Source organism: Leucopleurus acutus (assembly GCF_964270905.1).
Source record: "Leucopleurus acutus genome assembly, chromosome: 2".
NCBI lineage: Eukaryota > Metazoa > Chordata > Mammalia > Artiodactyla > Delphinidae > Leucopleurus > Leucopleurus acutus.
Window position 1 is genome coordinate 110,271,059 of NC_139143.1, and position 63,521 is coordinate 110,334,579.

General features: G+C 43.4%; 1 protein-coding gene across 1 annotated transcript; it reads left to right on the top strand.

Moving 5' to 3' along the window:
- Window positions 1-45,231: 45,231 nt before the first annotated feature.
- On the top strand, window positions 45,232-56,198 carry F3 (coagulation factor III, tissue factor). The gene is made up of 6 exons (XM_082834188.1): window positions 45,232-45,377; window positions 46,460-46,571; window positions 50,453-50,643; window positions 52,674-52,852; window positions 53,709-53,868; window positions 55,208-56,198. The coding sequence occupies exons 1-6, from the start codon at window positions 45,278-45,280 to the stop codon at window positions 55,342-55,344; spliced, it is 879 nt and encodes a 292-aa protein (XP_082690314.1). The 5' UTR covers window positions 45,232-45,277; the 3' UTR covers window positions 55,345-56,198.
- Window positions 56,199-63,521: the final 7,323 nt, after the last annotated feature.

Genomic DNA, 63,521 nt, shown 5'->3' on the forward strand with positions numbered 1-63,521 from the left:
CATAAGGCAACTGGTAACAGCTATAAAAAAGGAAATCAACAGTAACACAATAAGAGAGGGGGACTTTAACACCTCACTTACACCAATAGACAGATCATCCAAAGAGAAAATTAATAAGGAAACACAAGCTTTAAATGACACAATAGAACAGATATATTTAATTGATATTTACAGGACATTCTATTCAAAAACAGCAGATTACACTCTCCTCTCAAGTGCACACAGAACATTCTCCAGGATAGATCACATCTTGGGTCACAAATCAAGCCTTGGTAAATTTAAGAAAATTGAAATCATATCAAGCATCTTTTCTGACCACAATGCTATGAGATTAGAAATCAATTACAGGGGAAAAAACTTAAAAATACAAACACATGGAGGCTAAACAATACGTTACTAAATAACCAAGGGATCACTGAAGAAATCAAAGAGGAAATCAAAAAATACCTAGAGACAAATGGCAATGAAAACAGGACGATCCAAAACCTATGGGACGCAGCAAAAGCAGTTCTAAGAGGGAAGTTTATAGTAATACAATCCTACCTCAAGAAACAAGAAAAACCTCAAATAAACAATCTAAGATTACACCAAAAGGAACTAGAGTGAGAAGAACAAACAAAACCCAAAGTTAGTAGAAGGAAAGAAATCATAAAGATCAGTGCAGAAATAAATGAAATAGAAACAAAGAAAACAATAGCAAAAATCAATAAAACTAAAAGCTGGTTCTTTGAGAAGATAAGCAAAATTGATAAACCATTAGCCAGACTCATCAAGAAAAAGAGGGAGAGGACTCAAAACAATAAAATTAGAAATGAAAAAGGAGAAGTTACAACAGACACCAAAGAAATACAAAGCATCCTAAGAGACTACTACAAGTAACTCTATGCCAATAAAATGGACAACCTGGTAGAAATGGACAAATTCTTAGAAAGTATAACCATCCAGACTGAACCAGGAAGAAATAGAAAATATGAACAGACCAATCACAAGTAATGATATTGAAACTGTGATTAAAAATCTTCCAACAAAGAAAAGTCCATGGCCAGATGGCTTCACAGGTGAATTCTATCAAACATTTAGAGACGAGCTAACACCCATCCTTCTCAAACTCTTCCAAAAAATTGCAGAGGAAGAAACACTCCCAAACTCATTCTCTGAGGCCTCCATCACCCTGATACCAAAACCAGACAAAGATACTACGAAAAAGTAATATTAAAGACCAATATCGCTGATGAATATAGATGCAAAAATCCTCAACAAAATACTAGCAAACAGAATCCAACAACACATTAAAAGAATCATACACCATGATCAAGTGGGATTTATCCCAGGAATGCAAGGATTCTTCAATATATGCAAATCAATCAATGTGATACACCATATTAATAAATTGAAGAATAAAAATCATATGATCATCTCAATAGGTGCAGAGAAAGCTTTTGACAAAATTCAACACCCATTTATGATAAAAACCCTCCAGAAAGTGGGCATAGAAGGAATCTACCTCAACATAATAAAGGCCATATATGACAAACCCACAGCCAACATTGTTCTCAATGGTGAAAAACTGAAAGTATTTCCTCTAAGATCAGGAACAAGACAGGGATGTCCACGCTCACCATTATTATTCAACATAGTGGCTGAAGTCCTAGCCACGACAATCAGAGAAAAAAAAGAAATAAAAGGAATACAAATGGGAAAAGAAGAAGTAAAACTGTCACTGTTTGCAGATGACATGATACTATACACAGAGAATCCTAAAGATGCCACCTGAAAACTACTAGAGCTAATCAATGAATTTGGTACAGTTGCAGGATACAAAAGTAATGCACAGAAATCTCTTGCATTCCTATGCACTAATGATGAAAAATCTGAAAGAGAAATTAAGGAAACACTCTCATTTACCATTGCAACAAAAAGAATAAAATACCTAGGTATAAATCTACCTAGGGAGACAAAAGACCTATATGCAGAAAACTATAAGACACTGATGAAAGAAATTAAAGATGATACAAACAGATGGAGAGCTATACCATGCTTTTGGATTGGAAGAATCAATATTGTGAAAATGACTCTACTACCTAAAGCAATCTAGAGATTCAATGCAATCCCTACCAAATTGCCAATGGCATTTTTTACAGAACTAGAACAAAAAATCTTGAAATTTGTATGGAGACACAAAAGACCCTGAATAGCCAAAGCTAGCTTGAGGGAAAAAAATGGAGCTGGAGGAATCAGACTCCCTGACTTCAGACTTTACTACAAAGCTACAGTGATCAAGACAATATGGTACTGGCACAAAACCAGAAATATAGATCAGTGGAATAGGATAGAACTCCCAGAGATAACCCCACTCATCTACGGTCAACTAATCTATGACAAAGGAGGCAAGGATATACAAGGGAGAAAAGACAGTCTCTTCAATAAGTGGTGCTGGGAAAACTGGACAGCCACATGTAGAAGAATGAAATTAGAACACTCTCTAACACCATACACAAAAATAAACTCAAAATGGATTACAGACCTAAATGTAAGACCGGCCACTATAAAACTCTTAGAGGAAAACATAGGAAGAACACTCTTTGACATAAATCGCAGCAAGATCTTTTTTGATTCACCTCCTAGAGTAATGGAAATAAGAGCAAAAATAAAGAAATGGGACCTAATGAAACTTCAAAGCTTTTGCAAAGCAAAGGAAACTACGAACAAGATGAAAAGACAACCCTCAGAATGGGAGAAAATATTTGCAAATGAATCAACAGACAAAGGATTAATCTCTAAAATATATAAACAGCTCATGCAGCTCAATAAAAAAAAAAAGAAAAAAACCCAATCCAAAAATGAGCAGAAGACCTAAACAGACATTTCTCCAAAGAAGACATACAGATGGCCAAGAAGCACATGAAAAGCTGCTCAGCATCACTAATTATTAGAGCAATGAAAATCAAAACTACGATGAGGTATCACCTCACACCAATTAGAATGGAGGTCATCAGAAAATCTACAAACAACAAACCCTGGAGAGGGTGTGGAGAAAAGGGAACCCTCTTTCACTGTTGGTGGGAATGTATATTGATACAGCCACTATGGAGAACAGTATAGAGGTTCCTTAAAAAACTAAAAATAGAACTCCCATATGACCCAGGAATCCCACTACTGGGCATATACCCAGAGAAAACCATAATTCAAAAAGACACATGCACCCCAATGTCCATTGCAGCACTATTTACAATAGCCACGTCATGGAAGCAACCAAAATGCCCATCAACAGATGAATGGATAAAGAAGTTGTGGTACATATATTCAATGGAATATTACTCAGCGATAAAAAGGAACAGAATTGGGTCATTTGTTGAGACGTGGATGGATCTAGAGACTGTCATACAGAGTGAAGTAAGTCAGAAAGAGAAAAACAAATATTGTATATTAACATATATATGTGGAATCTAGAAAAATGGTATAGATGAACCAGTTTGCAGGGCAGAAATAGAGACACAGATGTAGAGAACAAACGTATGGACACCAAGGGGGGAAAGCGGTGGGGGGGTGGGGGGGTGTGACGAATTGGGCGATTGGGATTGACATGTATACACTGATGTGTATAAAATTGATGACTAATAAGAACCTGTTGTATAAAATAAAATTAAATTTTAAAAAAAATCATGTGGGCTTCCCTGGTGGCGCAGTGGTTGAGCGTCCGCCTGCCGATGCAGGTGACATGGGTTTGTGCCCCGGTGTGGGAAGATCCCACATGCCGCGGAGCGGCTAGACCCGTGAGCCATGGCCGCTGAGCCTACGAGTCCGGAGCCTGTGCTCCGCAACGGGAGAGACCACAACAGTGAGGGGCCCGCATACCGGAAAAAAAAAAAAAAAATCATGGGATGCAACAACCTCTATTCCCCTCAGTTGTTTCTCATCCGGAAGGAGAACCCTGTGTACAAACTCCTAAGGGAACTGGAGATGAGGGGAGTGAATTATCATTATTCAGTCCCGTAATTTAGAGAGGAATCAGTGTGAGGCCTGGAAGGTTTGTACGGTCACTGATGAGTTAGCAAACCCTATTAGCACTGAGAATCCATTACAAGAATAATGTGAGATCTTCCTCCCCACCTCACCCCCAACACCATGCCAATCACTGGAAAGAAGGAAGGGTGGAGGAGGGAGTCGGGCATCTGCTCTGACTCTTCCAGTTTGGAGTGCAAGAAATAAATATTTATCCAGGTCAAATCAAAAGAAGACAGGTTTATTATAAGAAGTGCACAGTAACCTTGGAAAAGAAACAGAATATGCAGGGAATGTTCTCAGCTGCTCTTCTGCTCTTCTACCTTTCACCATGTTCTTTCCCTCTGTTCAGTCTTATTTTTGCTCCTGGCTTCATGCTTTGGGTTTCACCTCCCCCTCCTACCACCTTAACTTTGGATTCTAAGACCACGGACCCTGCGTGGTCCAAGCTTCATCTGCTTCTGAATGTGCCCCTTCTGGGTTCCACTCCTTGTGCTAACTTAGCCTCTGGATATTTTTAGTTGAAACTCCTGGGTGAGCCCATCATCTTGAACTAGGTCATGTCAGAGTTTGCTGGACAGACTATACATGACCCTGAGTCAACAGCCTGTCCTGGGCCATTTCCTGTGGCTGGAGGAGAGCCTTGGGGAGGGGCAAGAGAAAGAGAATCCTGTGTATCAGGTATGGCTAAGGTGGACCCTTTAGCAGAAGCCCCCAATTGTCTAGTGTTTAATGTGAACAGCCCTTTGGCCCTGGCTGAATAAGACAGCACCAGTTTTTGGCAGTCTGTATTGGATTGTAGGCAAGCATCCTAAGAAATTATTTCATTTTGCATGAAATCTGTTTCACATCCAAGGGTACAGACATGGACAAACTGAAATGCTTTCAGTGTTCAGTGGATTGACCGTCTTTGGGAAGGACCAAATCTAAGTGAGGCGCTAGTTTGGGCAGTTGCACAGAACTAAAAGGCTTAGAGTGTCTCAGCTTTTGACGTAGGAGTCCTGGTCCTGCTGGAAGGAGCTTTCTAGCTCTACTTTGGATCCAAGGAATTTTGGAGAAATAAGAAGACCTCTGGGTCAGGATCAAGGGAGAGACACTGTCAAAGCTAAGGGTCCGGCCAAAGGAGAGCACCATGTGCTGTGCCAGACAGCCGGGGCTCTCCCCATCCTGCCCTCCTCTCACTCCCACGTGCCACATACCCTCGTTAGATGACTTCATCCATTCTTAAAGGAAGGTCTGACTATGACAGTTTGTTCTTTTAGAAAAATCACATCTGGGGGCTGTAAGTCCTAGCCTCCTTGTAGGAGTTATGCTCTCACACTTCTCAGCCTGGTCCCCACAAAGAAAGGAGAAAAACCTTGTGCTTCATAAAGGAGAAAAAACTCCTGTGTTTCTCCTCTCCACATTCTGCTGTCAATACTTCACTTCTGACACTCAGAACACTTCCCTTCCGGTCACTTCCCTTCCCTTGGTGTGTAGGTTTTTTCCCACACCAAGAAATTCTCAGACACCAGCTGGGTATCCTACAATTTACTCAGTTCTGACACTCTCTCCCTGGAGATAGCGTCAGATCCCACAGGTTAAGGACTCAGTCCCCCACTTCAAATACCAATCGCAAGTCCGGATTGTTACCTGTGCTTGTGAACAATAGGCTATAAACCAGAGGTTCCCATGACCCCCTACTCGGGTTCACTTAATTTGCTAGAGTGGCTCAGAGAACTCAGGGAAACAGTTCACTTACTGTTGACCCATTTATTAGAAAAGGATATTATAAAGGGTACAGATGAATATCCAGACGGAAGAGATGCGTAGAGCAAGGGATGTGGGAAAGGGTGTGGAGTTTCCGTGCCTTCTCTGGGTGTCCCCCTCCCCAGCAACTCCGTGTGTTCACCCCAGAAGCTCTCTGAGCCCCCATACATTTGGGATGTTTATGGAAGCGTCATCACATAAGCATGACTGATAACTCTATTTCCAGTTTCTCTCCCTTCTCTGGAGAATGAAGGGGTGGAGCTGAAAATTCCAAAGCTTCTAACACATGGCTTGGTCTTTCTGGTCACCATCCCCCATCCAGGAGCCCACCAAGAGTGACTTCATTAGAAAAAAGATGCTCCCATCACCCAGGAAATTCCAAGGGATTTAGGAGCTCCGTGTCAGGAACTGGGGTCAAAGACCAAATATTAGATCAAAAGATGTTCCTAATGCTTTTCTCACTGAGGAAATTAAAAAGGTTTTAAGAGCTCTGTGCCAGGAACCCAGGACAGAAACCAATATATATTTTTTCTATTACCTCACACTGTGCTTCTGACCACTGGCTATAGACTGGAGGTTCCCATCGCCCCCTCTTTGGGTTCAATCATTTGCTAGAGCTGCTCACGAAACTCAGGAAAACAATTTACTTACTATATTAACAATGTATTATAAAAGGATACAACTCCGGAACAACCAGATGGAAGAGATGTATAGGACAAGGTGTGTGGGAAGGGGGCACGGAGCTTCCATGCCCTCTCCAGGTGCACCACCCTCCCAGCACCTCCAGGCGTCCACAAACAGGAATTTTTCCGAACCATGCCTCTTGGGTTTTTATGGAGGCTTCATTCCAAGGCACAATTGATTAAATTATTAGCCATTGGCAATTAATTAACCTCCAGTCCCTTTCCCCTCCCTGGAAGTGGGAGGGGAGGAACTGAAAATTCCAACCCTCTAATAGTGTGGTTGGTTCCCTTAACAGCCAGCTCCCCGTCTTGTGTTTATCTAGGGGCTTTCCAAAATTCATCCCATTAACATAAACTCAGAAGTGGTTGAAAGTAGTTTGTTATGAATAACACAAGATATTCATTTCATGTTTTTACTCTGACGCTATTTCAAGAGCTGAGGACAAAAATCAAATATTATAACAAAAGATACCAGGACTTCCCTTGTGGCACAGTGGTTAAGAATCTGCCTGCCAATGCAAGACACACAGGTTTGAGCGCTGGCCCAGGAAGATCCCATATACCGCGGAGCAACTAAGCCGGTGCGCCGCAACTACTGAACCTGCACTCTAGAGCCCATGAGCCACAACTACTGAGCCCGCATGCCACACTTACTGAAGCCCGCGTGCCTAGAGCCTGTACTCCGCAACAAGAGAAGCCAGCACAATGAGAAGCCCGCACACCGCAAGGAAGAGTAACCCCCTCTCGCCACAACTAGAGAAAGCCCTCGTGCAGCAACGAAGACCCAACATAGCCATAAATAAATAAATAAATAAATTTATTAAAGGAAAAAAAAGCTGTAAATCATTAGGATTCCAAGAACCACAACCACCTGATTGTGTTTGCCAGAGAAGCCATCATGGAAAATTTTGAAAAGTCTTAAAGGGTTTTCCCTCCACATAAATTGTAAATGCAGAAAGGGCAAAAGCATAAGTGGGGGGACTGAATGCAGAAAAGAATCTGCACTTTCCATATATCCCATTTTTAAAAAAGAGCTTGCTTCTTAATTAAATGAAACGTACAGAAAGTGTGCATATTATCAGTGTACAGGTGGACGACTTTTTACAAAGAACACGGCTGTGTAACTGGCACTCAAAACAAAGAAAACCAGATTATCACCAACTGCCCGGAAGACCCACTTAGACTTCTTTCCCAAAGGACAATCCCAAACTGATTATTTTGCCTGTTTCTATGTTTTCTGTAAAAGGAAGCACATAAAATGACCCCTTTAGTATCTGTCTGCCTTCACTCACCCTCATGTTTGAGAGTCACCATATTGATGCACCAGTGAGGGCTGTTCCTTCCAAGCCCTGTAATGCACTCTCCACTGTGGGGAACATGCCCCAGATAATTCATTCTATTACTGATGGGTGTTTGGGCCATACACTGTGAACCAATGGTTATTGTTTGGTTTGGGAAAGTTTTAAAAAAAATAATCATGTATTTGAGAGAGACAAGTCAAGCTTTTTTTTTTTTAAGATAGTCATTTTTAATTTATTTTACTTTTGGCTGCCTTGGGTCTTCTTTGCTGCTCACTGGCTTTCTCTAGTTGCGGTGAGCGGGGGCTACTCTTCATTGTGGTGCGTGGGCTTCTCATTGTGGCGGCTTCTCTTGTTGTGGAGCACGGGCTCTAGGCACGCGGGCTTCAGTAGTTGCGGTGTGTGGGCTCATTAGTTGTGGCTCATGGACTTTAGAGCACAGTTGTTGTGCACGGGCTTAGTTACTCTGCAGCATGTGGGATCTTCCCGGACCAGGGCTCAGATCCATGTCCCCTGCATTGGCAGGTGGATTCTTAACCACTGTACCACCAGGGAAGTCCCAAGTCAAGATTTTTATGCCAACATAGACAAAGAAAATAGAGGGGCCACTTCACTTGCTTAGATCTCTAGCTTTGTTCTGTTCTGCTTCTCCGTTCCAACTGCCAGACCCAGGAGAAAAAAGTGAGTCATGCTTCTGAGAACATAACTGTTACAAGGAGGATGAGATTTGGAATCCCAGAAAATGAGGGGAAACCTTGGGTCTGTAGGAGTGGACATAGGAAGTTGCACATGTGTGTAAACTTCAGAGAAGCCCTCTGGTCCCTGGAAAATCCTCTGCAAACATCTCAGAGAAGCTGGGATGCTTCACTCCACCCCAGGTTACTGTAACTTCAGTCTCCAGTGTGTCAACAAGTGAGGATATCCTTCCACCTCCCCGCTGCCGCTCCAAAACTCTCAAGAGAAAGTGAGATCATGAGATGCGTATTTGATTCAACAAACAATGAGGCTTAATGAGACAGATTTACCTTTCTATTTTCAATATAACTATGGCCAAAACCTTCCCTAGCATACAGCTCATATCTTTCTCCCTTCTTCAAGAACACAACAGTCACCCTGCTGGAGATCTCTTTTGGGAACTTGCTGTTCTCTGCTCACCACGTTTCCAGTAACTTGAGGTCAAGCTAGCTTATTTCCACACAGTTTCTGTCTGGGCACAACGATTTAATATATTCCTAAATGCTTTAGTGAGGAAACTCTTAAAATTTTACTCTCTGATCACCAGTATGTAAATTCAAAGTGCCTTTGGGATCTAAAGAAAACAAGAGTGCTCACTTGAAGGAGGGAGACTGGGAAAATACAAGGAAGTGTAGTGTTTAGGTTCACTGGAAAGACTTTTAAAATATTTATATTAGTATCAAGAACTTATTTATGTTTCATTTCTTGGCAAGGCTTTGAAGAAATTATATGTATATCCTCAAAGATTTTAAGCATTATTTCACAAAGAATATGTTATGGTTTATAAGCACAGATGTATGAGATGACTTCTTAAAGAATTAAGGCTTTAATTGTATTTTTTCTTTTTCCTGCCTCTCTTTACTGCATACACCTTTTTTTTTTGTTGGCTGTGTTGGGTCTTCGTTGCTCCATGCGGGCTTTCTCTAGTTGTGGCGGTGCACGGGCTTCTCATTGCGGTGGCTTCTCTTGTTGCGGAGCATGGGCTCTAGGTGCACGGGCTTCAGTAGTTGTGGCTCGTGGGCTCTAGAGAGCAGGCTCAGTAGTTGTGGCACACTGGCTTAGGTGCTCCACAGCATGTGGGATCTTCCTCGAACCCCATACATCTTTTATACTTGTTTTTTTTCCAAACTTTGTAAGCACTCCATTGATGCATTGGTGGTTTCTAAAAGGACATCTGAAAGACAAATTAATGACTTCTCAGGTTGAGCGGGTACCTATTCCATGGTTCAGGAGCTTCAGTCTCCTGATAAAGTCCATGGAGGGGCTTAAAGTACAAAAATATGATGATAAGGTTTTTTTTTCCCAGTTTTACTGAGAAATCATTGGCATACATCACTGTATAAGTTTAAGGCATCCGGCATGACAGTTAGATTCACATATATTGTGAAATGATTACCACAATAGATTCTGCTAACAGTATCTTCTCATGTAGATACAATAAAAAGAAAAGAAAGAAGAAAAGAAAAAAAGGAAAAAAAAGTTTCTCCTTGTGATGAGAACTCTTAGGATTTACTCTCTTAACTTTCCTATATATCATACAGCAGTGTTAGCTATAGTCATCATGTTGTACATTACATCCCTAGTACTTAGTTATTCTGTAACTGGAGTTTGCACCTTGCCACCACCTTCTTCCAATTCCCCCTCCCTCCACCCTCTGCCTCTGGTAACCACAAGAGTCTGATCTCTTTTTCCATGGTTCTGTGAGTTTGAGATCACATAGCATTTGTCTTTCTCTGTCTGACTTACTTCACTTAGCATAATGCCCTCACGGTCTATCCATGTTGTTGCAGATGGTAGGATTTCCTAATTTTTTTATGGCTGAATAATATTCCATTGTGTGTATATATGTGCCACTACTTCTTTATCCATTCATTCATCAATGGACACTTAAGTTGTTTGATGATAAGATTTAGAATAGTTATAATATTGAAAAGAATTATAAAAATATAAAAATAATTTATAATGTGCTGTGTGGACCCTGAAAACATAAAAGAAATAGAGAGTTCTCCTTCCTGCCCATGACTGTCAGTTCTTTAAGCCAACATCTTCTGTGCTTTTAACTTTCTGTGCCAGTCACTGTGTACTTTAATGCATTTTCAAAATTAATCTTCACAATGACTCTATGAGGTAGATAATAGTATCTTCCCTATTTTACAGATGAGGAAACTGGGCTTAGAGAGGTTAGCACCTTGCAGAAGTTACGAGGTCATGAGTGACAGAGCTGGAACTTGAATCCCACCCTGGCCTGCAGCTTGCACCTCCACCTCTGCTATGTCCACTGCCCTTGTACATGTAAACTGCCCATGAAGACTGACATTGAGGCCAAATTAGACTGAACACAGAGGCACCACCATGCCCGGGAAAGTCAGAAGCTTAAATTGCTAACTCCGAAGGTGAGGACAACTTCCACTGAATTTATTGAAAATAATGAAACCTAGTTCTCTAACAACTTAGGGAACAATGTCAGTATTAAAATTTGGTTGTTTTGTCTCTGTTTTTTAAGCAGGTGACATGAAGGGAATTCCATTTGGAGAACAAGGACTATTATGTCCATTGAATGTCTACTTTGTGCTGCTAGGTGCTAGGAATAGAGAAATTAACAAAACTGGTTCCAACATCAAAACATATAAACATGGACTATTGCATCTGTGACACTGGGCAAATGATTGTTTTGCCTCTTAAGACTGCATTTACTATGAATACCTAGTCAATCTCCTTAGAAAATAATTCACGATGGACCCCTCTTTGTTTAAACTGCTAAAGTGAGTTCTTTCCTACCATTTGTGAGGTATTCATGAATAACACCATCAAATGACAGTATAAGAATGCAAATATTTTGTTCCTTTAAAGGTTTATTTGCAAGTTTTCTGAGTGAACGATAGGATTAATTTTCTCCTGCGAAGTTTTCCCACATTTATGTAACTCTCTCCTCCCATCTTGCCAGGTAGAGCAGCCTTGAGGTAAAAATCAAGCTCAAAAACAAACTTTTCCTTAGGCAGGACCCACCCTCCACTCCCAGTGAGACAGAATTCTAGAAGGTGAGAGCCAGAGTAGTAGAACTAACCATGTAGAACAGCTGATCCCATTTCTTTTTTTTTTTTTTGTGGTACGTGGGCCTCTCACTCTTGTGGCCTCTCCCGTTGTGGAGCACAGGCTCCGGATGCGCAGGCTCAGCGGCCATGGCTTACGGGCGCAGCCGCTCCACGGCATGTGGGATCCTCCCGGACCGGGGCACGAACCCGTGTGCCCTGCATCGGCAGGCGGGCTCTCAACCACTGCACCACTGGGGAAGCCCCCTATCTCTTCTTTAGAAAATGGAATTACTGATACTCTGAGAAGCTAAGTGGCTTGCCCATTGTCAGAAAGAAATAGCCAACAAATCCAAGATTTAAACCCAGGCCATCTTTTTTTCTACAACCCTATAGTTCACATCAAGTTCAATCCTATGGTCAGAAAAGCCCCTGGTGTGAGCTCTGACCCATCACTTTGCACAGTACTGGGAGCAGGCAGATTCTTAGTGAAAGTTGGTTGAGTAAATACAGGTGAGGGGACTCCCAGCTTCTGGTCTAATCTCAGCTGCCTCCCCATTAGCCCTCTCCTGTGCTGCATCTCCCCTACTTTCTTGGACTAAATTACTCAACAATGTTAATACCATCTTGCCTGAGCAGCCATAGCAAGGACAGCATCCAAAGAGGTACATATATCACCTGGGCAGAGGTGGAGACCACTCAGAGCTATTTAACCAACTCATTTACAAGGATATATTGACCCCTAGACATGCCACACAGATGCTGAAACAAGAATTTTTCAGTAGTAGGGGTTGGTGGCAAATCCAGGGCATAGACGATAGAGAGAAGTGAAAGAGAATTGGACCAAAGCACCCAAGAATGCAAAAGCTGGAGAAAATTGGTGACTTAACTCATTTGGTCACACAGCTGGTTGGTACCAGAGTGGGGATCTGAACTCTGGCATTAAGATTAGTCTGGGGGCTTCCCTGGTGGCGCAGTGGTTGGGGGTCCGCCTGCCGATGCAGGGGACCCAGGTTCGTGTCCCGGTGGGCACGTGAACCATGGCCGCTGAGCCTGCACATCTGGAGCCTGTGCTCTGCAACGGGGGAGGCCACAGCAGTGAGAGGCCCGCATACTGCAAAAAAAAAAAAAAAATTAGTCTGGCAGCTTCACATGCTGCTGCTCTCCCAATAGACCAGAAGCCATAGTGCCGAGTTTGTGAAGTGCTTACCGAGGGGTAAAGGATGGTACAGAAGTATAAAGGGCAAGGGACAAAAGAAGATGCACAAAATCAGTGAAAATGTTTATGGAGTGTTGGACCCTTGTTGTGGACTAAACTGTGTCCCTCCCAAATTCATATGTTGAAGCCCTAATCCTCAATGTGACTGTATTTGGAGACAAGGCCTTTAGAGAGATAATTAAGGTTAAATGAGGTCATCAGTATGGGGCCCTAATCAAACAGGAATGGTGTCCTTATAAGAAGAGGAAGACACAACCGGAAAACGTGTGCACAAAGGAAAGGCCATGTGAGGACACAGCAAGAAGGTGGCCATCTCTAAGGCAAGGAGAGAGGCCTCAGGAGAAACCAGACCTGCTGGCACCTTGATCTTGGACTTCAAACTTCCAGAGCTGTGAGAAAACAAATTTCTGTTGTTTAAGCCACCTAGTCTGTGGCAGTTTGTTATGGCAGCCCGAGCAAACTAATACAACAAAGATGAACAACAGTGAGGGACTTCTGTGGACAAATTCTATCTCAGTCTCCTTCTGCTCCAGGCTTGCCTAGGCCCATGGAGGAGATGGGGAACTGACACATGCAACTGAACCTTAAGCAGGTATTTTCAAGTTAATCAGGTCCATGCTGAAACAAACAAGTAAAAAGACATAAGTAATGATTCATCAGTAGAAAGCCATGAACAATTTACCTTTTTTCTGTGGCTTATCTGTTTGAACATACTTTAATTGCCTTGTCTCCTTGGTAGTTTTACAAGAACAAATATTTGTCTCAGAAAACTCATTTCTTGAAAACTTAGAACAAATCTAAACTATTTGGGGCTTTAGATCGTCAATGTTTAGAAAATAATAGTTTATGTCAAGAAAAGGATGGATTCCATTGGAAGAATCTGTAGGAGATGTCAGCAAAAATGGCAGAGAAAAGACCCCTGTAATAATCTTTTCTATAAAAGCAATGAGAACACTGGCAAAAAATTGTCAGAATCAACTTTTTTCAGAACTCTGGAAATTAATCAAAGACTTGTGGCAATCTGAGAAGAGTTTATTCAAGAAAAAGGCTGAATCTCAGAAAGAGCAGCAAATTTTGTAACATTTTAACTTGCTCTGTTTCCCCTCCCCAGCCCAATGGTAGCTTGATAATCAACAGCCCACAAGCACAGTGGCAACCACTGGAGGGGGCAGAATGGGGCTGGAATGCCTTCAAAGCCCTATTCCCGGAGAACTGTTATTATTTGATCTATCTGGAGGTTCTTGGAAGACCCCACTCACAAAGCTGTCTTTATCTAAATTGACTTGGAGCTTATTCATTATGAAAAGCCTTTCCCCAGAGGCATTAGTTGAAAACATTATAGCTGTCTCAGGTGGCAAATAACATTTGGGTCAAACAGTAGACTAACCAAATAGCTTAAAAGAAAAATCTGGGGAATGACATGTTTGAAAAGCTCTGGCATGTTCCTGGGAACCTAGAATGTTACATGCATGCCCCAGGCTGTGCACATGCTCAGAAAAGACCCAAGAAGGCCCAGGCTGACCTTGAGGCTCTGCACAAGCAGGAAGTGCAGGCTAAGACAGAGTTGGAATCTTCCTGTTTGAATGTTGAAGGTGTGCCCCAGAGACTCACACAGAGCTCCTCAGCAAAGACTGTGAGACATACCGGTCCCAAGGATTTAATCACGTTTCTGTTCAATCATTAACTGACCATGAAGTTAAATGACCAGAAACTTTAGTAGCCACACAAGACAAAGTATACAGAATTAAACTACAGAATTATTTCAGAAAAGTCACTAAACAAATCAGCAACAACAATAAATGCTGAGAGGGGAGAGAATGATTTCTAGTTATCACATTATATTTTTTAATGTCCAATTTTCAACATAAAAATTATGAAACATGCAAAGAAACAAGAAAATATGGCCATACTTAGGGGGAAAAAAATAGTCAATAGAGACTGTACCTGAGGAAGCCCAGATGCTTGACTTACTGGACAAAGGCTTTAAATCAGCTATTTTAAATATGTTCAAAGAACTAAAACATAACTACATAATAAATATAAAAGACAGTATAACTGTGTTTTTTGTTTTTAACTATTTGACATAAAAGACAACTGCATATAACTATAAATTTGTGTCTACAGGCATACCATGTATAAAGATGTGATTTGTATGATAACAGCAAAGGAGGTGGAAGAGAATGGAGCTATATAGGAGTAAATTTTTGTATACTTTTAATATTAAGTTGTTATTAATTCATACTAGATTGTTATAAGTTAAGATGATAATTGTAACCCCCAAGTCAACCATTAAGAAAATAACTTTTGAAAAATCTGTGGTACAGATGATTAAATCCAGCAAAGCCTCACTAGTATATACAAAACAGTGGTAAAATTGGTATGAATTAGTGAAATCACTAAAGAAAGGAAATTCTTCATTGAGGACATCATTTTATTCATTTCTCAATGCACAGTAACTAGAAAAGCATACAAGGTATTCTTTCATTCACTTTAGACTGAGGGTCTTTGATGTGTCAGGTACCATTTGATGCTGCAAAATAGAGGCTTAGCTGAATTTGTATTAATGAAGGGCTTCTTCATGGACCCATAACTTCTAGCAAGTTGTCTATTTCTGTTCTTTTAATTTCCTAATGGCTCGGGTCTCCCTTGATAGTCTCTCTCATTAACCATCTTCAGATCTAATCTAATCTATTTATTCACTCAGCAAATATGTGTTGAGCTCCTGCTATGTGCCATCCATCGGCGATACAGTGGTGAACAAGGCACATGGAGTTCTTGCCCTCCGGGCCTCAGGGAACTTGCATGTACTGTCATGTTGTGCAGTATATATAATGTAGTGGCAGCAGGTAATGTGCTAGGAAGAAAAACAAAACCCAGGTATAGGGAGGGGGTGCTTTTAGATAAGCTGATCAGGAAAGAAGGTGACATGAACAGAGACCTTAATGCAAAGATCTGGAGATCTTTGCATTAAGAGAGTTTTAGGAAGAGTTTTAGGAGAGTTTTAGGAAGAGGGAACGACTGCAAAAGCTGAGGCGGAAATGAGCTATGCCTGTGAGGATTAGGAAGGAGGCGGGTGTGAGTGGAGTCTCTTCTTTCAACATGTATCTTGGATTCAACCTGCCCTCTGTGCCTTCTACCACAACCCAGGCCTTAGCTGTAGCATCACATCTAAGTCACTTTGAAAATCTTTTCATTGTTCTTGCCCCAAGTCTGTGTCCCACATAATTCATCCTAAACTCCACTACCAGAAAATTTTCCAGAACACTTTCCTCTTGTCACCTCACAGTCAAGGAGTCCCAGTGACCTCCTACAGCAGCCGAGCCCTCAGCTCCTCCACAGCATTTACTGGTTTACAACTATGTGCTGGACACTTTTCTGGGCACCATGGCGACACCAATGCACCATGAAGACCAGCTTCTTGCTCTCATAGGGCTTAACGTTTCCAAAGGATAAGGCAGACACTAGACAAATACCAAGCTAATTTCGGATGCAAGTAAGTGCCAAGAAGAAAACAGAGAAATGGTGACAGAGGGGATGACCTGAGGAGGTCTGAGGTGGTCTGGAAAATCTGGTCTGTTCCAAGAGTGGGAAGATCAGGTGCCTAGGCCCTAACATGGGGCTCTGCAGGGGCGGACCTCAATGCCACCTCCTTGGGGAAGTGTCCCCAGCACACCAGGGAAACGAGCCACCTCTCCTCTGAGTGACTAAAGCAGCGTCCATTCTTCTGTCCAGTGACTCTCAGATGGACAAGTTTGTCTCCCTTCTGCAGACCACAAGTCCATCGAGCAAAAGAACCCTACCTAATTCTTACCAGGCCACATGGAGTACTGTGAGCCACTGATGACCACCTGGGGAACTGAACCGAATCAAGCCCAGTGTCCTAATCTGGCAGGTGGAGTCACGGAGTGTCGAGGTCTAATCCAACATTAATTCACATCCCCAGCTCTTGTTAGGCCAGTATCCTGTCTGCTCCTGCCCTCTCCGGGGAAAACTTGGCAAAGTTTACAAATTTTAACAAATCAATATTACGTGAATATAAATTTCTGGAACACAAGTTATTGTTTGCCTAGTTAGATAATTCTCTCAAGAATGAACATGCTTTACCTGCTGGATCGATTTAGTCAACTCTTTCAAAAATCGTTTAAACTTTTGAAATTGATATTGACAACAGTGACTTGTGGACAATGCTTTATCTTGACTTAGTAGTTTTGTTTAAAGATGTTTACTGAAAGACTATCACTGATCTATTCATTGAATTAATATTATTAATAATATTATTTTTAAGCACGTCTATGTGTTAGGTATGGTACCTATTCCTGGATATACAAGAGGGAATAAAATATACACATTCTGTTGCCCCTATAGAGTTTACAATCTTGTCAGGAATACAGGTTAGGAAACAAGAAAAGAGACAAACAAATGTATAATTATGGCTTGTGATGCATACTATTAAAGAAACAAACAGAATACAGGACAGAGAGTAACAGGGAGAATTTTGCATAGTGTGGTCAGGGAACACCTTACCTTTAAACGTTCACTCAGCTGTGCAGAAAAAGGGATGGATCTCACAGCTTTTATTAAATTCTAAATAATTTTCTTAATTCTGACAGGTAGCTTCCAATGTCCTGTGGCCATTCTACTTTTATACATTCCTTTTAAAAAGATGCTTTAGCTTTGCCCTAAAACTCATCACCACTCACTGTGTGTTTATAGTATGTTATCATTATAAAGTAAGAACACTCACCAAGGAGATGATGCTCTGTTCTTCATGTCCCTGAAGCATATTCTCTACCATTCATTTAAGCTGCATAGAGTGACAGTGTGTTTCCTAATGACATCCATCCCTCTGAGTAGTTGTAAGCATGCAGCCTGCTGAGGGCTCATGGTGGTCAAATCCCACAGCCATACAGAAGAAGCCCTTTAGGTCACACAAGTTCACCTGGTGAGAATATGGTGTCTGCGGAACATCTGGGGGACATTCAGGTTGGAGCTCCGTGACCACGTCAGTCCCATGGCCACGGGCTTCATTCCACCCTTGACCAGTGACTTCGCAGCCCTGTGCTATGGGTCCTGTGGGGACCACGGGAGAGTGCAGATTAATTAGAGCAGATACTTCCTGACCTCATGGAGTTAATACAGGAGGGTGCTTATGAGTCCAATTAAATGGTTCCTTCTGAAGCAGCTCCCCTGATCTTCTCAGGAGGAGGAAAAGGAAACACAGGAGCATGAGAGGCACGAAGCAGCCATGGATAGCTGTGTCTGTGCACGCCCAGCCCAGACAGAAATTATTGTGAATTCCAGCAAGCAAAGAACAAATGTGGAGCATCCCTCCCTGCATTCCTGAAGGGAATGTGGAAATCCTAAGAAAGAGAAGGACACTCGGATAGTCACAGAACAGGACTTCTTTGACAGAGATTACTGAGCTGGTTTTAAGCAATTTGAGGTGCTATGAGCAGGAGCTATAGGGTTGTTGGACGACTAGCAATTGGTGGTTCATCAAATAAAAACAAAGTGTTTCTAATCCAGGTCTGTAACAGGTGAGGAATGACAAGAAGAGCAATCAGGGAGTCGGGCAGAGACCCCTGCGTGGTGCTGAGTGACCCGGCTGTGCAGCCATTGCATTTCTCTTCAAATAAGGACCTTAGATATAAATCTATCATTGGTATGAGAACCTATAATTCCCATAAGCATTCCTCACCAAGGTTGGATTCTTCCCTTTATTCATTCACCAAAATTAGTTGAGCACCTACTATGTGCCAGGTACTATTGCTGCTTTGTATTTAGTGCCCCTCAAGGTAACAGAGGCAGTCTCTGCCCTCACAGAGCTCACATTCTAGTGGGGTGGGACGGGGAAGACAGAAAATAGACTAATAAGCAAGTGCTATGAAAAGCAATAAAGCAGGTAATAAGGGGGTGAGGGTGCAGGGTGATGAGAAGGGGGCCTTCAGAGAATCCCTTTTTAAGGGCTATTATATAGAGAGGTCAAGAAAGGCCCTTCTGATAAGTGACATTTGTATAGAAATTACAGGGTAAACCCTGGGAAGGTGTAGGGGAGAGGATTCCTGGCAGAACAGAAGAAGCACAAAGTCCCTGGGTCAAGGCGTGTTCTTGGCACGGTCAAGGAACAGCAAGAAAGCCGTGTGGCTGAGCAAATGAGGGAGAGAATGGTAGGAAATGTGGTTGGAGATGTAGGCAGGGGCCGGATCATGTGCGGCCACAAAAATCCTGGGATGGGAGCTGTGGAAAGGTTTTGAGCAGAGAAGTGATGATATCTAATTCAGATTTTAAATGAGTCACTCCGGCTGTGTGTGCAAAACAGAGAGGAAGCAGGAATAGCCCAGGGAGGAGACGAAGGTGGTAGATCATCAGCACGTTATTAACATGAGATTCCCAATCCATACCAGGAAGCCCAGGTCAAGGTGAGTTAAGAGTGAGTTCCTTGAGTCACATTTCAAAACTGTAGAATTTCAGTTAATCAGAAAGTCAGTGGGATGCAATAGTCTTATATAGTAGCCACTAGCCACATGTGTATACTGACAACTTGAAATACAGCTAGTCTGAATTGAGATGTTCTATGAGTATAACTCACACTGAGTTTCAAAGACCTGGTACCAAAAAAGAAAGAAAAGAAAAACCCCCAAACCAGAATGGGAAACATCTTATTAAAAATTTTATACTACACTAATTACATATTAAAGTGATAACGTTTTGAATATACTGGGTTAAATAAAACATACTCTTTTCTTTTTCTCTCCTCAGAATCTTTATTATATAATAGCAGGCATACCACATGTTAGCCTTTTATTAGATATTGTATTGTTATAGGGCCCAGTACCCTGTTAGCCACAGAGTGTAAATGCTTGATCTTGGATTGAAAGGAAGGTCATGAGTGCCAAGCTGTTGGCAAGTTGCTCTCAGAATTATCAAGTTCGTCTTAATATGGTCATTCATAGACCTGCAACCTGTAGACAAATTGCGATAAAAAGAATAATGGGCTTCTCTTCTCAAATGAGATAATTTAGCAAAGTAATGACAAAGGAAAGTAATCTCACTTATATTAGGACCACATTTTCCAAATAAAGTCAAAGGCTTTGGTTACAGGCTCTTCCTTTTTTTCCTGTTACCTCTGGCCCCAAGGCCTGCAAATCACTTTCCTGTGACAGAGTTCAGTCCTGAATATCCCCTGTTGTTGATGGATGTAAACATGACTTGCCTTAGGGCTCATGGAATCCAGATATTAGGACTAAAGTTTATCTCCTCAACGGGAGGAAGCAAGTCCTGCCCAGACTTGGAAATACCTACTCTGGAAATTAACTTCACCTATTTCTTTTTACTTTATAAAATGGAGCTACAAGAAATTTTAAAATTAAAATTTGTGGCTCACATTATATTTCTATTGGACATGACTGCTATTAGGAACTGAATTATACAAAGAAATCCTTTGTGATTTAAGACTTGAACATTTTTCTAAAATGTGTTGTCCATTTTCTGGTTTTAATAAACAAAGTTATGCAAAGTGTAGCTAATGTAATTGGATTTACTTTAATTAATGGGGTGAGTGTGTCAGTGATTCTGCATCACCAAAGCTTTGTTCTAAATGTCTCTCGGTGGTCCCGTTGTCCGGAAGATGGTAAAATGGCCCTTCCACACTGGCTTTGCCCTTGGAAGGGTGCCTGACCTGGGGTCCTCAGTTTCACAGGTTCAGGACACAAACTTGATAGGTTTCCTGGCTGAGATCCTAGGGACACATTTCTCAAGAGTTGATATGAGAACAGTGACTTTCCAGAAGGACAGGCTTTTCTGGGCCACTCTATCTGGCTTCTTGCTAATTTGTCTTTTCACCTCCCAAAGGTATCTGTGTCATGGGTTGGGCCCCAGAGCCAGGTGGGGCAATGCAAGCTACAGTGTGGATCCACTGCACAGGGGCCAAGGGGTTCTAAAGACGAATGGCTTTACACAAGCGAGGCTGTGGCGTGGGAATGGGGTGGGCAGACCTCGCAGAGACAGCCACTAATGTGAGCTCACCTCAGTCTGCATCTCTCCCAATCCTACCATGACTTTCCAACATCTCATTTCCCAGGAGTGATCAAGCTCTAGAGGGACAAGGCAAACTGTTCAGGTTCTCTAGAGGTGGCCACACACACTCAGAAAACAACTTACCGATTTATAGGAAGAAACAAGTCGTCAGGAATCAGAATATTTGGGTCAGAGCATCACTTAGCTCTGCTCTCTGTGGGAGACACTGCTCAGGAGAGCAAATCCATCAGTATTTGGAGGTTGCTTGGTAGGCAAAGACTGAATAGGGGAGATAGAAGGGTGTCCCGAACATTTGGAAAAGGGAGAAATGGGTACCCTCTGAAGGGTTAAACCGTAAAGCCAAGTCAGTGGGTCAGAGGAGCGCCATTTCTACTGCTTAACCTGGAGTAAATATTCAAGAAATATTTATGGTCTGCATGCATGTCCAGTCTAAGAGTTAGTGAGACAGAATGATTCCCAGGGCAGAGAAAGATTTGACGGAAGTATTAACATACTTCATGGAGGAATGAGTTAATCACCCACAGAAGCACAGAAATAGGGGGAGTTCCAGAAACGAACTTTGGCTGTGCCCATTGGTACCATTCCAAGAGAATAGAAGGTGAACTTACTGGAGGTGGGCTGAAGGCCAATGAGGACATAGAGTCCCCAACCGTGGAGAAGGACCCATCCAGCTGTCAGAGCCCAGACCATCCAACAACTGAGTCCTAGAACTATGTTCCCAGGTTCTGAATCCAGGATCACTAAGCTGATAATTTGACATCCTGTGCAGCTTTTCACTGGGAGAGACCATGCTGGTGAGCTCACTTTGATTATCTAGTCTGCCCAAGAGTTTTATTTTTCTATCCCGGTAAGTTAATTGGATTTATGGTTGGAGATAGCAGCATTTTGAAGCATAGAATTCATTCACATAATGAAGCACTTAAATGAACTGAGTCTCCAAGTCCACAAGACTTACTCAAGTGACAGATTCAGTAAGTCCAGCTAGTGCAACCTTCCTACTGAGATTCCTGTGTGTTCCTGAATTCCACTGCCTTCCAGTATAGTCCTCAGCAGTGAGTACAAAGAATAATGTTCCAGTCTAAGATGACCAACTTGGAATCTGAGAGTCCAATCAGCTGACCACAGCCTCACACCTTGGACAGTTGTGTGGACTATAGGTGTAGAGAAGAGAAAGACACTAAGCTGAATGTTTACTTACCCAAAGATGGCTCTTGGATGTTTTTTAAATGTAAGTCTCTATTATCAGCATTTTAATGTGTAAAAATATAAAACCAGTGTTGTGGTTTATTCACACATGCTATATGATCAGGCCACTCAAGATGGCTGTTCTCTTGTTCTCTGTACATCCTCTGCTCGACCACTGCCTGCTTCACTTACGCCCCACTCACGTGACTGACCTTCCTGCATGCTGACCCCAGGCCCCAGCTACTGATTGTTTTTGTAATCAGTATTTCATATAACTTAAAAAAAATGTTTTATTATTTCCAAATTTATTTTATCTTTATTGAAGTATAGTTGATTTACAACGTTGTGTTAGCTTCAGGTGTACAGCATGTTCTAGCTTTAGATCAGAATTCTCCACTATGCTTATCAAGGGGGTGGTGAGGGGCACGCCCCTCTGCTGGTTTCCCTGGTAACTGATGAGCCAATCGGTCATCAATTCCCCCTATAACTGATAACCATCCCTTCGCCGCCAAAGGCTACCTCCCAGTCTGCCGCACACAATGGGGTGTCGCTCCAGGATCTTGCTTTCAGACATGTAAACTCCCCTATCCTTTAAACCACTGATGTCTATGTCGCTGATCCTGGGCTCTTTCTTCTTGAAGCTGGGCAAGTACAAACCTTGTAGGCCTGTGGGGTGCAGCCCAACACGTGAGTTCCAGAAATATTTATTGAACATCTGCTATGTTTCAAGCCCTGTTTTAAGTGCTAGGGACATATGTTAGTGGAAAAAACACACAGAGATATCTATTCTCAAGGAAGTTACAGTCCAGAAGGGTGCGTAGTAAAGAGATGATTGTCTTTTAAGATGTCTCTTAATAAATGTAAGTTTTAAAAATTATGTAGGATTTTGGAAAGAGATAAGTGTTAGTTTAAATTTTTAAATGACAACAGAGTAGGGTAAGGAGAATCAAGGTCCTTGACGGACAGATTGCAGAACTAAAAAGGCTGGATTGAGTGCTGTCCAGCTTATTTCCATTTTGAGCCCAGGCCCAATGAGAGTAAACAGGTGACCACACATGTTCTTTAAGGCTAATTTGCAAAACCTGCAGACCAGGGAAGAAAGCTGAAAAGAGAAGCTAAGTATATTGAGCACATCTATTCTAAATAAGGGCAATTTCCTGTGGGCCCTCATGGCATTCTCATTAGGAGCTGCTTTGGGACCAGTCCCCACATACATGCTGCTTGTTGAACCACTGTTCAGAGTCAGAAGTACTTTGTCTCTGCTGCTATTTATCCATTTGCATTCTGACAGACCAGCAACTCCTCACACCTTTGGCCCACACTTTCCCACCTTCCCTTTTCAAAGGATAAGAAAGGGAAAGGCTCATTTCAGCCTCTGAAAAAGTCCCTTGACCACCTCCCATGGCTAAAGCCCCTCTTTGATGAGGGCTGAAGTTCTGTGCCTCTTAATCTCAGAACATCTCAGTCCTTATATCTGTGATAGCTCATTGATAAAGCTGTGCTCCAGATTCTTTCCTAACCATGCTTTTCAAATCTATGCAAATCAGCGCTTAATCGTGTGGTCTGAGATAAAGGATTCCTCTTCTCCCACATTTCCCATTCATCTTCGTGGGTTTGCTTTTTAGCAGATCATAATGTGAGCTGACTGGCTTACATTTTCCCTTTTAAGAAGTAAAAGCAATGGCTAAAAATACTTCAGAGTTATTAAATAAAATTAAGTGAATGCTATAACTTGCCCATTCCCCCAAACAGCAGAAATCAGTTCCTTTCAAGGGAACTCAAAACAAAAGCATAACCCTGACATGATGCTTTAGAGTTCGGTTCAAGCTTGATCAAACATACACTACCTCTCATAGTGGAAAACACCCGTCTAGTCCCTCAAGGTCAGACATTCAGGACCTGTATTGCTGTCAACACCATCCAATACTTATCAGACCTGAGCTCAGAGCTATGCAATTCTGCATAGCTATGATGCATTCCTGATCACTTCCTTTTTATATCCACCCTGAACCTAGCTCTGGGTGCACACAGGTGGTGCTACTACATCCTGGGGGCAGGACTGCCTCGCTGGGTCCATGGAGGAGGGGCAGCCGACAGTGGGCACACCAGCCAAAGTGGGGGCGGGGAGGGTGGTGAGAAATACCCCAGCTTCTCCCTTCCTCTTGCCCGCTGGTCTTCTACCAGTTCCTCCCAACGACTGAATTTAGCAGCTAGAAGGCAAGGGAGCCTGGGAAATATACGTCCCTACCTTAAAGGGCTGCACAGAGGAGGACCAATCTTGAATCTAAGCGCAAACACGCACTGGGCAAAAATCAACAACGTGGTGGTAAATAAGCTGCAAATACGGCAAGGGGCGGGCTGGGGTGGGGGAAGGAGAGGCTGAAAGTTCTACTGTAGCCACTGAGTCGAGAGGAGTACGTGGCACACAAAGACTCTCTTCTCATCCCTAGCAAAAGTGACTATCAAATACTTTAAAGCGTTTTTAGGAAAGTGAGGAAGAGTGTCATAATGGGCTAAAATCCAGGAAGCATAAGGTCCAAGGAAGTATTAAAGAATAACGCATGCTTGGTTTGCAAAATAGAAGATCTAGAAGCAGAACAGAACTAACTGCTTGTGGATACAACTCATTATAATAAAGCTGGTCTAGAAGGTTGGAGACTAAAAGCAGCAACTGACTGAGGAGGAGTTCCCAAATTAGGACAGAGTCAGCCCCGGCTCCACAGAGGGTGGAAGGATATACGTCAGGACCCCCACGCGTCTCGCTCCGGGACTGCAGAGGGCACTTCCCAGGCTGCCATTATGCAAGGCCTTCCCATCCCTGGGGTGAGTAACCATCATTTAGTCATTCATTCCACAGACATTTCTTGAACCCCTGCAATGTCCCAGGCACTATCCTAAGCACTGCAGAGAAAAAAGCAGACAAATAATAGGAGCACCCCAAGCCTTAATGGGAGTCAGATCAATATAGTCCACCCTATACTGAGGGAGGGAGGGGTGTTCCTGGCAGGGCGTGGTCAGAGAGGACCCTCCATCCCTACTTCCTGGGTTACTCCTCATCCTGGTACACACATTTATGGCAGTTAAACATGCAACAGGGGGCTTCCCTGGTGGCGCAGTGGTTGAGAGTCCGCCTGCCGATGCAGGGGACACGGGTTCGTGCCCCGGTCCGGGAAGATCCCACATGCCGCGGAGCGGCTATGCCCGTGAGCCATGGCCGCTGAGCCTGTGCGTCCGGAGCCTGTGCTCCGCAACGGGAGAGGCCACAACAGTGAGAGGCCCGCATACCGCAAAAAACAAAAACAAAACAAAACAAAAAAAACATGCAACAGGGACACATCTGTGTCATTAATAGAGATACTACTATAAAGAACAATATTTCCTCCTGGGTTCTAGTTTATTCAGTTTAATTCAACAGACGTTTATTGTGTGCCAATTCTACGCCTAGAACTGGAGCTACAGAGACAAACATTTTCTTCAAAAAGCATTGCTCCTGCCCTCAGCAGAGTAGGAATGGCAGATCCATGCCGTTTCAGTCCAGAAATTGCTGCCAGAGACCTGAGTCCTCTGCAGGTTCATGCAGAGGGTGGGAAGTGATTTCCCCACCAGCTCAGAGTGGTGGTGACACTGGTCAGTGCAACGTGAAGCTGACCTGTGCCGGTTCTGCAGCCCTCCTATCACTACGTCTGAGGGCTGATTTTCAAGAAGGGAAAGCCTTTTTGACTTTGCCTCATAAAAAGAAGTCCAGCGCTCTCTTCGGCAGCACGTACGGTAAAATTAGAGAGATACAGAGAAGATTAGCATGGCCACTATGTAAGAATAACGTGCAAATTCAAACAAAGCGTTTCATAGTTTTGTAAATAGGTGGAGCACAGAGGATTTTTAGGGCAGTGAAATACTCTGTATGATACCATAATAATGGATACATGGCATTACACACTTGTCCAATCCCATGGAATGTACAGCATCAGGAGAGCACTGTAATGTAAACCATGGACTCTGGGTGATAACGTCACTGTGGATTCACCTACTCCAACAAATGTCCACTCTGGTGGGGCATGTTGATCACGGTGGAGGCTGGGGGTGGGAGCAGGGGGCTTATGGGAAATCTCTGTACCTGCTGCTCAATTTTGCTGTGAACCGAAAACTGCTCTTTAAAAAAAGTCTTAATTAAAAAAAAAAAAAAGGACTAAAAACAAACAAACTAAAAAAGAAGATCAGGCAGCTGAGTAAACTCCCTGGAACAGCCAGCCAGCCAGAGACAGACAGGCTCCTGAACTGCTCTGCAGGGGCCTGAGGAAGTTGGAACAGTTCCACATGGGGCGGTGGCCAGCGGGGGGTGGGGGGGGAGGGCCTCCTAGTCCAGCTCTGTCTCCCCATCTGGCAGGGGCAGGGAGTGCAGGCCAGTATACTATAGTCTAGTTCTCTCCTCTTACACTAATGCTTTGCAAAAAGCACTCGAGTAATTTAACTTAGTCCTTTTTCTTTTTCTTTTTTTTTTTTTGCGGTACGTGGGCCTCTCACTGTTGTGGCCTCTCCCGTTGCGGAGCACAGGCTCCGGACGCGCAGGCTCAGCGGCCATGGCTCACGGGCCCAGCCGCTCCACGGCATGTGGGATCTTCCGGGACCGGGGCACGAACCCGTGTCCCCTGCATCGGCAGGCGGACTCTCAACCACTGCGCCACCAGGGAGGTCCAACTTAGTCCAATCTTATCATTCACTTTCTGATTTATTAATAAGTAGGGGAAAATATATCTGAACAAATTTCTTTTTTTTTTTTTTTTTTTAGAATGTGAGCACATTATCTATATTCTCTGCATTCCTAGTTTTCAAATCACTGGTACATTTTATTTTATTTTAATAAATTTATTTATTCATTTATTTATTTATTTACCTCTGGCCGCCCTGGGTCTTCGACGCGGTGTGTGGGTCTCCCATGGCAGCGGCCTCCCCCGTAGCGGAGCACAGGCTCCAGGTGCATGGGCCCCAGCAGCCGCGGCTCGCAGGCTTCAGAGCGCAGGCTCAGTAGTTGTGGTGCACGGGGCCCAGCTGCCCTGCAGTGTGTGGGATCTTCCCGGACCAGGGCTCGAACCCGTGTCCCCTGCATTGGCAGGTGGACCCTCAACGACTGCGCCACCAGGGAAGTTCCTAGGCAAATTTCTTACATTGTAACTGTTTTTTTTTTTTACACATTTGTAAATTTTTTTTTTTTTAAGTGCGTTCCTCTGTAGTTTTGATTGGCATTTCTCTAATGATTAGTGATGTTGAGCATCCTTTCATGTGTTTGTTGGCAATCTGTATAAGTTCTTTGGGGAAATGTCTATTTAGGTCTTCTGCCCATTTTTGGATTGGGTTGTTTGTTTCTTTTGTTATTGAGCTGCATGAGCTGCTTGTATATTTTGGAGTTTAATCCTTTGTCAGTTGCTTCATTTGCAAATATTTTCTCCCATTCTGAGGGTTGTCTTTTCGGCTTGTTTATGGTTTCCTTTGCTATGCAAAAGCTTTTAAGTTTCATTAGGTCCCATTTGTTTATTTTTGTTTTTATTTCCATTACTCAAGGAGGTGGGTCAAAAAGGATCTTGCTGTGATTTATGTTATAGAGTGTTCTTCCTATGTTTTCCTCTAAGAGTTTTATAGTTTCTGGCCGTACATTTAGGTTTAATCCATTTTGAGTTTAGTTTTGTGTATGGTGTTAGGAAGTGTTCTAATTTCATGCTTTTACATGTAGCTGTCCAGTTTTCCCAGCACCACTTATTGAAGAGGCTGTCTTTTCTTCATTGTATATTCTTGCCTCCTTTATCAAAGATAAGGTGACCATACGTGTGTGGGTTTCTCTCTGGCTTTCTATGCTGTTCCACTGATCTATATTTCTGCTTTTGTGCCAGTACCATACTGTCTTGTTTACTGTAACTTTGTAGTATAGTCTGAAGTCAAGGAACCTGATTCCTCCAGCTCCATTTTTCTTTCTCAGGATTGCTTTGGCTATTAGGGGTCTTTTGTGTTTCCATACAAATCATGAAATTTTTTGTTCTAGTTCTGTGAAAAATGCCTGTGGTAGTTGATAGGGATTGCATTGAATCTGTAGATTACTTTGGGTAGTAGAGTCATTTTCACAGTGTTGATTCGTCCAATCCAAGAACATGGTATATCTCTCCATCTGTTTGTATCATCTTTAATTTCTTTCATCAGTGTCTTATAGTTTTCTGCATACAGGTCTTTTGTCTCCTTAGGTAGGTTTATTCCTAGGTATTTTATTCTTTTTGTTGCAGTGGTAAATGAGAGTGTTTCCTTAATTTCTCTTTCAGATTTTTCATCATTAGTGTATAGGAATGCAGGAGATTTCTGTGTATTAATTTTGTATCCTGCTACTCTACCAAATTCATTCATTAGCTCTAGTAGTCTTCTGGTAGCATCTTTAGGATTCTCTGTGTATAATATCATTTCATCTGCAAACAGTGACAGTTTTACTTCTTCTTTTCCGTTTTGGATTCCTTTTATTTCTTTTTCTTCTCTGATTGCTGTGGCTAAAACTTCAAAAACTATGTTGAATAATAGCAGTGAAAGTGGGCAAACTTGTCTTGTTCCTAATCTTAGAGGAAATGGTTTCAGTTTTTCACCATTGAGAATGATGCTGGCTGTGGGTTTGTCATATATGGCCTTTATTATGTTGAGGTAGTTTCCCTCTATGCCTAGTTTCTAGAGAGTTTTTAATCATAAATCGGTTTTGAATTTTGTCAAAAGATTTTTCCGCATCTATTGAGATTATTGTATGGTTTTTATCCTTCAGTTTGTTAGTATGGTGTATCACATTGATTGATTTGCGTATATTGAAGAATCCTTGCATTCCTGGGATAAACCCCACTTGATCATGGTGTATCATCCTTTTAATGTGCTGTTAGATTCTGTTTGCTAGTATTTTGTTGAGGATTTTTGCATCTATGTTCATCAATGATATTGGCCTGAAGTTTTCTTTTTTGGTGACATCTTTGTCTGTTTTTGGTATCAGGGTGATGGTAGCCTCATAGAGTGAATTTGGGAGTGTTCCTCCCTCTGCTATATTTTGGAAGAGTTTGAGAAGGACAGGTGTTAGCTCTTCTCTAAATGTTTGATAGAATTTGCCTGTGAAGCCATCTGGTCCTGGGCTTTTGTTTGTTGGAAGATTTTTAATCACAGTTTCAATTTCAGTGCTTGTGACTGGTCTCTTTATATTTTCTATTTCTTCCTGGTTCAGTCTCAGAAGGTTGTGCTTTTCTAAGGATTTGTCCATTTCTTTCAGGTTGTCCATTTTATTGGCATAGAGTTGCTTGTAGTAATCTCTCATGATCCTTTGTATTTCTGCAGTGTCAGTTTTTACTTCTCCTTTTTCATTTCTAAATCTCTTGATTTGAGTCTTCTCCTTTTTTTTTCTTGATGAGGCTGATTAATGGTTTATCAATTTTGTTTATCTTCTAAAAGAACCAGCTTTTAGTTTTATTGATCTTTACATTGTTTCCTTCATTTCTTTTTCATTTATTTCTGATATGATCTTTATGATATCTTTCCTTCTGCTAACTTTGGGGGGTTTTTTTGTTCTTCTTTCTCCAACTGCTTTTGGTGTAAGGTTAGGTGGTTTATCTGAGATTTTTCTTGTTTCTTGAGGTAGGATTGTATTGCTATAAACTTCTCTCTTAGAAGAAGGGAAGTTTTTGCTGCATCCCATAGGTTTTGGGTCGTCGTGTTTTCATTGTCATTTGTTTCTAGTTTTTTTTTAATTTCCTCTTTGATTTCTTCAGTGATCTCTTGGTTGTTTAGTAGTGTATTGTTCAGCCTCCATGTGTTTGTATTTTTTACAGTGTTTTTTCCTGTAATTGATATCTAATCTCATAGCATTGTGTTCGGAAAAGGTACTTGATACAATTTCAATTTTTTAAAATTTACCAAGGCTTGATTTGGTACACAAGATATGATCTATCCTGGAGAATGTTCCATGAACACTTGAGAAGAAGGTGTATTCTGTTGTTTTTGGATTGAATGTCCTATAAATATCAATTAAGTCCATCTTGTTTAATGTGTCATTTAAAGCTTGTGTTTCCTTATTAATTTTCTGTTTGGATGATCTGTCTATTGGTGTAAGTGAGGTGTTAATGTCCCCCTCTATTACTGTGTTACTGTTGATTTCCTTTTTTATAGCTGTTATCAGTTGCCTTATGTATCGAGGTGCTCCTGTGTTGGGTGCATATATATTTATAATTGTTATATCTTCTTCTTGGATTGATCCCTTGATCATTATGTAATGTCCTTCCTTATCTCTTGTAACATTCTTTATTTTAAAGTCTATTTTATCTGATATGAGTTTTGCTACTCCAGCTTTCTTTTCATTTCCATTTGCATGGAATATCTTTTTCCATCCCCTCACTTTCAGTCTGCATGTGTCCCTAGGTCTGAAGTGGGTCTCTTGTAGCCAGCATATTTATGGGTCTTGTTTTTGTATCCATTCAGTGATCCTGTGTCTTTTGGTTTAAGCACTTAATCCATTCACGTTTAAGATATTTATCGATATGTATGTTCCTATTACCATTTTCTTAATTGTTATGGGGTTGTTTTTGTAGGTCCTTTTCTTCTTTTGTTTTTCCCACTTAGAGAAGTTCCTTCAGACTTTGTTGTAGAGCTGGTTTGGTGGTGCTGAATTCTCTTAGCTTTTGCTTGTCTGTAAAGCTTTTGATTTCTCCGTTGAATCTGAATGAGATCCTAGCTGAGTAGAGTAATCTTGGTTGTAGGTTCTTGCCTTTCATCACTTTAAATATGTCCTGCCTCTCCCTTCTGGCTTGCAGAGTTTCTGCTGGAAGATCAGCTGTTAAACTTATGGTGGTTCCCTTGTATGTTATTTGTTGCTTTTCCCTTGCTGCTTTTAATATTTTTTCTTTGTGTTTAATTTTTGATGGTTTGATTAATATGTGTCTTGGCATGTTTCTCCTTGGATTTATCCTGTATGCGACTCTCTGCACTTCCTGGACTTGATTGATTCTTTCCTTTCCCATGTTAGGGAAAATTTCAACTATCGTCTCTTCAAATATTTTCTCAGACCCTTTTTTATTTCTCTTCTTCTTCTGGGGCCCCTATAATTCAAATGTTGGTGCATTTAATATTGTCCCAGAGGTCTCTGAAACTGTCCTCTATTCTTTTCATTCTTTTTTCTTTATTCTGCTCGGTGGTTGTTATTTCCACTATTTTATCTTTCATGTCACTTATCCGTTCTTCTGCCTCAGTTATTCTGCTATTGATTCCTTCTAGAGAATTTTTAATTTCATTTATTGTGTTGTTTATCATTGTTTGTTTGCTCTTTAGTTCTTCTAGGTCCTTATTAAATGTTTCTTGTATTTTCTCTATTTTATTTCCAAGATTTTGGATCATCTTTACTATCATTACTCTGAATTCTTTTTCAGGTAGACTGCCTATTTCCTCTTCATTTGTTTGGTCTGGTGGGTTTTACCTTGCTCCTTCATCTGCTGTATATTTCTCTGTCTTCTCATTTTGCTTACCTTACTGTGTTTGGGGTACCCTTTTTGCAGCCTGCTGTTTCATAGTTCCCATTGTTTTTGGTGTCTGCCCCCACTGGGTAAGGTTGGTTCAGTGGCTTGTGTAGGCTTCCTGGTGGAGGGGACTGGTGCCTGTATTCTGGTGGGTGGGGCTGGATCTTGTCTTTCTGGTGGGCAAGGGTGTGTCTGGTGGTGTGTTTTGGGGTGTCTGTGAACTTAGTATGATTTTAGGCACCTCTCTGCTAATGGGTGAGGTTGTGTTCCTGTCTTGCTAGTTGTTTGGCATGGCGTGTCCAGCACTGTAGCTTGCTGGTTGTTGAGTGGAGCTGGGTCTTAGTGTTGATACAGAGATCTCTGGGAGAGCTCTCACTGATTGATATTACGTGGGGCCAGGAGGTCTCTGGTGGTGCAGTGTCCTGAAGTCAGCTCTCCCACCTCAGAGGCTCAGGCCTGACACCATGCCAGAGCACCAAGACCCTGTCCACCACACGGCTGCTAGTGCTAGAGGGTCTTCTGCAGAGGTGGGGAGTGGCTGTGGTCTACTGCGGGGACAAGGACATTGGCAGCAGAAATTCTGGGAAATACTCTTTGGCGTGAGCCCTCCCACAGTCTGCCATTAACCCCCCTGAGTTGTCATTTTAATATACCTTAATTTAAGGACACCAAGTGCGATTGAAAAGATAAAATAGCTCTCCACCCAGAACTGACCACTCCTGTCTCGAGCACCTGCAGCACTTTTCGTTCTATCTTCGTCTAGGACAGCGTCTTCTGCGTTATAGCACATATTTTTGCCTTCACCTCCCTAGGTCCCTTTGAGGGCAGGGGGAATATCTTGGTCTTCCTGGTGCCCCTGCAGTACCTTGCCCTGAGCTGGCACATAGTGGCTGCTTAGGGTAGGATGCTAGCAGGCTGGATCATGGTCAAATATACATGCTCTGGATTCAAATGACCTGCTTTGAGCCCCCAGCTCTGATGCATCCCGGTGTGCGATCCTGAGCAAGTTTCCTTAGCCTTGCTAAAGGCTAAGGTGGAGGACTTACAGTACCTGCTTCTCAGGATTTTCATGAGAAGTAAATTAGATAATCCTAGTGCACGGTAAGCCCTCAAAACATCCTGTGACTAAATCATGATGACCTAGACAGAAAAGTTTATCAATGCTGGTAAAACAATTGGTACTTCCCTGTGAAATGTTCAGGCAAAGGGAAACCTACTCATTTTAGACCGGTGTTTAGTACCGATGGGAGTGTTAGGAGGTGGGTATGAGGAAAAACGCCATTACCTATCCAGTATTATCAAGAAGGCTTTAAGGAATTGAGGTTTCAGGAGCTCTTAGTTGGAGGGAGCTTGCCCGGGAGAGTCTTATAGGTAAGTGGGAGGATCCCAGAAAATTGCTCTTCGCCTCGCTCTCTGAACTCCGCCTCTCAAGTTCTCTCCTCCCCAAAGCCCTTCCCAGAACAGCACATCGCTGCTGAACTTGGAAAGGGATCCACACCGAGGAGCAGGTTCAGAGACTGTCATTGTCATGCAGTCATCTGCCTCCCAGTCTTGCCCTAGGGCATTGCCCACCCTGTCTCCTATGTGTAATGTGCCCCACAGGTGTACCTGATTACGTTATTCTGCCCTGGGAGCTGTGTGCTCATTGTGTGTCGACTGCATGGCTGGATCTCAGTAATAATGGACATTGCTAAGCCTGCAATAACTAGAAACAATGCATTTGCCAATGCGGAAATAAAATAAGCAGACCCACAAGCGAATGGCCCGTAATATCTGAGTTAATTCTAGTGACAAAGAAATGGTGAGTCTGGGTGCTTTGAACCATGTCAGTTTAGAAGGTATATTCACAGAAACTATGACCTATAATCTTAGAAGATAAATATTAAAAGCTTTAAAAAGTAATTTGAAAAGAGTAATATTTGATACAACTAGTATATATCAGCCATGAATATAAGCTCTGGCCCACATTTCCAAGTCTCTAAGAAAACGAAAAATGGACTATGAGGTTTGGACCACTGTTCCATTGTGCCCATTTTACAGGTAGGAAAACTAAAACCCTGAGAAATCAAATGGCTTACATACCTGCATGCATGCACACACAACACATAAATTTCTCTCTCCTGGGGGAAGGAGTGCATGCCACTTTTCCACGACCACTTTGGATTTTAAGACTCAACCATTTCACGAGGCCTCAAAATCCAGTGTGCTTTGCTCTTGGATTAACTGTGCTATTTGAACTAAAGCCTTAACTTGTTCTTAATCTTCTTTTTGAAATGTTGACTTAGAGAATTAGCTCCCTGCCCATCAGGTCCCAGGCACAGATGAAGCAAACAGCCAGCATGCACAGTTTAGCAACAGATAGAGCCTGGGTCGGAGATCTGGGGACCAGTTTGTCATGGCGCCTGTGTCTGAGCCAGCATACCAGGGTTAGAGATCAAGGCAGAGACAGAGATAGTGGGGGTTATCTGAGGAGGCACCAGATACGATCAGGAAAGAGCATCGTGGCCACAGCCAAGACTTCAGTGACTGCAGCAGCCCTCTTGGGTAATTCAGAGTGGGTGGACTTTTCCATGAAGGAGAACCAGAGATGGTGCCTTTCACACACCTGCTGTTACTGTTATCCATCACTGATGAGGCTGTGGTAACCATCCCTGCCCCACCGGGTTAACGAGCAGCTGGGAATCAGAATCTATGAGTATTGCCCGGCAGAACTGGATTAATATTTCCAGTCATAACATGATCTTTCTGCCCTGTGTAGACAGAGTAAAGTGACTTTCTCAGGCATGGGGACAAGGCGCTCCTTTCCCTCTCTCGGGGTATTTGGGGGCAGCTGGTGAGAGCTTGTAGTTCATGGCCATACAGTCAGCTCCCAGCTCCTCTCCATTATGACAAGAAAATTCTCTCCATCTGACCCCACAGCTCCCTGACATCCCATACACTATCTCACTCAACTCCTGCTGCTCCCGTGGGGTTTTTCTCTCCTGGCTGCCCTTAATGATGATTGGAACATTATTGCCACGTGATAATCATGTTTCTGATGGGAGGAAGGGAGAGGGCCCAAGGTTATTTTTCCTAGCATCAGCCTCAGTCGTGGGTTCTCAGGCACCATCAGCATTTTTCTAAGCAGCTTTAAAGGTGATGCAGAGGGATTCCCTGGTGGCGCAGTGGTTGGGAGTCCGCCTGCCGATGCAGAGGACGTGGGTTCGTGCCCCGGTCCGGGAGGATCCCACATGCCGCGGAGCGGCTGGGCCCGTGAGCCATGGCCGCTGAGCCTGCGCGTCCGGAGCCTGTGCTCCGCAACGGGAGAGGCCACAGCAGTGAGAGGCCCGCGTACTGCAAAAAAACAAAAAAACAAAACAAACAAACAAACAAAAAAAGGTGATGCAGAAATGGCCACGTAGGCAGGGCACAAGACTAGTGATGGTTTAATAAGCAAAGCCCAGACACCCAGGTGCTGGTGCCACCTGACCTGCTCCCAGAGGCAGGCTCAGAGATTGGCGTGAGGCAACTTAGCCTGGGTTTGGGGAAGTGACGCCCACAGAGGAGTCAGGTCTGTGGTGCAGGCAGCCCCTGCATCCCACAGGGAGGAACTCAGCTGAGAAGCCTCCCTCCTGGGCTCTCAGGTAAGGAGCAACCATCCTACACAGACAAGTGGAAATACAAGGGAGTCCAACAAGTTCCCTCTTGAGCCTGGACATTTGCATCATGTGTGACAAAAGGCATGTGGAAGGCAGATAAGTGGAGGTGATTACGGTTTAAACGAACTCATCAGCTCCATTATGCCATAGCAAGAAGTAGGTCAGAAGGGTCCTCCTGACCCCAACTCTAGTTTATTCATCATAATCATGACCCATGTTTCTTAATGAGTAACAGAAATGCTGAGGGACATTTATTCCATGCTGTCAAGGCAAGAAGAAGCCATTTTCAGGTAGAATCTCTTTTTATTCTGCTCTAGAGAGGGGAAAACAATCTGAATGTGGAAAAACATTGAGGACCATATGAGTTGGAAACAAAGCAAAAGAAGGAGCCCTTTATTCTTGAATAAGACCAGGTTTTGGCTTAGCTTTCGTTTGGAAATTCCCTTTTGTTTCGAAGCCTGGAACTTCAGAGAGGGCCAGCTTCACAAGGTAGGAAACGCGGAGGAAAAAGAGAAAGGACTTGAATGCAAGCGTCGGTTTCCGTGGAGCTTTCATAGGACCTGTGCATGCTTTAGTGCTGTCCTTGGGGAGAGTAGCATGTGTGGTGGTTAGGGAGTCGCACCCCGGAGCTCAGCTGCCTGCTTTCAAATCCCAGCTCTGCCTCTTCTCAGCTGTGGAAACTTGGGCAAACTCCTTAACCTCTCTGGCCTTTGGGTTAACTCATGTTATAAAATTCTATCTACCTCTCACAGGGTTGTCACGAGGATTAAATCAGCTAATACCTAGAGGATGCTAGAGTGATATCTTCCGACCATTTTCACTAGTAAATAATAGAAATAGATCGCTGAATATTTCCAAATGATCATTTGCTTCTCCACTGGCATCATGACATCAGCTAAGAAGAAATAAGAGGCTATTTATAGAGGGAACAAAGTTAGTTTGCAGATTTCCTGGATTCTCAGAAAGTGACATCATGTCAGAGCTATGTCTAGTGTGTTGTCCATTCATCTAGCAAATATTTGATGGGTCCTGGCCTTCTGTGGAGGAGCAAAGGCAGACATGTTCCCACCTGTGTGGTGCTTAGACCAGGACAGAACAGAATATCCTCATAATAACCTCAATACAGGGCAATGAAGGTGGCAAGAGGGTAAGTATGGGATTCTGGTTGCTGACCAGGTGGAAGACTGTGTCTTTAACAGCCCCAGCCCCCCAGGTGCCCAGCACAGGCTAGACACATAGTAGGTGCTCAATAAACATTCAAGGAACTAATGCATACAGTACTTATTGTGTGGGACTGTGTGTCTCGTGTTGCCCTTTATCTCCTACTCTTCAGAGCAGGAACACATCTTCATTTTTGCGACCCCAGCACCTAACGTCACGCCTAGCACATAGGGTAGGGGGCCATAAATATGTGTTGAATTGATATGAATGATTGATAAGCCTGATGTGTCTCTCCCCCTGTTCAACGGTGGAGGCCTGTCTTGCTTTAACCCAGAGAAATGAGAAACTTGACAAGATGGGTAGCCAAGTTACTTTTAGGAGCTGAATCTTTTCATACCCATTAAAATTATATATGTAACTGGTTTTCTGCTCACTCTCAGCTGCCACGACCTCCTCTTTCTTATGAAAACTCTCTCTTTAGGGTTAGGGTCCCACCTGCCCTCCCCCATCTCTCTGGAAATTTCTCCATTTTTTCCCTATCATCTCCCTCCTCCAGCTCCCAGCCTCAGTCCTAAGCCCAGCGGTCGCCATGGCTGCTGTCGGGCCACTAACGCTATCAACCCCCTCCCTCCAAGAGCAGACCCACACCCTGGCCCCAGGAGCCGACACATGTTCCTCTGGCAACACTGACTGGCCCAAGGAGTGGGCATGATCCTCAAGCAGGGACAGTCGAAGTCCTTCCCTGGCATGACGGCTGCACCCTGGGGTGATGAAGCTGACAGGACATGGCCCTGGGGCTGTTGGCAGCAACCAGGCCATACCACGTGGAGTCTCCCTGCAGAGACAAGTGGAGGCCAGCTGAAATGGGAGATGGGAGAGAGAGCAGACAAGAATGAGAGAGAGACCCAGTCTCTGGGACTTCCCTGGTGGTCCAGTGGTTGAGACACCAAGCTTCCAACGCAGAGGGCACGGGTTCGATCCCTGGTCAGGGAACTAGGATCCTGCATGCCATAGGCACGAGGCCAAAAGTAAATAAATAAATAAATATGACCACATACATTTAAAAAAAAAAAAGAGAGAGAGAGAGAGAGAGCGTGAGAGAAACCCAGCCTCAGAGGGCTCTGGTTTCCGTAGCCCTTGCACTGGGCTGTGAGCTTCCCAGACGCATAAACCCGTGCCTTCCCCTTTAACTGAGCTGGGCAGACTGGAGTGCTGCTGTCTGCAGAGGGATTTGCTGCCACCCTAACCCTCCTTGGGGGCCTTGTCCACCTTTACAGCTTTGACCAGACTTCTAAGCAAATGGCTCCCAATTTCTATCCCTAACCTCAGACTCTCCACAAGCCTGTGCCCCGGTTCCAACGTTCCGTGCAGGGCACTGTTCCTGGATGGCCACTGCCCGCCTCAACTTCAACTTGTGTAAGGCTCTTCGCTGCTGAGCTGCTGACCTTCTCCATGCTCTACCTTGAACTGTGGTGCCTCGTTTCTCTCCCTCGAGGCCTTCCTCCTCTCTCTTCTTCCTGCCGCCACCCACAATCAGGCGCTAAGTCCTGCAGCTTCCTTCTTCGCACTGTCTCCTACGGCTGCCTCCTAACTCAATTCTTCTGGATGATCAGAGGAATAAGCTTCTTGAGGTTCTCTCTGCTGAATCAAGTCCAGGCTTCTTAGCGGAGCCCACAAAGCTGCCCGCCAGCCATCGTCCTAGTTTCTGGCCACACCCCTCACCTACAGGACCCCTGCGCCCCAAACCCATCGCGCATAGCACTCTGCTCATGCAGGCCTCAGCCCTTGCTCACCCCTCCTCCGCCCTGCCATTCCTCTGCGGTCCAGCTCAGATATTGCTTTCCTCCAGGGAACCTTCTCTCTTCCCCCGGAAAAGTGAACTCTCTCCTCAAAGGTCCCAAATACATTTTAGGTCTTTAAACAAAGTTTTATGGCTATGGAGGAACTATTACGTGCCAGGCCCCGGGGACCTGACTTAAGGATAACGCAGTCTCTGCAGGCACTGAGCCGTCAATGGACTAGCAAGAGACATGGCGACACATCCCGCTTCACTTATACCGCCTCCTCCTGTGGAAGCTTCCATATTAGTCTCACTCCCCTGATTAGCTTGAAAGACATTTTAGAGAAGGGACCCATAGTATAGTTCCTGGCACACGGCCCTACACATAGGAATTCCTCAATAAATACTAACCTATATAAAGCAGCATCTAGGTTAAAAAATCCATAAAGGATAAGAGATGTAAAAGAACATTATTCTTTTTAAAAATTAATTTTATTGAAGTATAGTTGATTTACAATGTTGTGTTAATTTCTGCACACACACACACTCTTTTTCATATTCTTTTCCATTATGGTTTATCATAGGATATTGAATATAGTTCCCTGTGCTACACAGGAGGACCTTGTTGTTTATCCATTCTAAATATGAGTTTGCATCTGCTAATCCCAAACTCCCAACCCAGCCCTCTCCTACCACCCCCCGCCTTGGCAACCACAAGTCTGTTCTCTATGTCTATGAGTCTGTGTTTCACAGGTAGGTTCATTTGTGTCATATCTTAGATTTCACATATAAGTGATATCAGATGGTATTTGTCTTTCGCTTTCTGACTTCATTTAGCATGATAATCTCTGGGTCCATCCATGTTGCTGCAAATAGCATTATTTCATTCTTTTTTAACAAATACTATTCTTAAAATTAAGGTGCAGGCTTAAAACTAATCCTTTCAGTTTGGTCATTTTAACAGCTGTGTATAAAATTTACCAAATTCTGAAAACTACTGCCTTGGTACCACAAGCACCCTCTAGAGTATATGTCCTGTTACTCCCCTCACCACAGGGAATAGGAGTCGTTTCATGGTTTGTGTGTAGCTGATTTAGAACTGTGAGTTGCTACAATATAGTAACTTAAAGGGTGATAGTTTAGGACAGCAATTACAACTAGCCAAACATTATAAACATGCTTCCACTGTGGAAATAACTCGGCTTATTCAGGAATTACTTACAGGCTTGAAAGCTCTGTTTTCAAGAGTAATTGATGTAATAGGACAGAGCATCATTCACTAAAGGCAGCAAGTGATTGGATGAGTGATGGGCTAAAATTTTGGAGCATTTGTGACCTATGCTATTTTATAAAATGTCAGCAAATGAATTATCTAAAAAAGAATGAATCCTCCTATGCAAATGTTTTTAAACTGGTTATATCATTATTTTTAAAATTTTTCATCTGAGGTGGTAATTTCATTATTTTTAAAATTTTTCATCTGAGGAATTCCACATCCAATTATCTTTTTCTATTAGACTTGCCTTTTAATAGGGTTGTCTTTCTATATTGGAATTCATTTTTTTCCATGTACAAAACTTTGAGAGTTCATCGATACATCCAACCTGATAAAGTATATATACTTCAAGCCCACAGATAATTTTCTGAGTTAAAGACACCTGTTTGATGGACTGACCATGACATACCTAAAGGTTATTTATTTTAATTTGCATGGAACAAAATTTATTAATAAATAACATTGTTAAGATTGTTCATATCCAAACTAAAATGCTGGCAGAAAATCGTACAAATCATTACATAGGATGTAATGTATGTACATAGGAAGGATTCTTTTTGTTTTATATCCAAAGTCTAGCAGAGAACTCAGCATCAGGCAAGATACTCACGCATTTATTGAATGAATAGATTTCTGTTCATCAAATTAGTGCATATGTCAGGGTAAGTCCAGGCCACTCAAGACGGCTGGTCTCTTGCTCTTGGTACATCCCCTACTTGACCAGTGCCTGCTTCACTCACATGACTATCCAGTTCTTACTTATAGGGCTTAATTTGTCCCTGGTAACTGATGAGACAACCTGATGTCAATTCCCTCTATAAATGGTAGCCTCCTTCTTCCCTAAGTAGTAAAGACTGCTGCCATTTCCTGCTCACTGTCTACTGCACATGGTGAGGTGTTGCTCCAGGACACTTTGGGTAAGATTCCCCCATCTATTAAACCATTAATGTCTCTGTCGCTGTCTCCAGGCTCTTCATCTCCAGGCTGGGCAACTGCAAGGCTTGCAGGCCTGTGGGGTTCAGCCCAACAGTCAGGTATAAGGAGATCTAGAAATGGGGAATTAAGGGATGTTTTTATAACATGATACCATATAAAAACTTTTAAATCATATGTGTTATATTACTAAGAACATATGTTAAAGGCTTTAATTTTAAATGACTTTTTCTTACTAAAACAATGTCCACAATTTACATTTATGATTTATTTATTTTGTCAACATTGTATGTAGATAATATATGATGAATATTTACTGTTCATCAAAATGAAATTTGGCAGGAAGACTGATAAGTCTTAAGCTTATAAAGATAGTTGTGTGCTGAAAATAATAATCCTGTCTAAGATTTGAACTGGAAGCTTTTTCTCTAAAATTATACTTTTCAGAATACTGGTGCTATGGGATAACATTTGGCAAAGTTTCTTGTAAACTATTCTAGACAGCTAGTAGGAGTATTTTGAATGACCAGGACAATAGATTTCATTTTATGGACTCTCAACTATTTAATTTCGGTCTAAAGGTTAACTGTTGGACTAGTGTATAATTATTTTCACAAAATGCATAATCATGACTGTCAACTTTTCCATGACTAACTATACCCTGCCAGATGTTTTTAAGGTTCTGCTAAGTCACATTTTTTTTCCGCCAGACTCTGTGTTCCCACACTTATTCCCTCTGGTCTTTTTTCATACTTTGCCTTTTACCTGAATTTTGGGTAAATGGTTTTATTGCTCTTTTTACTATTTCATATGAATATAATAGTTTCATATAAATTACTCTCAATTTCACCTTCTATCATAAAGCTTAACCTATCCCTTTCCTTGGGAGAGATACAGTTTGTGCAATTTATTCTGAAAAGTTATTAAGCCTTTCTAAGCAAGGAAAGCTAGCGACAGCTCATCAGATGACTGAAAATCTGCTGAATCACTCTAATATCGAGTCTTTTAGGAAAATGCTAACCATTTCCCAAACTTTGACATTTGTTTTCTGCTCTTCAGCCACTTCTCCTGATTAGATTTTCTGGCTGTAGCAAGGATCATTAATCATTAGACAGCTGGGGCTCACTGTCAAGTGAGACCTTGTAACACATGGTGGATTTGTATTTTCTTACCAAGTTGAGCTTTTAGGGAACATTCGCTGCTGGCCACTAGCAGAAGAATTTTGATGACAAATTTCATCTCTCGAATGCCAGTGAAAGTATCTGGCTGCATGCATGGTTTCAAAGTGTTTATTGATTCAAAATGTATTAAAGCCTACCAGGTGCTTGTAATTGTGTGAGAAATGTGAAGAAAAAAACCCAGTTCTTATTCCCCGAAGGAGCTCTAGTGGGAAAGACAGATGACAAACACACAGTTGAAATCAAGTAAAGTATTCAATGAGGTCAAGTCTGTGAAACAGGTGGGGAGTGCTATAAAAGTACAGAGGAAGCGCTGCAACATTGCCCCAGTCACCTTCAGACTCTTCACCAACCACATTTCATCACTGGTTATGCAAAGGCAATGCAACCCTGCTACATGACTCCATGCATGCATGTTTGAAGGAGAAAACATCAGAATATTTCTGCGGGAGAACAGTGAGGTCTCCAAACTGCAAATATTTTCTACACCAATTGCAGAGCATTGTTGAGCACCTACGGTTGAATAAACTAATTAAAGTGAGCTTGGGTTTACGACCTAATCTTACTTCCATGCATTGGGAGAAGAAAGCATGGTCGTGCAAAGAAATCTCCTGGGGTCAGAAAACCAGATGTGTATTGTGAGATTAGGCAAGCGGGGTTCACTCAGGCCAGCTGAGCACAGGATCGTCATCTGTGAAGGCATGTCTGTCAGGTCCCCCCAGTCATGTGACATTCTAAGATCTAATCATAAGGGGATTGGTCAGGCCAGCCTGATTATCATTATAGTTTAGGACCATTTCAAACATCTGAATCTCCAAGGTGTATCATATAGGAGGAAACTCTGGTAACTGCTGAGCTCCACTTTATTGAAGGGGGTTAAAAAAAAACTGTTTTAATAATCAATCGGTTTCTGTGCAAAAAATTATCAATAGTGAAATTTTAACCGTGCAGAGCAGCACTAGAAAACATTTGGCCACAGTCTGATCAACCAGGAAAAAAACTTTACTATGAAATGTTACTTACTATAGCCAGTTTTCTTCCTCTTCTTGAAAGTGGTCATTCTTTTTTAGCATTTTTCAAATCTTTTATTTTTTTTTATCTTTGATAATTGACTTTATTTGTGGAGTTTTTTGTATACACAAAAACTTTAATTTTCACATATTCAAATATGCCTTCACATTCTTGCATAGCTTTGGGGTTTGCAGTTTTAATTAAAAAGGTATTCCTAACTCCTATATTGTACATGTGTTTTAGACTTGTCTACATTTAACTCTTTTTTTAATTTATTATTTATTTATTTATTTTTAACATCTTTATTGGAATATAATTGCTTTACGATGGTGTGTTCGTTTCTGCTGTATAACAAAATGAATCAGCTATACTTATACATTTATCCCCATTTCTCCTCCCTCTTGCGTCTCCCTCCCACCCTCCCTATCCCACCCCTCTAGGTGGACACAAAGCATGAGCTGATCTCCCTGTGCTATGCAGCTGCTTCCCACTAGCTATCTATTTTACGTTTGGTAGTGTATATATGTCCATGCCACTCTCTCACTTCGTCCCAGCTTACCCTTCCCCCTCCCCGTGTCCTCAAGTCCATTCTCTAGTCTGCGTCTTTATTCCTGTCCTGCCCCTAGGTTCTTCAGAACCATTTAAAATTTTTTTTTAGATTCCATATATATGTGTTAGCATACAGTATTTGTTTTTCTCTTTCTGACTTACTTCACTCTGTATGACAGTCTCTAGGTCCACCCACCTCACTGCAAATAACTCAATTTCGTTTCTTTTTATGGCTAATATTCCATTGTATATATGTGTCACATCTTCTTTATCCATTCATCTGTCGATGGACACTCAGGTCGCTTCCATGTCCTGGCTATTGTGCATTTTTCAAATCTTAAAGAATGTCATTCTATATTCACTCAAAACCCTATGCTAACACCCGACAAATTCTTCTCTTTCCTGCCTGATAACTTTAGTGAATATGCAAAATAAATATTCTTCTACTTTGTCAACATTTATGGCACCTTTGGTATCACAATATAATGTTAAACATATTTTTCTTATCAAACTGCTGATCTTGACAATTTAAACAATGCTGATTGTTTAAAGCCCTTTATGATTTCAGGACAGTCAGTGGCTCCAAATACAATCAATTACTCTGCAGACAGAGCAACAATTCCTTGGGTCTTGTAAGGCACTTGATTGAAGTGTAACATTTTCTCCCAGCTACCTTCAACTCCAGAGCACAAAGAATCACAACCCATGTGTGGCTAAAGATCTGTTAGGAAAAATGACTCCGGCCAGAGACTGCAAAAAGGAGGATTGCATGGCTTAGTTTTGCAAATATAAATTTTGTTTTAGAGTTGGAGGAGAACTCAAAGAGGAAACCAGCAAGTGCAGCTTTCAGCCTCCAGGAAGGAAGGACTACAAGAGCTAAACCTGGATGTGCTATTTCAGTTCAAGGAAAGGGGGAAAATTTAATTTTGCAAAGTTTCATTTCTTTTAAAATAAGTGTAATGCTACGGCTCAGCAGGCTATATGGAAATGTGTATAGAGTGTGCACTAAAGTGCGAGGCTAATTTCCCTAGAAAAAAACTGGGAGAGAAAGAGAGAGAAAACAGACTCCACTCTCCTAAAAACTCTCCAGTCTGTCGAGGAGGCAACTACAGAGTACAGTAAAAAATGACGGCAATACTTTGACAAGAACGCCTACAGAGCCGCTCAGTAGAATAAGAGTTAACATTCTCCTGCCTGACAACTTTACAGCAAAGCCCAGAAGAGGAAGCCAGAAAATTCAGAAAAACCAAAGCTTAAGTCTGACTATATTTTTAAATTTCATTTTTGGTTTCTTTATACTTGAGCAGAGCTCAGTCCCGCAAACGTCTTCTTCAACGGCGGCAGATGTCACCTTGGAATTCTCCCAGAGGCAAAGTGCTAGATTTGGGGCAGTTCTTCCTCGGTCACTAACCCGAGGTGGGCTGGGTTGTGCCTGAGCTCACTGAACTTCGGACCCGTAGAAGCACCTGCATTGGCACCATCTCATAGGATGCACCCAGGCTAAGGGCCCGGGGAGGTAGGCGAGCCAGGTATCATTGCCTTCGGGGCGAAAGCCGAAATCACAGCTAGGAGAGGGCTCTGCTCCTCGTCACGCTGTTACTTGGCTGCAGATTCCAAGGCTCAGCCTGACGCGCGCAAAGCGCCCGGGGAAATGCCCTGGGGGCCGGAGAGGAGCCCGGAGCCAGTACTTTCTATTAAACTCGGTAAGTACTGCGCTCCCGCTGGCGGGGACACTGTATCGCCAAATGGAAGGGAGGGTTCCCTCTCCTCCACCTCGAACTCCTTCCAACCGCCACCTTTTCCTTCCCAACAGACCTGCCGCCCATTCAGGCGGACATCTGGGTCGCTGGCCTGAGGGCCAGAGCTGGGAGTCAGGGGGTCTGGGCGGCTGGGACTCTGGTTCCCCTCAGCACCTGGAGCCGCCAGTGGCCGAAGGACACTCGCGCTTGACGGCCGATTGAATCACGGGTGAATCAGCCCCTGCAGGGTTTCGGAGTTTCCTACTGGGAGGAGGCGGGGCCGGGGTGTGGATTCGCCAGAAGCAGCCCAGGGAGGCTGCTGGAGCCTGGCTGGGGGCGGGGAGTCGGGAGGAGGGGCGGGGGCGGCCGTAGGGCCTGCGGAGGCGCCGGCGTGCGAGGGGCTTTTTAAAGCGCGCCGGGCACGGGCTCCCACAGACTCGGGGTTCCTCGCGCCCCTCCTGCTCCATCCCGCAGCCCCAGGCGCCTCCAGTCCAACCTCAGCAGCCTCCCCTCCTCCCCAGCCTCCGGGGCGCAAGGAATCCTCCCGACCTCGCCGTCAGCTCGTGAACATGGCGACCCCCACCGGGCCCCGGGTACCCTGCTACGAGGCCGCCGTCGCTCGGGCGCTCCTATTCGGCTGGGTCCTGGTCCGGGTGGCCGGAGCCACAGGTGAGTGGCACCCTCCCCCCCACCCCCGAGCCCTGGGGCCCGCCACCGGGAAGAGGGAGGACAGTCCTGGCTGGCAGCAGGCTCGCCCTGCCGCCCTGAGGTGCCACCCGCCCGGGACCCGCCGCCCCTTCTGCTAGAGATGCTTGCTCGTGGCGTCCAGCGTTGCCTAAGTGCGTTCGGGGCTCTCGCTTGAAGTTTAGGAAAAGAGCTTCCCAGGGAGCCGACACCTTGAAGGTGGTGGGACGTGGCTTCTCACCTGCACGGGTCGGCGTGCAATGTTTGAATGTTATCCTTCATTATATATGCACTTTCCATAATAAAAAGCGGCTCTCGGTCTTATCTTGATCGTCTGTGTTTTAGATTGCGTTAGAGGCAGTCCCTGCAAAATGTCGCTTGGACTGGAGCAGGCACCACATTGTGCATGCCCTGTAAGCCTGTTCTGTGTGCGGGCAGGGCAGAGGCTGATCTGCTGAGAATTGGCCAGGCAGACCTTAACAATGAGGCATCCTAACCGAATACATCCGACGGTGTTAACAGGCTTAACGGCTGCATGGTTGTCTGTGGAAGTTTCAGTATAGAGACATTTTAGATACAAATGAAAAAAGTCAAGGTTTGGGTTTTTTATTGGATGCAGTCCTAACTCTTCTTACACATGTGGGCTTTGTCCTTTAACGTAATTTATGGAAAACCCTTCCTAGCCGGCTTTCCCTGCTAAGTTGAACCTGGAGTCCTGCCCTTCCCGAGTTGGGCCGTGGACACCCTGGGCCACTGATGGCTCCTGGGCTGTGCTTCCAGGTCATTATCACAGGGCTTCCCCCATGAATAATTTCAAACAAGGGTTTCAAGATCCTTGTGTGTTTCCTCAGATTACCCGGTCAATCTTGCCATGAGGAAATTCTGGGTTTAGGAAAAAATTGCAGATTTTTTCTTATAATTCAGTTAAAGCTTTTGTGGTTGGAAAAATATTAATGTGAGGTTTATGATGGTGTTGGGGAGTGGGAAGCTGTTTTATACCATCAACATGAAATCGTGTGCTGAGAAGTTCATGTAAACATTAATAGCTGTTTCTCTGTTGTTTAAAGGCACTACAGATGTAGTAGTAGCATATAATTTAACTTGGAAGTCAACTAATTTCAAGACCATTTTGGAGTGGGAACCCAAACCCATCAATCATGTCTACACTGTTCAGATAAGGTAAGCCAGGTACCAAAAAAGAAAAATCAGATTTTTGCTGTTTCCTGTGCTGAATATAAATGTCTTTAAAGCTGACTGATGGATGAGATTATTTAACGGATAACAAAGAAGAGGGCATTCATCATAATTTGCTGGCCAGAGCCATACTCTGTCAAGCCTGCAACATTTCCAGACCTTAAACTGATAGAACGTTTTAATTGTTTTTGGAGATGATGGGGAAATTTGTAAGTGGAGTATAAGCTACGGATAGGAGAACCTTCTTGAGCAAGCCACGGTGGCACTGATCGCTGATAATTCATTTCATCTAAGTACACAGCTCTTTTTCCGTGCTGTCTAGACTGCTAGCGGGATTTAACATGTTAGAGAAGAGGTGGGGAGGAGTTTGGATGTATACATTGCCTTTAAACAGTGTTTGATTCATTAATCTTTGGATTCATGATTCAAAATTCAGTTGCATACATGATCTTGGAGGGGGTCAAATTCATGACTCACTGAGCGGGAACGGAATACTCCTCTGTCTGCACCCTGAGCTGTCAGGGCTGCTCTGCTCATCCGTCCCCATCCCTGATTGGCAGCTGTCCCCAAGAGCCCCTAATTCAGCATATTCAGTCTCAATGTCCTCTTTTTGATGGTTGTCACCATATTCTTAGCAAGTTTTTGGTTTCTGAAATGTTCTAGGAAGCTTGGTAGAGCTCTTATTAAGTAGAGGAGAGCAGCTGTGGAAATTAACACTGCTTGTAAAAGGCACAAAAGTATCGCTGGCTAAAATTAAAGGTGCTTTGCCATTTTGTTTAGCTTGTGCCAAGCCTTTTGTAGCATTTGGAATGCAGCTGCTAAGTATGGAGTGGGGCTTTTAGGTGGTTTTTTGTTTGTTTGTTTGTTTTTCCAAAATCAACTTCATGACAACCATTGCCAAGGCAACACGGAAGAGAATTTGTGTGTGCATGCATGCTTGTATAGATACATAGAAAGATTTAAAGGAATTTCATAACTCGAGGTAATAATTACTATTATGGTCAAACTTGTCAAATCAGATTCTACTGGTTGAGAGTTAGTAATTCCACTGATACAGAGCTGAAGTTTACCTTAGTAGATGCTTTCCTTCTGGGTAGTGAAAATAAGATTTTAGGAGGAATGCTTACCTCCGAAATATATTAAGTTTGGTGAACACGAGGAAACATATTTCTGAGTTACCAGCTTTTGAAACATAAACCTTTGTCAACTCAAAGTTCTTGGACTTTGCACGGCTGTTGTTACATAAGTGGACGCAGTCCCCTTGTGCAAACATCCTAGTGCAGAGCTGCCTCTTGAGGGCGCCCGCGGACCCGGGCTGGGGGTGGTTCCCGCCGCACCGGCCGTCTCCACACCTGTGCTGGAGGACGTGTGAGCGGTCCCTCGCCCCTGCCGGAGACCCGCACTCTTCGGCGACCAGCCCACGGGTAAATGGGATTCCTGGGTGAAGGGACCGTAGCAATCATTTTATAGAAGAGGAAACTGGCCCTGGGAAGGTGAGGGACTTATTCATGACTGCGCTGATGGGGCTCGCCCAGCAGGGTCCGGTACCACGGTCTACCCAGCGACGCGCACCACCACCCCTCAGTGGGTCTCCCTCGGGTCTGATGTGGGGCTCCAAAGCCGGGAGGAGGAAAGAAAGTCATTCCCACTGGTCTCCTCAGTGCGCCTTCCTCCCTCCCGGTTTCTTTCCCTAGAGAAAGCGTCTTAACCTGCTGCTCCTCCTGACCCACCCACCTCACCACCAGCCAGTCCTCAAACACAGGGTGCCGCTGCTGTGTCTGAAGCCCCTCCTTGGAGCGCCAACTGCCTTTTTCCCCTTTGGAAATGTTCACCGGTGGTTGCAAAGTGTTACTGGCTCAAGCCTTAGCACCGACCATCCCTTGTAGTATTGATTCCATGAAACGTTCTGAATTCTAAAACAGAACTCCCCAAGCTTGTAGAAATCAACTTGCTTCTTAATTGGTGAGTCTGGATTCTGTTGGGATTTTTTAGAAGTTCAGGCGGAACTTTTATTATTTCCAAATCAGGAGATTTTGCAATACCCAGAGGAACCTTGGAGGCGTTTATATTGTTCATGCTGATTATAGCATTCAGAGGAAATGAACTGCAGAATTGCCCCTTCCTAACCTGTTCACAGCACTTCATGGCTTTATTACTTTTGATGATTTAGTTGCTTGTGCTAAATTTTGTCAGAGGACTGTGGTTGCTACTGTGAGCTGGAAGGAACCAAATGCTATCTCTCAGACAGAGTATAGCCTCAGCACCCAGCAGTGTTGCTCTTGTTATCTGAACCATTTGTTTGCCATAGCAGTGGAGAAGAATCATCAGGTTCTCATTCACTTTTTAAAATAGAAATGATGTAATTTAAAAAAATGCATTCTGGTCATTCTGGAATTAAGACTGCGTCTCTACTTTTATCACAGAAAATTAGAGAAATCTAAGAGTATGTAAACTGATATTTCTATATCAATCTTTGTGAATTTAAGGACCAAGAGTGTGTTTACTCACACCTTCTTAGCCCGATTACTTAGTTCAGACTTTTAAAAAAATACTTATTTGTGGTTCTCATGCCTGGATTTAGACAACTGAATCCATATGGCAGCTTGTTTTCCCCCGGTTCAACCTGGAAATGTAAACCATCTAATATCCAGCAAGGCCTGGCCATGTGCAAGCCCTAAAGCCCCACTGCGTGATGGGGGAGCACAAGGGTGTGGAGCCCTGGTACCACCCTCACCTTAAGTGCTTTAATGAGATGTCAGTGCTGGGGGATGGGGAAGGGAAAGATCAATTCTGAGCAAGGAGATCTGGAGATTCCTGCAGAAGGTGGGATTGGAACGTGGCCTTGAATGAAGGGTAGGGAACGCTAGTGGTTGATGATGGGGAAGGTCAGGGTAGCTGTCAACTTATGTGGGACAGATGTGTGTGGATCCAGCTGCAGTGACATTTGTCTAGGAATTGTCTTGGTTCTGTAGAATAATTTCATTTTTAGAAGCTCTTTATATCATTTCAGGATACTTTCATTTTTGGCAGTACTTTAAATCATTTCCTCTTCAATGACATCTTACAAAAGAAAGCTCTGTCTTTCGTCAGATCTGTCTCTTAGTCTCAGACTTTGACAGATAACCACCTGTATTGTTGCTCTATAGTTTTTGACAGCACATCTTGTGAAAGTGAGGGGGGCATGTCGTATAATGAGAGGAACAGACCCAGCTCTCACCGCATAAGCTGTGAGACCTTGTACAAGTTACCTAGCAGCTCTGTGCTTCAGGGTCCTCATATGTGAGGAAGATCCAATACCTTCTTGGAAGGATTATACCAAACAAAGTAACATGGCTGAGGGTCCAGTACAGTGCCTGGCTTATAGTAGATTCAATAACTGTTAAATAACCACACCAAGAATGGTCACAATAGAATGTAATAAGATAGAATATATTACATAGAACATAGAATGTGGTACACAGAATATAATAAGTGGACTGTAATAAATAATTGGGTCTTGATGGAAAATTGCCCTTTATCCCACATAGTCATGACAAATCATCTACATTTTAAGGAAGATATTTAACAGAACGGTTCAGAGCACAGACCCAGTAGTCAATTGCTGTCTGGCTCAAAATCCAGCTGTGTGACGTGGAGCTGGTCACCCAGTCTCCCTTTGCCTCCATTGCCTTACTTGTAAGAACAGAGACAATTACAGAGCCACCCGCAGGTTGCTGTGAGGATTCAAACTCATCTGAAGTGCTCAGCGTACCAAACGCCTCCTCGGGATCGCTTGTGGGAAGCTGCTATCGTAACAAGGCACCCCAGCCAGAAACCAGTTTGTCTTGTTGGATGCAAATCATAATGTTCCATTTCTCTTCCTTCAGCTCTAGATTAGGAAATTGGAAAAACAAATGCTTCTACACAACAGACACAGAGTGTGACGTCACCGATGAGATCGTGAAAAACGTCAAAGAGACATACTTGGCCCGGGTCTTTTCCTACCCATTGGATGCCATCGGTTCTACTGGGGAGCCTCCGTTTACCAACTCCCCGGAGTTCACACCTTACTTAGAGAGTAAGTAGCTCGGTTTGTAGTAACCGTTCATTCTTGTTTTAAAAACCTCTGAATATTCTTGTGAGCTTGTGACCCTTAGGAGCCATGACGTAAGAAAATATTTATCCATAAACACGTCTTCTTTCTCAGAGACTGGTAAGTGCCACAGGCCTCTTCGCTCATTCTGGATGTGGCAGGAGGTTCACGGAACGTGAACTTTGGAGTTGATAACAATGTCATCAAGTAGGTTTCTCCACCAGTCTGTCCCCAGACCCTACCAGTAACTGGCTGGATGAGGGGCAGGGAGTAGGAAATTCACTAAGCCTGGGGTTCCAGTATTTCCCCATATATATTTAGGAGATTCTATATACCTCACTTCTGAATTTTCAGAAGTCCCAGTTGAGGGTTTTTCACAGATGGTCACGAGTCCATGGGGAGAGTTCCGTCTCCCTCCAATCTCATCATCGGGCTTGCTGACCTTTCTAATCGCTTGACCGTGATCTGAGTCCTGTGATGTGCTGCCACTTGCCGGGCCAGCTCCCATCCTGCTTCCTTCATGCTGGTCTTGAAAACGCAGAATGCTTTTCTCCCCAGCCTTTGGCCCAGTAAACTGACTTGAGCGTCTACTAAGGGAGAGCAGAGGATTCCTGCCAAGTAGGAGACGTAAATTTTTTGTCACGGCTATGGTTCTGAACTAGGTATTTTAAATAAACACATGTAGCACATTGAGAAGAGTGAAATCAGCTGCTCTAGCAAGACGACTTGGAATGAAAGTGTTGTGTTATTGGTGCTTTTATATTTACCCTTCTGACACCCAGAGGGGAGTTTCTCAAAGCAGGGATGGAGAGAAGGGGCCAGAGGGACAGGCAGCCGCCTTTCCCCTTAGCACCTACTTTGAGGGTGGAAATAGGCCCAGCCTCACCCCAGGTGAATCTGGCTGCCTGCCCTGAGCCCCCGTGTGCCAGAGCCCGTCTTCAAACTCCCCTAGTGCTTCTACCTGTGTGCCTCTCCCAGCACTTAGCTAGAGTAGCGACCCTACCCACAGCCACCTGCAGTAACTGCAGGGTCATTGACATTTATTCTCCCTCCACTGGCAGCATCCTCATGATTCCTTTTTATAGTTCTTGAGTTTTTTGTCAGCCACTGCAAATCCTTTTTCGGTGCAAGAGGGAAAATAGTTTATGTTTTTGCATGTGCTCACACACAGACATACTTGCATATAGTTCCTGTTAAGTTATCGGGATTTGTTTTACTGTCCCTCAACCAAAGCACATGAGATAATCGAGCCATCAAAGAGACCTGGTGGTTAAAACTGGTTCCTTGAGGTACCAAGGACAGACATTTCTTGGGCTTTCCCACAGCCTCTACTTTATTGTATGTAAGATCTGGAACCTTATGCAGCTGTTTGGTTAACCACATGTGGCTGCTGAGCACCTGAGATATGGCTAATGCCCTAAGTGTAAAATACACGCTGGATTTTTTTTTTTTTTTTTCTTTCTGCGGCACGCGGGCCTCTCACTGCTGTGGCCTCTCCCGTTCCGGAGCACAGGCTCTGGACGCCCAGGCTCAGCGGCCATGGCTCACGGGCCCAGCTGCTCCGCGGCATGTGGGATCCTCCCGGACCGGGACACGAACCCGCGTCCCCTGCATCGGCAGGCGGACTCTCAACCACCGCGCGCCACCAGAGAAGCCCTACACGCTGGATTTTGAGAAAGATCTCCAAAAGTTTTTATACTGATTAAATGTTAAAATGATAATATTCTAGCCATATGGGGTTAAAAGAAATATATTATTAAGATTAACTTCACCTGTTCCTTTTTACGTTTTCTAATGTGACTCCAAGGAAACTTAAGGTGACATCTGTGGCTCCCACTACATTTCCGCTGGACAGCACTGCTGTAGAACGTCTCGGGGCCCAGCTCTGGGGCTAGGGAGTTGGTTCTATGAGCTGTTTCATGAGGGATGACCAAGTTGTTATTAACCGTGATTAATGGGATTCTACGTTGTCTAGAATTCTTTGATTCCAACAAAGCTCATTTTCTGTGTTTTAGCAAACCTTGGACAGCCAACAATTCGGAGTTTTGAACAAGCTGGGACAGAACTGAATGTGACCGTACAAGATGCACGTACCTTAGTCAGAGTGAGCGGCACATTCCTAAGCCTCCGCGACGTTTTTGGCAAGGACTTGAATTATATACTTTATTACTGGAGAGCTTCAAGTACAGGAAAGGTGAGCGCTCTTTTGTTTTTATGACTCCTTTTAAATTGTAGATCCTTGATTTTACAGCCTACTTCTTTTCCAACTCAAATATCAGAGCGGGTGGTTGAGAGGACAGGGTGGCGGAGTGGGAGGGGCCGCTGTCCTGGTTTTACCTGTGACTTCCAGCTGCCTTGGTCAGGGCCTCCTCGGATACTCAGGTTCCTCAGCCAGGGGGCTGGACCAGTCATCTCCAAGGTTCCCACCAGCTTCCTCATTTCTTCCTCTACGGAGGATCCCAGAGACAAGATTTGTTTTCCATTCAACAGTTAATACTTCATTCCTATTTTCCTTTACTGCAGATATCTTTTTTAAAATTAATTAATTAGTTAATTTTTGGCTGTGTTGGGTCTTCGTTTCTGTGCGTGGGCTCTCTCTAGTTGCGGCGAGCGGGGGCCACTCTTCATCACGGTGCGCGGGCCTCTCGCTATCGTGGCCTCTCTTGTTGCGGAGCACAGGCTCCAGACGTGCAGGCTCAGTAGTTGTGGCTCATGGGCCTAGTTGCTCCGCGGCATGTGGGATCTTCCCGGACCAAGGCTCGAACCCATGTCCCCTGCATTGGCAGGCAGATTCTCAACCACTGCACCACCAGGGAAGCCCCAGATACCTTCTAAAGGGGCTAAAAACTGGGTTGGATGTGCCCAAACTGGATATCTTCATCCTTGGGGAAAAAACATCCTTAGCAGTTATCGGGGGAACTTGATGAGCCAACTCACTTCCAATCCTTTATGTCAGATGTGTCCATGTAGGCTTTAACTACCACAGTGACTTAGTAAAGGGGGCAGAATTCCCGGAGCCCAGATGAATAAAGGACTCTATCTTTTAACAGAAAAAGGCCACGACGAACACTGATGAGTTTCTGATTGATGTGGATGAAGGAGAAAACTACTGTTTCAATGTTCAAGCAGTGATTCCATCACGAAGAGCTAACCAGAAGAGTCCAGAAAGTCCCATCGAGTGTACCAGCCAAGAGAAAGTTCTGTCCACGGGTGAGTGGCTCTACCCCTGATCCATCTGGGAGGGAGGGAGGGGTGCCTTCCAGGACGAGGATGTACTTTCTTCAGGGGAAAACTGCCTTGGTTTTTTGTGGTTTTGGGGGTACTCATAATTTTAGGCATTTAGAGATGTTTCTATGTTGTTCCCTTGTATTAATTAGCAAGTGTTTTTCTGAGCACGTACCATGCGCTAAGCTCTCTGCTGAGCCCTGGGCCCATGGTACATGTTTAGGATTTAGCATCAAATGCAGATTTCTCTGAGCATTTCTTCATACTTAAATTCTGATTTGGGGAGCTTGGGGGGAGCTTCTGGACCAGGTGCAGCAGCACCTGATGCACATTTATGAGCACCTACTGTGGGCTGTTGCCACAAAGGTTTTAACCCACGAAGGGAAGGGACTGAGTCTATCAGGTATACCACGTGCATGTGTGTGTCCCTGGCCGGCACGTGTGTGTGTACATTATGTGCCACACCAGGGCCCTGACACCAAGTGAGGAGTGGATCTTATTTGGAGATGCCATGGAGGCTCAGACACGTGCGTGAGGGTGAGAGCCCAGGAATCTCCCACCAGGCTTGAGCAGGTAGTGCTCTGAGTACTTTTGGGAACAAAAAGTCAAAGGATAGCAATAATGACCTAGTGCCTTGTTAAGATGTAATTTAAGCCTTTTAAAAACACTTTTAAAATTCCCTCCCGTTTATTGACACTGACAGAAGGAAAGGGCTCTCTTTCCCTCTGGTTCTGCACCGTCTGGGCCCTCATACCCACAGCCCTCAGGTCCATCCTCCTAAAGCCAGCTTGAGTTCCGCTGCTCTCTGACTTCATGCACACCTAGATCGCTGCTTCCCCTGCCTCTTCTCTATCTGCTGAATTGGGTCCTTTGAGAATCATTTCAAATGCCACCTCCACCAGGAAGCCTTCTTATTGCCCCAACCAGTTATCATCTCTTCTTTACTTGAGTTTTGGTAGTGCTCTGCATCTCTCTTTGCACTGAGAGTTCAGCTTCTATAATCGTTGCCACCAAACTCAGCATCATTTTCAGCCACTTGTTTCTAACAGCCGTTCTTGCTTCCATCTTCCTGCATCTTTCTAGACTGTGAGCATTATCCAGTTTATTAAATCGTTTTCACCATTGTCAATTGCCCGCAAACATCTAGGGTTTGACAGATTCTTTCCTAATCGAAATGTGTTGTGGTGGAAAGAGCGCAGGAAAGAAATTTCAAGTTACGCAAAAGCAGGATGGTGTAATTTGGGGTTATGCCTTCAGTTCTGCCCACTGATAAATGGGATTCAAGCTCTCTCTCTGAGTTGACTTGGTACCTTTTATTTTTCAGAAATGCCCTTCATCGTTGTAGCAGTGGTGCTTGTGGTCATCATCTTCATCATCGTCCTGTCTGTGTCTCTGTATAAGTGCAGGAAGGCGAGAGCAGGGCGAAGTGGGAAGGAGAGCTTGCCCCTCAATGTTGCATGAAAGATCCTGCTCTTGGATCTGCCAACTCTGCAGAACTCGTGTTGCACTGTGACCAAGAACATTTAAGGCAGTAGAACACATGGAAACACAAATGAGTGTTTGAAGCTTAGAGACCCTTGGGCTCAAAGAAAGCTCTTATCTGACCTGTTCTCACGATTAGCATTCTGGTTTCAACATCAGCATTAGACACTTTGGGACGTAATGAGCGGTACAAACAATTCCAAGTTTTTTAAATTTCTATTTTAATGCTGCAGCACCTTTTGCACATATCATGCTCTAGACTGTATATTTTCTACACTCAAGTTGAAGCCAGATCATCTAAGGAAAAACAAATGAACAAATGCCCTAAAAAATCCTGGGTGGATTTTTGGAGAACTTTTGAGAGGCCGACTTCAAACCATGTGGGAGAGTAAAATGGAAACTGGGTGGACTTTCTAACGTATGTCTGTCCTTTTGTAATATGGTGTTTAGGGTTTTTTTTTTTTTTTGAGTACTTTTGGAGGTTCGAAACAATTAGCAAACAACATTTATATGAATGTGTTAAAAGCAGAAGACTTGTATTTGGGGCACATTCATAACATGCATTACAGTTTAGCACTTTAACTGACTTAAATGCTGTTGATGAAACACTTGACAGATAGCTGTATTTTTATAAGACTACTATACCAACAAATTACATAGAGTTTAAGATTTAAGGTACTTCACACTTTATGGTCAACATTGTACATATTTATAATTTGAAAAAAGGTTTTATATATGGGGATTTTCTATTTATAGAGGTAATATTGTTTGTATATATTGAGATTATTTATTTAATATACTTTTATATAAATAAAGGTAACTGGGGATTGTGACTATTTATTATATCTTATTTATCTTATTTAGTTATTATTTATGGTTTGGCCTTTGTATTAGTTGGCTCTGCTGCAGTAACAAATGACCCTGGAATTCTCAGTGGCTTATGACAATGGTATCTTTACATTACACTTACAGTTTGGTGGCTGTGGATTGACTACAGCTCTTCTTAATGTCTTCTCATTCTAGGACCAAAACCAAAGGTGAAGCCCCTATTTGGATCAGGGCAGAGGGAAAAGCAAAAAACTAGTAGAACGGGCAGCCATGTCTTCAAGGTTTAAGCCTCCTCCTAAAACTTCCACTCCAGAGTGGCTCAGTGTCACTTCTGGTCACATGCCACTGGCCTAAGCAAGACATATGACCAAGCCTGATAACACTCTGCCTGCCAGGAGGCACCACGAGTCACACAGCAACGGGCAGGGGTGTATGGTTTCCAGGGAAGGGAGGATTTTATACCATCTACTGCAGGCTTAGCGGGAGAGAGACCTTCCCATGGGCATCAGTTTGAGTTGCAGATGAGGGTTGGAGAGGAGAACAGAAGAAAAATTCTTCAGATTATTGAAAGAAAATTTGATAAAAGGACAATGTAAGATAAGGAGAGAGAGAAGTGGAGTTTCTAGAGTTATTAGAAGCAAACTAGGTTGAGAGCTCTTTGTGGACAGGATGGGGTCACCGTCTGCTGCTCCTTGAGGGTGACCGTACCAGTGGGCTCTTAGACATGGCTGAGTCGAACTACTTCACTTCGTCTAGAATGTAGAAATAGTGAGTTCTCCATTCAAATGCAAATAAAATCTAGCAGAACAGTCTTGATCCCACAACTGCACTGAAAGAGGATTCTAAGTAGAGATGAAAATGAGCCTCCTGGCACCTGGTTGAGCCCAGCCGTGTTTGCCTCCTGTTGTGGAAGGCTGGGCCAGTGCGGCCTGAGAAAGGCTTCCAGAGGCCACCCCCGCTTGGACATGGTCCCGCCAAGGAGACACTTAGTAAGCACTGAAAGCCAAGACTCAGCTCACTGTCCAGCTGTTCATGAATTAAGTGCATTTTGTTCCTTTGCTCCAAAGAGTTCAAAGCATTGTCAATAAAAATCTAAACATGAAATGTTAGGTATAACACCACATTTTTAGAAAGAATGGGGCCAAACAACCTTTCAGGTCCTCAGAAAGATGGCAGCCTGAAAAAAATATATTTTGGAGAAATTAAGGGAAACAGACCAGTGGTTGGTTTATTGGCTGGTTCTGATGGGTTGTTTGCCAGTCTGTGTCAATGCTGGAGTGGCATTCAAGCCAGAGAAAGGGCATGCATTTGCAGCAGAGTCAACAAAAGAGAGGTTGGCATGGGAGCATGTCCCCAAAGAAGTATGCTTTGGCTGTTATCTTGAATTCCTGCTCACATGGGGCTAACCAGGACAAAGAGCTTAGTGCATGGGGGTAGAACAAGCTCCCAGAGAGGGTATCTGACTGGGTGGTTCCATCAGGCTGCTCTATTCTCGGCTAGGAATAAGTACAGCATTATGCAATTCCATGGCCTCATAATCTAAGGAACTTGAATGGTCCCACTAAAGAAAGTACTGGCAGAGTGAAAGCAGGTCTGGGTAGTAATGAGGTGTCTGGCTGTTCACAGGGAAGGAATTCATTACAGATCCAAACGAAGCTGCACTGCAATGATCGTGAAGCTTCAATATTGCACATTTTAACCATGACTCAGGTTTCCACCCCCGCCCTTATCGCTGAGACTAAAGAGCTGCTGCTCAAATCAACATCATAATTAGCACTGGAGCAGAAAACCATACTCTAAATTGTTGGCTGGTATCCAGAAACTACTGCCCTCCAGTGGGCCAAATTATACTTCACTATTTATCCTGGTCTTTAAAAGTATCCCATAAAGCTAACTGTTAGTAAACTAAACGTTCATGCTTTGAAGACAGATTTTTACCATCTTAAATTATTAACCAAGTTTGACTTACATATAAGAGACTAATACTTGTGAAATCCAAAGACATTTTACCTTAGTTACAGCTGAGAGCCAATAACCTAAGGACTTGTCTCAAACAAAGGAACAATTCTATCAAATAGTAAATAAACTCATTACCAAATGCAGTTTTGACCTGTTCTAAGACACGTGTATTTAGCATGTGTTATTTTTCTTCGGTGGTTGCCTGTGAAGCTTTGTGATTGTTACAAGGTGACTTTCATTCATACCACACACTTATAGTGGACTCTAGTTCTTCTTTCCCACAGCCCTGCTTTTCAACTGCAGACAGAGGTGATTCTGGCTTTGCCATTCAGCACATTCCTTCCTCATGACTGCAGAAACTGGTTTAGGGGTAATCACATGCCCTAACTTGGTCTAGGAAGGGTGAATCTCAGCGCTCTTTGTGGGAATGTTGGGATGCTCTCTTTCTTGATGAACATAATGAAGAAACATGTAGCCCCAATGTTAGCCTAATCTGATGGTTCTCAAAGTGTGGTCCTGCATCTCAGGTGATGGAATAAGAATTAGCATCACCTGAGAGCTTGTTAGACATTCAAATTCACAACCCTGACCTCAGACTTACTGAATTAGAAATCTGCATTTTAACAAGAAGCCCTTCAAGTGATTCTAATGCCCAGTAAAGTTTCAGAACCACTGGCTTAATCTATAATCTACTGCAGTGAGAGACTACAAGTAGCTCTAGACACAAATGGGGCATTCCTAGTCCTGGGAGAGGTCAGAAAGCAGCTTGCTGTGAAGCCAAAATCAAATTAAGAATACATAAAGCACAGACAAGATCCTCTGTCTTTAGCTGCACTGGAAGGTCTGTCATATATGGGTCTGTTAGGATTTTTTCTGTTGCAACGTACCGAAACTCTTTCAAGAGAACTTCAGCAAAATTGGGGAGCCTGTTTTCTCTTTTGTCAAGTGAGCTAATTGGTTGAAAGCTCTTCAATCTCTTTTAGCCTAAATTCCATGATTATGTATTCATTAGACAGAGCATGAATAATTAACAGCTGAAAGGCAACACTTTCTCTGGGAGAAATGAAAATACTTCAAAACAATCCAGGAATTTTGTAACAGAAATTGCAATTCATCTTGAATATACAAAATTTAATAAACATTTAAAACAGGGTTCTAAAAAAGCTTTAAGAAAAAAGGTTTTGACATAATCTTAATCCAGCCTGATTTTCAAAAATCCCTGGAAAACTATGCTCCATCTGCAAAGAAACTTGTCTTCTCTAAGCATGTATCAGGCCAGAGAATAAGAAACATTCAGAGGGGCAGGAAAATGCTTTTCCTCTGCATAACGGCATTTAGGGTGGAAGCGTCCTTTAATGACTAAGATTGCGGTGCCACCTTCAGTTCCTGAGGAGGATCGCAACTTAACCAGAATTCACGAACTGGATTGCAAAAGCAAAGGAATAGTAAATAAAACCCAAAACACCTGTGAATGATTAAGAATGAAGGAACATGGTGGGGGGGGGGTGGCCAGAATCACTGAACCAGAGAACCTCCTCCAAGTTGCTGCAACTCCACCTGTGATGGTCTCTTTAGTCCACAGCTAGAGCTCCACCCCAGATCCTGCTACTTAAAGTGTGGTCTCGGGACAGCGTTTGAGCATCACTTGAGAGGTAGTTAGAGATGGAAATTCTCGGACCCCACCCCCGACCTACTGAACCAGAATCTGCATTTTCCAGGTGATTTATATGCACACTGAAGCTCTGTGCTCTGTGCTTTCCCCAATCATTTAGCCCACTCTTCTGATTCCACAAAGGCAGGGTAGGGGAAGTGAGGTGGAGAAAGGGAAGAGACACCTCACCAACGGATAGAACTGCACAGCCTTGACAAGAAGTTGCCATTTATTAAACTTAAATTTTAGCAAGTTATTAATCCAGGCCAAAATAAAAGCAGAGCCATGATCATACTGTAAATACCACACATTCACTAAGACAATACTTTGAGGACCTCTGCTTTAATCCACAGCTTTCTAAAGACCAAAAGCTTTCCTGTCTCAATCTCACCGATTCATGTGCCCTGCTTCTACCTACCCATCCTTCAAGACTGGATAATAATTCCTGGATCTCACCCAGGAGCTTTCCTCTCCCGTATTCCCAGTGCACTCTTCCTACCTCCTTACTGCATTCTCACAATTCTTTCTTACCACCCTTAGGATTGTACAGATCTTTACCTGTTATGGCCCCTTTCTAGATGGTAATTTTTCTGGCAAGAACCATGCTTATGCATTTGAATTCATTCATTTATTCTAATATTAAGCACCTACTATGTGCCAGGCATTTTGGATTTGATAAAATACAACAGGTATAATCTCAGCTCTTGTGGAGCTCATGTATTTGCAGGGTAAAATGTCAAACAAGTAATGATAATAGAACGTAATCATTATGATAGGGGAAGTATAGGGTGCTTTGGGAACTCACGTGGGGCCATCTAACTTGGAAGGGCTACCTAAAACCTCAGCTGAAGGACACAGTTAACCAGGCAGATGGAGGAAAGGGAGAGGAGAAAGTGTGAGAAGTGTTCCAGGAAGACGGAAGGCTTGATCACAAAACAATGTCTTGGACATAGGATGATGCCAAAAATAAATATGTGTTTGAAAAAGCTTGGAGTTTTGTATTGCCTTAAGCATCCCCAATTCAAAGCCATTTGGCAAAATATCTTTGGCTAAATAGTTTGGCCAATTAATTTATGTTTAAAATTTACATTTCTAATGGATACGTGTATAACTAACTCACTTTGCTGTATAGCAGAAACTAACACAACATTGTAAAGCAGGCTAGGATCACTAGCTAAAAGCCCGCCTGTGACAAATTCAAATCCTCACACATCGACTCCTTTAAATATTGTCCCAAACCATAATTTTAGCCGATTAGAGCCTACCTACTTTACATACCCCATGAAATTGTATTGAACATCTGCTGACCATAGATAAGACAATCCTATAGCTGTAAGACCCCAAACCACTGCTTGTCCTTCAGAGCAACTGCTGCTGAGGGACATCACCTAGACACATGAGCCCCTCTCTGATTTCCCTGTTGCCCCTGGGAGTCCCCTTGTCCTATTCCACTTATAGGAGGTGGTCTCACGCCACCATCTCTGGAACTAATTTTTTCTTAAGTTCTGTCAGTTCTCACGTGTTGAAGGACTTCCTCACTCATGCAATCCTGTCCAACTGCCATCCAAATAAAGTTTATGTGTTTAAAGTTTATCTTGTCTCCTCCTTGATCAACACCCAAGCCCCTGACTTACCACAAGAAGTTATGAAGTTCACAGGTTCAAGGGATGGGATTATAAATCTCACTTCTCTTTGGAGGATGTTCATACCACACTGTAAAGAGCATGTGGGGTTGGGAGCATCCTTGGAAAATACAATCTGTCACAAAGGTCAATTTACAAAAATTAACAAGTAGAAAATATACTAGAATCAACAAACATCAAATGCCTAGCAATGAAGATGTGCAAGACCTCTACACAGAAAACAACAAAATATTACTGACAGAAATTCAAGAAGTCTTAAATAAATAGAGGGATCTATGACGTTGGGTGAATTCTGCAGTTGCTGGGTACACATGTTAATTAGGTCAAGTTGGTTAATTGTGTTCAATATTTATGTGGGTTTTTTTTCCCCCCCACTACTGGTGGATCAACCTTTTATCATCATGAAATGACCTTTTTAATTTTTAGAAATGCTCATTATCTTAAACGTCTACTTTGGATTCTGGGACAAGATGATAGAGTAGAAGGACTTGAGCTCACCTCCTCTCATGAAAACACCGAAATCACAACTATCTGCTGAACAACCATCAACAAAAAAGACTGGAACCTACCAAAAAAAGATATTCTATGTCCAAAGACAAAGAAGAAGCCACAGCAAGACAGTAGGAGGGCGTATGTGTGATATAATCAAATCCCATACCTGCTGGGTGGGTGACCCACAAACTGGAAAGTAAGTGTATCACAGAGGTTCTCCCACAGGAGTGAGAGTTCTGAGCCCCATGTCTGGCTCCCCAGCCTGGGGATCTGGCATCAGGAGGAGGAGCCCCCAGAGCTTTTGGCTTTGAAGGCCAGCGGGGCTTGATGGCAGGAACTCCACAGGACTGGGGAAAACAAAAACTCCACTTGTGGAGGGTGCACACAAGGTCTCATGTGCACTGGGACCCAGGGAAAAAGCAGTGACTTCATAGGAGCCTGGGCCAGACCTACCTGCTGCTCTTGGAGAGTCTCTTGGGAGGCGGGGGGTGGCTGTGGCCCACTGTGGGGACAAGGACACTGGTGGCAGAGGTACTGGGGGATTACTCATTGGCGTAAGGTCTCCTGGAGGCTGCCATTCTGACACCAAGACCTGGCCCCACCCAACAGCCTGTAGGCTCCAGTGTTGTGACACCTCAGGCCAAACAACCAACAGGGTGGCAACACAGCCCCACCCATCAGCAGACAGGCTGCCTTAAGTCTTCCTGAGCGCACAGCCACCTCTAAACACAACCCTTGACGTAGCCCTGCCCACCAGAGGGTCAAGACCCAGCTCCACCCACCAGTGGGCAGGCAACAGTCCTCCCACTAGGAAGCCTGCACAAGTCTCTAGACCAGCCTCACCCACCAGGGGGAAGACACCAGAAGCAAGAGGACCTACAACCCTGCAGCCTGTGGAACAGAGATCACAAACACGGAAAGTTACGCAAAATGAGATGGCAGAGGAATATGCTGAAGGAATCAGATAAAACCCCAGAAGAATAACTAAGTGAAGTGGAGACAGGCAATCTACTCAAAAAAAGAATTCAGAGTAATGATAGTAAAGATGACACAAGATCTCAGAAAAAGAATGGAGGTACAGACCAGGAAGATACAAGAAATGTTTAACAAAGAGCTAGATGTTATAAAGAACAGAGTTGAACAAATACAATAACTGAAATGAAAAATACACTAAAAGGAATCAATAGCAGAATGAGGCAGAAGAACAGATAAGTGACCTGGAAGACAGAATGGTGGAATTCACTGTCATGGAACAGAATAAAGAAAAAAGAATTGAGGACAGGTTAAGAGACTTCTGGGACATTAAACACACCAACATTCACATTATAGGGGTCCCAGAAGGAGAAGAGAGAGAGAAAGGGCCTGAGAAAATATCTGAAAGGGCCTGAGATAATAGCTGAAAACTTCCTTAACATGGGCAAAGAAACAGTCACCCAAGTCCAGGAAGTGCAGTGTCCCATACAGGATAAACCCAAGGAGGAACATGCTGAGACACATAGTAATCAAACCGATAAAAATTAATGGCACAGAGAAAATATCAAAAGCAACAAGGGAAAAGCAACAAATAACATACAAGGGAATCC

Excerpts from the sequence above, each read along its gene's own strand:
- F3 (XM_082834188.1), top strand. The coding sequence starts at position 45,278 with ATGGCGACCCCCACCGGGCCCCGGGTACCCTGCTACGAGGCCGCCGTC. Across the intron at positions 45,378-46,459 it reads CCGGGTGGCCGGAGCCACAG|GCACTACAGATGTAGTAGTA; the intron begins GTGAGTGGCACC and ends TGTTGTTTAAAG. Across the intron at positions 46,572-50,452 it reads GTCTACACTGTTCAGATAAG|CTCTAGATTAGGAAATTGGA; the intron begins GTAAGCCAGGTA and ends CTCTTCCTTCAG.